The sequence below is a fragment of the Triticum aestivum genome, chromosome 6A (assembly GCF_018294505.1).
Source record: "Triticum aestivum cultivar Chinese Spring chromosome 6A, IWGSC CS RefSeq v2.1, whole genome shotgun sequence".
In the NCBI taxonomy this organism is placed as follows: Eukaryota; Viridiplantae; Streptophyta; class Magnoliopsida; order Poales; family Poaceae; genus Triticum; species Triticum aestivum.
In genome coordinates, this window is record NC_057809.1 from 241,847,677 (window position 1) to 241,919,765 (window position 72,089).

A 72,089-nucleotide genomic window follows, 5' to 3' on the forward strand; every position below is an offset into this window, starting at 1 on the left:
TCTCTAGGAACGCGTTGAAGTTGAGGACAACGTGGGCCATTTGATCTACAAGACATATTGTAAAGATTTTAGACTAAGTTCATGATAATTGAGTTCATCTAATCAAATTATTCAATGAACTCCCACTTAGATAGACATCCCTCCAGTCATCTAAGTATAACATGGTCTGAGTTAACTAGGCCGTGTCCGATCATCATGTGAGACGGACTAGTCAACATCGATGAACATCTTCATGTTGATCATATCTTCTATACGAGTCATGCTCGACCTTTCGGTCTTCTGTGTTCCGAGGCCATGTCTGTACATGCTAGGCTCGTCAAGTCAACCTAAGTGTATTGCGTGTGTAAATCTCTCGTACACCCATTGTATTCGAACGTTAGAATCTATCACACCCGATCATCACGTGGTGCTTCGAAACAACGAACCTTCGCAACGGTGCATAGTTAGGGGGAACACTTTCTTGAAATTATTATGAGGTATCATCTTATTTACTACCGTCATTCTAAGTAAACAAGATGCAAAAACATGATAAACATCACATGTAATCAAATAATAGTGACATGATATGGCCAATATCATATAGCTCCTTTGATCTCCATCTTGGGGCACCATGATCATCTTGTCACCGGCATGACACCATGATCTCCATCATCGTGTCTCCATGAAGTTGCTCGCCAACTATTACTTCTACTACTATGGCTAACACGTTTAGCAATAAAGTAAAGTAATTTACATGGCGTTTCTCAATAACACGTAGGTCATACAAAAATAAAGACAACTCCTATGGCTCCTGCCGGTTGTCATACTCATCGACATGCAAGTCGTGATTCCTATTACAAGAACATGATCAATCTCATACATAACATATATCATTCATCATTCATCACAACCTTTGGCCATATCACATCACAAAACACTTGCTGCAAAAACAAGTTAGACGTCCTCTAATTGTTGTGGCAAGTTTATTACGTGGCTGCTATAGGTTACTAGCAAGAACGTTTCTTACCTACGCCAAAACCACAACGTGAATTGCCAATTTCTATTTACCCTTCATAATGACCCTGTTCATCGAATCCGATCCGACTAAAGTGGGAGAGACAGACACCCGCCAGCCACGTTATGCAACTAGTGCATGTCAGTCGGTGGAACCGGTCTCACATAAGCGTACGTGTAAGGTTGGTCCGGGCCGCTTCATCCCACGATGCCACCGAATCAAGATAAGACTAGTAACGGCATGCAAATTGACAATATCGACGCCCACAACTACTTTGTGTTCTACTCGTGCATAGTAACTACGCATAGACCTAGCTCATGATGCCACTATTGGGGAACGTTGCAGAAAACAAAAAAATTCCTACGTTTCAGCAAGATCAATCTATGGAGTCAACTACCAACGAGAGGAGAGTGCATATACATACCCTTGTAGATCGCGAGCGGAAGCGTTCAAGAGAACAGGGATGATGGAGTCGTACTCGCCGTGATCCAAATCACCGATGACCAAGTGCCGAACGGACGGCACCTCCGCGTTCAACACACGTACGGAGAGGTGTAGCAGGGGAGAGGGAGGCCCCAAGACTTGAGGTGCGGCTGCCCTCCCTCCCCCCCTTTATATAGGCCCCCTAGGGGGGCGCCGGCCCTGGAGATCGGATCTCCCAAGGGGGCGGCGGCCAAGGGGGGTGGAGTGCCCCCCAAGGCAAGTGGAGGCTCCCCCCACCCTAGGGTTTCCAACCCTAGGCGCAGGGGGGCCCAAGGGGGGCGCACCAGCCCACTATGGGCTGGTTCTCCTCCCCACTTGAGCCCATGGGGCCATCCGGGATGGGTGGCCCCACCCGGTGGACCCCCGGGACCCATCCGGTGGTCCTGTACAATACCGGTGACCCCGAATCTTTCCCGATGGCCGAAACTACATTTCCTATATATAACTCTTCACTTCCAGACCATTCCGGAACTCCTCGTGATGTCCAGGATCTCATCCGGGACTCCGAACAACTTTCGGATTACTGCATACTGATATCTCTACAACCCTAGCGTCACCGAACCTTAAGTGTGTAGACCCTACGGGTTCGGGAGACACGTAGACATGAACGAGACGACTCTCCGGCCAATAACCAACAGCAGGATCTGGATACCCTTGTTGGCTCCCACATGCTCCTCGATGATCTCATCGGATGAACCACAATGTCGAGGACTTAATCAATCCCGTATACAATTCCCTTTGTCAATCGGTACGTTACTTGCCCGAGACTCGATCGTCGTTATCCCAATACCTCGTTCAGTCTCGTTACCGGCAAGTCACTTTACTCGTACCGTAATGCATGATCCCGTGATCAACCACTTGATCACATTGAGCTCATTAAGATGATGCATTACCGAGTGGGCCCAGAGATACCTCTCAGTCATATGGAGTGACAAATCCCAGTCTCGATTCGTGCCAACCCAACAGACACTTTCGGAGACACCTGTAATGTACCTTTATAGTCACCCAATTACGTTGTGACGTTTGGCACACCCAAGGCACTCCTACGGTATCCAGGAGTTGCACAATCTCATGGTCTAAGGAAATGATACTTGACATTCAGAAAAGTTACAGCAAACGAACTACACGATCTTTGTGCTATGCTTAGGTTTGGGTCTTGTCCATCACATCATTCTCCTAATGATGTGATCCCATTATCAATGACATCCCCATGTCCATAGCCAGGAAACCATGACAATCTATTGATCAACGAGCTAGTCAACTAGAGGCTCACTAGGGACACATTGTGGTCTATGTATTCACACATGTATTACGATTTCCGGATAATACAATTATAGCATGAATAATAGACAATTATCATGAACAAGGAAATATAATAATCATTTTATTATTGCCTCTAGGGCATATTTCCAACAGTCTCCCACTTGAACTAGAGTCAATCATCTAGTTACATTGTGATGAATCGAACACACATGGAATTCTGGTGTTGATCATGTTTTGCTCTAGGGAGAGGTTTAGTCAACGGATCTGCTACATTCAGGTCCGTATGTACTTTACAAATTTCTATGTCTCCATTATGAACACTTTCACGAATGGAGTTGAAGCGACGCTTGATATGCCTAGTCTTCCTGTGAAACCTGGGCTCCTTGGCAAGGGCAATAGCTCCAGTGTTGTCACAGAAGAGAGTCATCAGGCCCGACGCATTGGGTATGACTCCTAGGTCGGTAATGAATTCCTTCACCCAGACTGCTTCGTGTGCTGCCTCCGAGGCTGCCATGTACTCCGCTTCACATATAGATCCCGCCACAACGCTTTTCTTGCAACTGCACCAGCTTACTGCCCCACCATTCAAAATATACACGTATCTGGTTTGTGACTTACAGTCATCCAGATCTGTGTCGAAGCTAGCATCGACGTAACCCTTTACGACGAGCTCTTCGTCACCTCCATAAACGAGAAACATTTCCTTGGTCCTTTTCAGGTACTTTAGGATATTCTTGACCGCTGTCCAGTGTTCCATGCCGGGATTACTTTGGTACCTTCCTACCAAACTCACGTTAAGGTTTGCATCAGGTCTGGTACATAGCATAGCATACATGATAGACCCTATGGCCGAGGCATAGGGGATGACACTCATCTTTTCTCTATCTTCTGCCGTGGTCGGGCGTTGAGCCATGCTCAATCTCGTACCTTGCAATACAGGCAAGAACCCCTTCTTTGACTGATCCATTTTGAACTTCTTCAATATCTTGTCAAGGTACGTACTCTGTGAAAGACCAATGAGGCGTCTCGATCTATCTCTATAGATCTTGATGCCTAATATATAAGCAGCTTCTCCAAGGTCCTTCATTGAAAACCACTTGTTCAAATACGCCTTTATGCTTTCCAAGAATTCTATATCATTTCCCATCAACAGTATGTCATCCACATACAATATGAGAAATGCTACAAAGCTCCCACTCACTTTCTTGTAAATGCAGGCTTCTCCGTAAGTCTGCATAAACCCAAATGCTTTGATCATCTCATCAAAGCGAATGTTCCAACTCCGAGATGCTTGCACCAGCCCATAAATCGAGCGTTGGAGCTTGCACACCTTGTCAGCATTCTTAGGATCGACAAAACCTTCTGGCTGCATCATATATAATTCTTCCTTAAGGAAACCATTAAGGAATGTCGTTTTGACGTCCATTTGCCATATCTCATAATCATAGAATGCGGCAATTTCTAACATGATTCGGACGGACTTCAGCTTCACTACAGGTGATAAAGTCTCATCGTAGTCAACCCCTTGAACTTGTCGATAACCCTTAGCGACAAGCTGAGCTTTATAGATGGTCACATTACCATCCGCGTCTGTCTTCTTCTTAAAGATCCATTTATTTTCTATGGCTCGCCGATCATCGGGCAAGTCAGTCAAAGTCCATACTTCGTTTTCATACATGGATCCTATCTCAGATTTCATGGCTTCCAGCCATTTGTCGGAATCCGGGCCCGCCATCGCTTCTTCATAGTTCGAAGGTTCACCGTTGTCTAACAACATGATTTCCATGACAGGGTTGCCGTACCACTCTGGTGCGGAACATGTCCTTGTGGACCTACGAAGTTCAGTAGCAACTTGATTTGAAGTTTCATGATCATCATCATTAACTTCCTCTCTAGTCGGTGCAGGCACCTCAGGAAGATTTTCCTGTGTTGCGCCACTTTCTGGTTCAAGAGGTAATACTTCATCGAGTTCTACTTTCCTCCCACTTACTTCCTTCGAGAGAAACTCTTTCTCTAGAAAGGATCCATTCTTGGCAACAAAGATCTTGCCTTCGGATCTGGGGTAGAAGGTATACCCAATAGTTTCTTTAGGGTATCCTATGAAGACGCATTTTTCCGACTTGGGTTCGAGCTTTTCAGGTTGAAGTTTCTTGACATAAGCATCGCATCCCCAAACTTTTAGAAACGACAACTTTGGTTTCTTCCCAAACCATAATTCATACGGTGTTGTCTCAACGGATTTCGACGGAGCCCTATTTAAAGTGAATGCGGCAGTCTCTAAAGCATAGCCCCAAAATGATAGCGGTAAATCGGTAAGAGACATCATAGATCGCACCATATCTAATAGAGTGCGATTACGACGTTCGGACACACCATACGCTGAGGTGTTCCAGGCGGCGTTAGTTGTGAAACTATTCCACATTTTCTTAAGTGTGTGCCAAATTCGTGACTCAAGTATTCTCCCCCACGATCTGATTGCAAGAACTTGATTTTCCTGTCACGTTGATTCTCAACCTCACTCTAAAATTCCTTGAACTTTTCAAAGGTCTCAGACTTGTGTTTCATTAAGTAGACATACCCATATCTACTCAAGTCATCAGTGAGGGTGAGAACATAACGATAGCCACCGCGAGCCTCAACGCTCATTGGACCGCACACATCAGTATGTATGATTTCCAATAAGTTGGTTGCTCGCTCCATTGTTCCTGAGAATGGAGTCTTGGTCATTTTACCCATGAGGCATGGTTCGCACGTGTCAAATGATTCGTAATCAAGAGACTCTAAAAGTCCATCTGCATGGAGCTTCTTCATGCGTTTGACACCTATGTGACCAAGGCGGAAGTGCCACAAGTATGTGGGACTATCATTATCAACCTTACATCTTTTGGTATTCACACTATGAACATGTGTACCATTACGCAAGAGATTCATTAAGAATAAACCATTCACCATCGGAGTGTGACCATAAAACATATCTCTCATATAAATAGAACAACCATTATTCTCGGATTTAAATGAGTAGCCATCTCATATTAAACGAGATCCTGATACAATGTTCATGCTCAAAGCTGGCACTAAATAACAATTATTGAGGTTTAAAACTAATCCCGTAGGTAAATGTAGAGGTAGCGTGCCGACGGCGATCACATCGACCTTGGAACCATTCCCGACGCGCATCGTCACTTCGTCCTTCGCCAGTCTCCGCTTATTCCGCAGCTCCTGCTTTGAGTTACAAATGTGAGCAACCGCACCAGTATCAAATACCCAGGAGCTACTACGAGTACTGGTAAGGTACACATCAATTACATGTATATCACATATACCTTTCGTGATGTTAGCCTTCTTGTCCGCTAAGTATTTGGGGCAGTTCCCCTTCCAGTGACCACTTCCCTTGCAATAAAAGCACTCAGTCTCGTGCTTGGGTCCATTCTTTGGCTTCTTCCCGGCAGCTTGCTTACCGGGCGCGGCAACTCCCTTGCCGTCCTTCTTGAAGTTCTTCTTACCCTTGCCTTTCTTGAACTTAGCGGTTTTATTCACCATCAACACTTGATGTTCCTTTTTGATTTCTACCTCTGCTGATTTCAGCATTGAATATACCTCAGGAATGGTCTTTTCCATCCTCTACCTATTGAAGTTCATCACAAACCTCTTGTAGCTCGGTGGAAGCGACTGAAGGATTCTATCAATGACCGTGTCATCCGGGAGATTAACTCCCAGCTGAGTCAAGCGGTTATGTAACCCGGACATTGTGAGTATGTGCTCACTGACAGAACTATTTTCCTCCATTTTACAGCTGAAGAACTTGTCGGAGACTTCATATCTCTTGACCCGGGCATGACCTTTAAAAACCATTTTCCGCTCTTCGAACATCTCATATGCTCCGTGTCTCTCAAAACGCTTTTCGAGCCCTGGTTCTAAGCTGTAAAGCATGCCGCACTAAACGAGGGAGTAATCATCAGCACGCTGCTGCCAAGCGTTCATAACGTCTTGGTTCTCTGGGATGGGTGCGTCACCTAGCGGTGCTTCTAGGACATAATCTTTCTTGGTAGCTATGAGGATGATCCTCAGGTTCTGGACCCAGTCTGTATAGTTGCTGCCATCATCTTTCAGCTTGATTTTCTGTAGGAACGCTTTGAAGTTGAGGACAACGTGGGCCATTTGATCTACAAGACATATTGTAAAGATTTTAGACAAAGTTCATGATAATTGAGTTCATCTAATCAAATTATTCAATGAACTCCCACTTAGATAGACATCCCTCCAGTCATCTAAGTATAACATGGTCCGAGTTAACTAGGCCGTGTCCGATCATCACGTGAGACGGACTAGTCAACATCAATGAACATCTTCATGTTGATCGTATCTTCTATACGACTCATGCTCGACCTTTCGGTCTTCTGTGTTCCGAGGCCATTTCTGTAAATGCTAGGCTCGTCAAGTCAACCTAAGTGTATTGTGTGTGTAAATCTCTCTTACACCCGTTGTATTCGAACGTTAGAATCTATCACACCCGATCATCACGTGGTGCTTCGAAACAACGAACCTTCGCAACGGTGCACAGTTAGGGGGAACACTTTCTTGAAATTATTATGAGGGATCATCTTATTTACTACCGTCGTTCTAAGTAAACAAGATGCAAAAACATGATAAACATCACATGTAATCAAATAATAGTGACATGATATGGCCAATATCATACAGCTCCTTTGATCTCCATCTTGGGGCACCATGATCATCTTGTCACCGGCATGACACCATGATCTCCATCACCATGATCTCCATCATCGTGTCTCCATGAAGTTGCTCGCCAACTATTACTTCTACTACTATGGCTAACACGTTTAGCAATAAAGTAAAGTAATTTACATGGCGTTTCTCAATGACACGTAGGTCATACAAAAATAAAGACAACTCCGATGGCTCCTGCCGGTTGTCATACTCATCGACATGCAAGTCGTGATTCCTATTACAAGAACATGATCAATCTCATACATAACATATATCATTCATCATTCATCACAACCTTTGGCGATATCACATCACAAAACACTTGCTGCAAAAACAAGTTAGACGTCCTCTAATTGTTGTTGCAAGTTTTTTACGTGGCTGCTATAGGTTTCTAGCAAGAACGTCTTACCTACGCCAAAACCACAACGTGAATTGCCAATTTCTATTTACCCTTCATAATGACCCTGTTCATCGAATCCGATCCAACTAAAGTGGGAGAGACAGACACCCGCCAGCCACCTGATGCAAGTAGTGCATGTCAGTCGGTGGAACCGGTCTCACATAAGCGTACGTGTAAGGTTGGTCCGGGTCGCTTCATCCCACGATGCCGCCGAATCAAGATAAGACTAGTAACGGCAAGCAAATTGACAATATCGACGCCCACAACTACTTTGTGTTCTACTCGCGCATAGTAACTACGCATAGACCTAGCTCATGATGCCACTATTGGGGAACGTTGCAGAAAACAAAAAAAATTCCTACGTTTCAGCAAGATCAATCTATGGAGTCAACTAGCAACGAGAGGAGAGTGCATCTACATACCCTTGTAGATCGCGAGCGGAAGCGTTCAAGAGAACGGGGATGATGGAGTCGTACTCGCCGTGATCCAAATCACCGATGACCAAGTGCCGAACGGACGGCACCTCCGCGTTCAACACACATACGGAGCGGATGACGTCTCCTCCTTCTTGATCTAGCAAGGGGGAAGGAGAGGTTGATGAAGATCCAGCAGCACGACGTCGTGGTGGTGGATGTAGCAATGATCGCAGCAGGGCTTCGCCGAGCTTCTGCGAGAGGGAGAGGTGTAGCAGGGGAGAGGGAGGCGCCAAGACTTGAGGTGCGGCTGCCCTCCCTACCCCCCTTTATATAGGACCCCTGGGTTGGCGCCGGCCCTGGAGATGGGATCTCCCAAGGGGGCGGCGGCCAAGGGGGGTGGAGTGCCCCCCAAGGCAAGTGGAGGCGCCCCCACCCTAGGGTTTCCAACCCTAGGCGCAGGGGGGCACAAGGGGGGCGCACCAGCCCACTATGCGCTGGTTCCCCTCCTCACTTCAGCCCATGGGGCCCTCCGGGATGGGTGGCCTCACCCGGTGGACCCCCGGGACCCATCCGGTGGTCCCGGTACAACAACAGTGACCCCGAATCTTTCCCGATGGACGAAACTACACTTCCTATATATAATTCTTCACTTCCGGACCATTCCGAAACTCCTCGTGATGTCCAGGATCTCATCCGAGACTCCTAACAACTTTTGGATTACTGCATACTCATATCTCTACAACCCTAGCATCACTGAACCTTAAGTGTGTAGACCCTATGGGTTCGGGAGACACGTAGACATGACCGAGACGGCTCTCCAGCCAATAACCAACAGCGGGATATGGATACCCATGTTGGCTCCCACATGCTCCTCGATGATCTCATCGAATGAACCATGATGTCGAGGAATTAATCAATCCCGTATACAATTCCCTTTGTTAATCGGTACATTACTTGCCTGAGACTCGATCGTCGGTATCCCAATACCTCGTTCAGTCTCGTTACCGGCAAGTCACTTTACTCGTATCGTAATGCATGATCCCGTGATCAACCACTTGATCACATTGAGCTCATTATGATGATCCATTATCGAGTGGGCCCAGAGATACCTCTCCGTCATACGGAGTGACAAATCCCAGTCTCGATTCGTGCCAACCCAACAGACACTTTCGGAGACACCTGTAATGTACCTTTATAGTCACCCAGTTACGTTGTGACGTTTGGCACACCCAAGGCACTCCTACGGTATCCGGGAGTTGCACAATCTCATGGTCTAAGGAAATGATACTTGACATTCAGAAAAGCTACAGCAAACAAACTACACGATCTTTGTGCTATGCTTAGGTTTGGCTCTTCTCCATCACATCATTCTCCTAATGATGTGATCCCGTTATCAATGACATCCCCATGTCCATAGCCAGGAAACCATGACTATCTGTTGATCAACGAGCTAGTCAACTAGAGGCTCACTAGGGACACATTGTGGTCTATGTATTCACACATGTATTACGATTTCTGGATAATACAATTATAGCATGAATAATAGACAATTATCATGAACAAGGAAATATAATAATCATTTTATTATTGCCTCTAGGGCATATTTCCAATAGGACTTGCGCTCACAAGACTTCCATAATTGAGATAATATCAACAAAAGACATTGCAGACTCTTTACACGCCCCCACGGGGTACTTCTTGATTCCTCACAGGGAACAAAAAACGAGAACCTAGGAGAATCCTATCTACACACCCCCACGGTCGACGCCATCATCAACAATGGGCCGCGGGAGGCAGGCGCCAACCCCATCCAAATCAGCGATGACAGTGGCTAGACTTTGCGGCCTGGCTCAGGGCGCGGCGAGAGCTCGGGGGCACGTAGCTGTCGTCGCTCGTCATCGGAGTCTTGTAGAGATCGGGAGAACCGGTGGACTCCCAAGAGTCGCTGCTACTGGAGCAGCCACGAGCGGGGCGCGCTTCATCCTAGCGCTCCCCTCTGGGGCAGCACATGAAGCAGCGACCCTCCGTGTCGAAGACCTTGAAGAACAGCGTGGAGGCATCGTCGTACTCAAAGTGGATCGCGAGGGTGCCCTCCGGACGGCAAACCCGTGCGACCTCACCCCAGCCACTGGTCATGAAGATCTTGCCGGTGGAGACTGGTTCAACCTCTGCTCCGGTCACCGGAGCGTCGTAGTCGGCATGCTGCAGCCAAAGTTTGAGAGGCCCCCTCGGCGGCATCACGTCAGAGAAGAAGCGCGGGAAGCGGATCCAGGAGCTTGGGGGCATCGCCGTCCACAGCACAAGCTCGCGTGAGGAGTCCGCGGCATGGACTCCAGGAGCGATCACACTCGTCGCCGCAGCGCGTCGATCATGGCTGCGGTGCACGCGCCGACGCTCGTTGCTCCTTCCTCCCGATCCCCCGGCTTGAGCGTACAAGGGTAGTGGATACCCAGGAGGAGGCCACTCACACCAAGGCCGCGTCACCACCTGCATCGCCGCATCGTCGCGACAGTGGACCGACCTCTTCTTCGGCGGAAGCAGTACCGACATGTCGAGGGGAATATTTCCCTTCTCGCTAGCTAAGAAATTTCGGATCGGCGCCATTGAACTTGCTACTAGCAGTAGAGCGGGGTAAGAAGAAGCAAGTGGAATGGGAAGAAGTGGGGGAAGGGGGCTCCGCCCCTTCCTCATTTATAGCAGGAGAAGGCCAACCAGCGCCCCCACGACCACAAGTAATAATGGTTTTCCTTGCATGTCGCAGGGACTTGTTAAGTCGGGTAGTTGCCGAGGCAGCGTGGGGAAGCGGAGACGCCCACGTCCGATCAACCACCATGCATCAACCAAGGCCGCAGACTTTTGGGGCCTGCGGCGCTCCGCGCTTGACCTTTGGCTTCGCTTCGAAGCCAAGCCCGAGCGCGCCTTGGGCCCGGGGGCTACTGTCGGCGTTTTGGGAACAGGGGTCCCCAGACTTGCCTGCCTCTGGCCCACGGCGTGGCTGGGCTAGTAGGTCTGTACAGCCCATCATCATCAACGAGGTATTCAAGACCCTCACGAGGGGCCAAGCCTCGCGAGGCGGACAGTGCAAGACCTCCTCAAGAGCGGCCTCGCCAGGCAGGCTCGCGAGGGGCAGAGAGATCAAGACAATTCAAACTTCGCGAGGTCCTCGTGACGTGAGCCATGACGATCGAGACCAGGCGGGTGCCAGCGCGTGCAGTTTCCTTGTTTCCTCTTTGGTGCGAAGGGGGCAAGCGTAGGCGCGGAGTACCGAGGCATCAAGGAAAGGTTTCCATATTGGTGCAACGAGACCAAGACCAGCCGGACGGCAAGATGGAGGTCACCATGAAGCCCAAGACGACGTCACCACTAGAGCCTTTGGCAGGCGAAGACCACTTTTGTCAGGATAAGCTGTACTAGTTGTCCCCTTTCAAATTGGCCATTGTTGGCTCCCTTCTCGCTCAATATTTGGGGAGAGGACCAGGGCCTATATAAGTAGGACTAGCCACCACAGTAGGGGACGGACGAAGAGAGAGCACAAGAACACCTCAACCTCATGAGGCTATTCTTCCCCTTGTACTGTTCATCATCGGCACAAGAGGTAATCCACCACCACCAGACTGGAGTAGGGTATTACACCACAACGATGGCCCGAACCAATATAAATCTTGTGTCTTTGTCTCGTGAGTTCGTCGAGGTCGTCTGCAAGATGTTAGAGAGTTAGGGCGTGAATCGATAGGGAGAAAACCTTCACGCGTGTTCGAACCTCAAGGGTTTTGCAGGAACCCGTGATCCGACAATATCGTTTGATCCCTTCAAAGTTTCCCTATAAGAACTCGAAACCACCGTGCGCTGGCCCCACGGTGGGCGCCAACTGTCGTGGAATCGTCATGGCATATGTCCTAGCAAGAGGACTTAGTAATGGAGCCATCGCGACAGGGTTAGCATAAAGGGGTTAAACGGGACAAAGTACACAAGGAGTTATACTGGTTCAGCCCCTTGCGGTGAAGGTAAAGGCCTAATCCAGTTTGAGGTGGTATTGCTTATGTCTTGATTACCGGGGAGCGAATACGCTTGACCTAGCTTTCGATCTGTTGTCTCCTTTTCTAAACGGCCGTCGGGTCGTCCCTTTATATACTCTGGTTGACGCCCTGCGGCTTATAGAGTCCCGAGCTGGTTCATAACAACGTGTCCGGCTTGGTGACCAAATACACAAGCCTTACAACACAAGTCATACATATAGGGCGGTTTACACCTACGGGCCTTAAGCTGCCTTTAGGCCTTGGGCTCTTAGTAAGTCATCTTCATGAACCACCATCTTCGATACCTTCATGGGCTTCGTGATAATGAACCGCCATTGGTATAACCCGGCCCCTACTGGGCGGGTCATACCTAATAGTGATATCCCCAACAATACCCGTGCCTGGTCGGGTGCTAGTAATACCCATGGGTAAAAATACCCATTTTGTTCACTTTGCCCAATTCACACTTCACCCTGTACTTTTGAGCATTTTCACATATATACGCAACATTTCAACACATTTACCACAATTTAACATTTCAGCACATATATATCATGATTTATTGTGCGATGGAACAGAAAGAATGGTATTAATTTTTCGGACGCGTATAGGCAGCGCCCGGCCGCCTGGGGTGGTTTAGCGAGCGGCCGTCCATTTTAGGTAATTGCTTGTCCCTCTTCTTAATTAGAAAAACTTTGTCATCTAATCCATTTTCTTATGATGTATTAAATGCCAGCATAGTAATCTCCTCCGATGCATGTTTTTTTATCTCTTGGGCATTTAATTTGTGATTTCAAAATTTTAAAAGGCATAACCTTTAATCCACACATCATAATTATGATCCGTTTTCACTGTTGGAATCTTTGCGATGTGCTCTTAGAAAGTAGATCCCACATGGGTATGTTTCGTTGAATTTTTTTGTGCAATTTTGTTCCCATTTTGTGCAACTGACTAGCTGTCAATGTGCAACTTTTTTCATACACCGTAGACGTGCAGTTTTCCTCTATTTTACCTTCACCCCCAAACTGCCTCCTTCTAGTGAGATGTGAAACTTCGTTTGTTGTCTAGGCCATGCAGTTTTCACTAATGGCACTATCTCACACTACTCTCTAACAGTGAAATGTGCAATTTCGTCTGTTGCACCGGTGCCCTGGCCAACTACCTGGTAGTCGTCGCGTGTGTCGCCCCCACAACTGCGTTTGAGGGACCATCCTATAAGAGTGTCCCAACTCCATGGCCACACATGTGCGACTATGCACACAAGAGTGTGCAACTCCGTGCTCAGACGTGGGCACCTCCCACAACAATTCATGTGTGACTATGCAGACGAGATTGTGCAACTGTGTGGCCATGCATGTGCTACTATGCTGACGAGAGTGTGCAACTCCATGGCCGGGCATGAGCACCTCCCACAAAAACTCATGTGCGACTATGCTGACGAGATTGTGCAACTCCATGGCCATGTATGTGCAACTGTGCCGACGAGAGTGTGCAACTCCGCGGCCATGCATGAGCACCTCCCACAATAGTTAATGTGTGACTATGCGAACGAGATTGTGCAACTTTGTGTCCATACACGTGCGACTACGCCGACGAGAGTGTGCAACTCCAAGACCATCCGTGAGCACCTCCCTTGATAATTTATGTGCGACTATGCGAACGAGATTGTGCAACTCTATGGCCATGCATGTGTGACTATACTGATGAGAGTGTGCAACTCAGCGGCCAGGCATGAACACCTCTCTCAGCAATTCATGTGCGACTATCCGGACGAGATTGTGCAACTCTATGGCCATGTGCGACTATGTCGATGAGAGTGTGCAACTCCACGACCGGGCATAAGTACCTCCCACAACAAATCATGTGCGACAATGCGAACAAGATTGTGCAACTCTGTGACCATGCATATGCGACTGTGCCAATGAGAGTGTGCAACTCCGCGTCCATGCATGAGGACCTCCCACGACAATTCATGTGCGACTCTGTGTCCATGCATGTGCGACTGTGCCGACGAGAGTGTGCAACCCCACGGGCATGCGTGAGAACCTCCCACGACAATTTATTTGCGATTGTGCGCACGAGATTATGCAACTTCGTGGCCATGCATGTTCGACTATATCGACGAGAGTGTGCAACTCTACGGCTGGGCGTGAGCACACGGCAATTCATGTGTGACTATGCAGACGAGATCGTGCAACTCTGTGGCCATGCATGTGCGACTGTGCCGACAAAAGTGTGCAACTCCGTGGCCATGCGTGAGCACCTCCCACGACAATTCATGTGCGGCTATCCGGATCTCGTCCTCACACACTCGCTGCATAGTCGCACATGCATGGACACAGAGTTCTCACCTCCCATGACAATTCATGTGCGACTATGCGAATGAGATTGTGCAACTCTGTGTCCATGCGTTTGCGACTATGCGGCAAGAGAGTGCAACTCCACGGCCGGGTGTGAAAACCTCACACGATAATTCTTGTGAGACTATGCAGATCATATTGTGCAACTCTGTTGCCATGCATGTGCGACTGCGCCGACGAAAGTATGCAACTTCATGGCGGGGCGTGAGAACCTCCCACGACAATTCATATGCAAGTATGCGGACCAGATTATACAAGAACACACAAAAATAAAATGTCGAGTATAAAAAAATACATCATGGCATTGAAGAGTACTTGCAAAAATGCCTAAATCTGCATGTGCATCTAGCAAGCAACTTTCAATCAAGCATGCAACCAGCTACAGTTAATTGTGCAAAACATAATGAATTGGAAAACTATCCAAATACTGGAAGCAGCGAGACCCTAAGCACCGTGCCCACCCAATCTACCACACACATCCCTTTCTCATCTTACCCGGCCACCGGCCGAATCCACCTGTCGAGCCCATGCACCTCCAATGGTTCCGATAGAATGAACTCGGCAAAGTATTGGAACTCGGGACAAAACCAGATTCTAGTGGTATAAGAACGACTATATGTGCAACTAGAGCTAATATAGAAGCCCACAAAACAAAATGATAGTTGTATGTGTAACCTCCCAACAATCGTATCATTGAGAACAACTAGGTGTGCAACTAGAACTACTATAGATGCCAACAAAAAATGATCGCCGTGTGTGCAAATTTTCAATGATCGTATCCAACTGAGAAGGATTATGTGTGCAATTAGAACTATTATAGATGCCAACAAAAATGATCATCGTGTGTGCGATTTTCCAATGATCGTTTCCAACTGAAAACAACTATATGTGTAACTAGAACTACTATAGATGCCAACAAAAATGATCATCATGTGTGTAACTTTCCAATGATCGTGTCCAACTGAAAACAACTATTTATGCAACTAGAACTACTATAGATGCTAATTTTTTGCCATGTGTGCAATTTTTCAATGATTGTATCCAACTGAGAATAGCTATGTGCGCGACTACAACTACTACAGATGCCAACAAAAAATGTGACTAAAAAAACATGTTTGCATCAGACATATTTATTACTCATGATTGAATGATCGTGTAACATACAAGCTACAAGGATTAGCTTTTCCATCAGTCATACTAGCTAATTTTCTGAGATTGCTAAGGTAACCATTTATATCCATGTCATGTGCTTTCTCTTTCTTCAGTATTAATATGTAGGAACGCCTCTCATTTACGCACCCGAACACTGTTCAGTAGCAAAGAGCCAATTTCACATGCACGAGCCGGGGTTGCATGACTTGTTCCTCAGTTGGATCGATCACCATCAGGCGCTACTTTCATCTGATCTAGAGCCAGGACCAGTAGGGTATCGAGGACAAGGCCCGCGTCGAACCCCCGGGAACTGAATCACTCAATCACAGGAAGGCGGGAACCATATGCATGGGGCTGGAGCTGCTGCCGCCCCATCACTTCTGGTCGGCGACAGATCGATGTATCTCTTTCCCTCCCATCTTCATCTTCAGCGTCCCCTTCCCCTCCCTATAAACCCCCGATGTGATGGCCTGACGGCTGGCCAAAAACCTCACGGCCAAGGCTAGCATGCAAGAAAAGGAAAATCACGCAGGCAAGAGGGGCGCCTGGCGGACGAGGAGAACACAACGGCGCCACTGCTCAAGTTCCCAGCCGTCCTGCTCGCATGGCTCCTCTGGTCCGCCGCCTCCCCCTCGATCTCCCAGGATTAGACGCCAATGGAGGACACGCGTTTTGATGCGGAAGAGAAGCTGAGTTGGTGTGAACATTGGACACTGAGTCGATGCGATGTGTGGCGGCGGCGGATGCGAGGGGGATGGGAACAAATGGTGGAGACGCTGGAGGATAGCGACTTGTGCAGACTACGGAGGTTTATTTTTCTTTTGGACGTGAGTGGACATGTGCACTCTTGTCTCCTATCGTGCCTGCGCAATCCGACGGCTCGCGTTTGGCCGCTCCGGAACGACTAATAGTGCACGCGCACTTTCTATCTTTTAGGTAATTTTTTGGAAGTGGATACCAATAAGGATGAACTAGATGGCACTAAACAACGCCCAATTACATTCATGGATGAGTAGCCTATAATTGAACTTTTAAAGGTACAATCACCTATGTTTTTTCTTCTTCTTTCCAAATACAAGACAAACAAAGAGGGGCATAATTTTCTCTATTTTTATAGAAGATACTTTTGCAACGCCTACTTCGAAATGATCAAATAGAATATATAATAAGATCAACAAAATGAGAGACAAAATCATGAATTCACAAAACAAGATCAACGCATTTAAACAAGAACATGCAAATGGTTAAAGGGAGGGGATTTTAGGTCGATGCTAGAGATAACATTAGCCAAGGGTAAAGCGGCTAGACTTTTTTGTTTTAGTGAATGACATATTGAACACACCTATTAGAAGGAACTAGTAGACTAGTCATGCGTTGCTAGAGGCTTTTTAAAATTTGTACTGATTGCATATATAAACACAATGCATGTGAAATTTGACATGTATAGAATAAATAGACAGTAACAAATGAAAAATAGTTGAAATCCACTCCACTTGCAATAATTTTGATAAAAATGTAATTAGGCGACTTGTACTATCATATCTGATCCATAAAGTAGAAAAGTGGTACAAAAAAGCGCCACCACTATTTCTTAACAATGGCGCCATATTAGTGGCGTCGAGCTTCTATGCCAGCAAGGTTGTTTTTTGCATGCCATGATAGGCTTTTCTGCACTAGTGTTTATATAAAGAAGGAAGGGACGCCCATAAAACTAAAGCCATCTAATCTATCATTTGCTTTGCTTTCCATCTCCTCCAAAAAGCTTTAAGTTGCAGGAAACAAGCACGATCGCCACCATGAGTAAGAAGACTTCGTCCACCTATGCTCGCATCATACCCTTCCCTAAGTTGGATGATGTTGTGCCCTCAAGATGGGAAGACCTGAGGAAGCATAACATCAAGGAAGAACCTCGTGGAGAAGAAGGACATGGAGGAGAAGGTCGGGTGGTGGAGATAGGGGAGGAAGAACAAGCAAAAGAGGGAGATGATGACACTACTCCAGATAGGTACCTGTCAGGACCCCGATCCTAAGTCACACTGATCTAGCATGTAACACATCATATCACTTTGCGGCCTCACGCACGGTATCCCCGCGGGTGCCACCTTACCTGGCCCTGGACCGTTTGCACCTTTTAGCTCACGTATATGGTAGTGTCGCTAGCATCCATATGACAAAGAACCCGGGCCGACATGACTAGTCATAAACCCAAGGTCGCACTAACTTACAGGGACATGCATACATGACCCAGCAACGAACGTGTCGATCATCAACATATGAACCCAAGTCGTAGCAAGCTACAAGGACTTAAAGGAACAACGCGTGATATTTCCCGAAGGGACAGACATGGGAACGAAGAAGGACACATGCCGGCTAGCCTAAGTGTTCCGGAGCAGGAGCAAGCTACCATGGCTCAGTGGAGACACTAGGAGACATTTCCCCATAAGAGAGGCTACCAAGAATAAACAACTAGGTTGTCGGATCCCACACATAGCAAGCATTTCAAAATCATACACACAATATGCTCGATATGTGCAAATACAACATGGCATCACAACAAACTCTACGACTCAAAGTATTTATTCAGAAGGCTCCGAAGAGTCATACAAATAAGAATTACAATCATGGGTCACATGACCCAACATGCAGAGAATACAAGCAATGAAAGCATAAACATGTCTGGGTACAGACATCTGAAGATGAAGAAGGCTTTAGAGCCTAACTATCTAAAAGACCCTCCCAAGGGTACAAGATCGTAGTTGAGGTAACAAGCTAAACATCGAAGTCCATGCGGAACTACTAGTGAGACTGAAGTCACTCTACAAAAACATAAATTAAGCAAACATGAGTACAAATGTACCCAGCAAGACTTACATCAGAACTATCTACATATGCATCAGTATCAACAAAAGGGTGGTGGAGTTTAACTGCAGCAAGCCAACTTTGACTCAGTGGCTATCCTGAACGACGACTGTTGGTAACTCTTTTGAGGTGGCGCACACGAGTCCACATATTCACCATATCAATACACCGCTATGGATATGCTCTCGTCTCCCTATGAGAAGGCCATCCATAGCACTCACGCTTATCTTGCGCATTTTAGAGTATCCACTTTCACTTGTATATGAATTGTATAAGCAACCCAGTAGTCCTTTAATGCGGACGCAGCTATTCGAATAGATCATGTTAACCATGCAGGGGTGTAATTCTTCACACATGCTCTCGCCGCTTATCGCCATGTACACGTCATGTATCTCGGCAACCTTCAAGCGGAAGCCTAGCGAGGGTGTCGGCCATGACCTGACTAACCACACAAGACTCTAGTCCAGGTTTATCACCTATTCGGGTTCCATCCGCAAGGGAGTCTTGCCGAGGTTTCCATCACAGCCCCAAACAATGTGAGCAGGGTTCCCAAGCCCACCATCCGGGTGCCACTTGGTACACCGTGCCACTGCACCTAGTCTGTCCCAAGCCCACCTGTAACGGGTGCCACTTGATAACTACTAGCACTACCTACAAACACAGAAACTAGTTGCAACTCCTAGACAGAGATTGAGGTGGTTAATAAGTCGAGACGAGCACTTAAGCATTCCAATGCATGGTAGTAACTGTCTTGGATCACATACACAGAACTCGGTTCCTGAGGACGGTTCAATGAGACAACCCACCATGTACTCCTACATGGCCTCTCACCGCTACCTTTACCAAATCATGTTCACACACTTAGCTCTCAACAGCAGGACATGTTCACCACATTCCAATTCATCCCAGATGAATCAGACCTGACACAACTCTAAGCAATAGCAGGCATGACAAAGAAGCATGAATGAGTAGGCACATCATGGCTCCAACAACTCCTACTCATGCTAGTGGGTTTCAACTATTTACTGTGGCAAAGACAGGTCATGCAGAGGAAAGGGGTTCAACTACCGCAGCATGTAACAGTTGAATCGCTATTGTCCTAATGCAGTAAAAGAGAGCAAGGGCAAGAGAGTGTGATTGTATTGAAATGAACAAGGGGGGTTTGCTTGCCTGGCACTTCTGAAGATAGTAATAGCTCTTCATTGATGACATCGAGCTCATCGTCGGAACAACGTCTACTGAGGGGGAACAAACACTGGCAACAGAGAATGAACACAATCAATGCAATGCAACAATATGATGCATGATCATGACATGGCAATATGTTGTGATTTGAGTTAATGCTACTAGCAATGATTTAAATGAAGTTGGTTTGAACCGGTGGTTCAAATTCAAACTCCACATAAGACATTTAAACTGCCATAAGTTCAAATTGTCATAAACAGTGGCTGTAAGTTGTTAAAACATGCATGAAAATACCATAAACAGATTCTTTGGATTTTCCTGATAATTTTTCATATACAAATTATTTCATTCTGATCTACGAATGATTTTCTATGATTTTTAGAAGTTTAGGGCATTTCATGAAATTCATAAATCATTTTCTAAGTTATTTTAATTCCAGAAACATTTACTGCATCAGCATTAGGTCAACATGACATGAGCAAGTCAACTCGGTCAAATGGGCCAAACCTGACCAGTGGGGCCCACTGGTCAGTGACCTAGTGTCATTGGTGTCACGGACAGGTGGGTCTAGCCAATGACTATGTCAGCATAGTCAACTCTGACATGTGGGTCCCTCTGGGCTATAGCTAATCTAAGCACAAATGAAGCTAAGGTTAATTAGGGCGTGGGGCCCATGTGTCAGTGGGCTAGGTGGTTAGTTAGTGGGGTGATTAGCCCCTAATCGTGGTTGTCACCGGCGGCTAATTGCCAGCGAGCACACAGACGCGGCGGAGTCGCCCTTTTGGCCAACTCCAGCGATGGATGGATGCGTGGCTGGGCTCTACGGGAAGCTGACATCACAACGCATCCGACGGTGGTCTCAGGGAGTCTTGAGGTGGACGGTAGCGATGATGGTGACATCAGCAGCAGCAGTCGGAGCTCGAGCAGTTGTGGGGTTGGTGTTGTGGCATGCAAACGGCCAATCCACATCGCGTGCGTTGCTCTACAGCGTGCGGTGAACACATCAGACACACGCCTGGGACCAAAAGGTCACCGGAGCCACGCCGACGTTGAGCTCAGGCGGCGGCGCATTTCGGTCTCCAATGAATAGATGGCTACGATAAGCAATCGAGGTGGAGGAGGGAGGGGTTTGGTCCGTGAGCTCACATCGAGTCCAGCGTGCGCGAGGGAGAGGTCGGGGGACGCCCTGTAGCTCCTGAATCAACGGCGAGGATCCATGGTGGCCGGCGATGGGAACGGCGATGCTGGCGATGTTGTGGCGCGTCCATCATTCCATGGCTCGATGGAGAGGACGAGGAAGATGCGGTGGTGCTTCTGGACCCACTGGCAGTACGAGGGGTGGCTAGTGGCCGCGAGAACATCAAGCGGCGCCGATGAGCTCTGCCCGGGTTCCTCTGTTCTTGCGAGACAGAGATGAGGAGGAGGGAATGAGGCCAGGGGTGTCGGGGGGGAGTGTGTGGCGTCGCCTAGGCGCATCAGGGATGAAGCAGGCAGGGAGGAGGTGGCTCACACGTGGCGACCACGCGCCCTCCTGCCCACTGGCAGGAGGTGGGAGACGACTGGCACCTCGGCTGGGCTGGGCCGCACAGTGATGGACTGAACTCTCTAGTGGGCTGCATAGGTGAGGCCAGGTAAGTTTGCTCTCCTTTTTATTATTTTCTATTTTCTATTCTGGTTTAAAATAATACTAAACCATTTCATAAAATCCTGGAAATAATTATGGGTGCTTTCTGAATTATTCCAGTGACCCTTAACAATTTCCAACATTTTTGGAGCATCTAAAATATATATATAGGAATTAAATAGCTCCAATTCAAATATGTTTGAATTAATTCAAGGTCCAAATATGTCCTGAAAAAATGTGAACCATTTTTGGTAGATGCTTCCACCTTGATCCAGAAATGGTGAACATTTTTAAAGAGCATTTTGAAATCATTGAAAAATATTTTACTTGAACCTATTTGAATTCCTTTTGATGCTAGGGTTTGAACATCCCCATTTCAAAATTTCATGAAAGTTAAACATGATTCAAGCAAGATGCAAACACTAGGCAGTACCAGAAGCTAGGGATGTGACAGTACCCTCCTAATCCCAATCAATTCAAAGTCCGCGGACCTATTTTATTGTTTCCTCTAGGCCCCCCTCAATCTGAGTGGGGAAAGGAGCCACCAACTCCAGAGGATATGAAGGAAAAGATTCGAGAGTTGGAGAAAGTTTCCAAGCCTTGTGTTAATGTGATCACAGATGGGATACATTCTTGCTCATTGATGAGCAAGTATTTGGAAGCAAGAGTAGATGGTCTTCTCCATAATATTGGGCTTATGATTGATAATCTTAACAACAACACTTCACAACTTGAGTTTTTAACCCAGGTTGTAGACGATCAGCAAGCCATGATCGAGGAACTAAAGAACAAGCTTCGGAGCATCTGTGTTGCCTTCCAGGGACTCCAGGAGTGAGCATGGAACACTTAGTGTCTGGATCTCGCCGGCTTGATTATAAGCTTGGGGAGATTCATGTGCACTTTGTATCTTTACCCTTTCTGACTTTACCTTTCCGTGAGGATTAGAGAATAAGCTTTATTTTCGTTAAGGTTAAACTATCAATTTTTCCTCTTGAATAAGGGACGACCCCTTCCAATGAGTTTTAGGGATATCTTGATGTATGATATGATTGCTTTTTTTGAAGAACATGCTTGATGGTTGTTGTGACCTTAATAAGTAGTGCATATTTACTTACCTGATGATTATAAGTCCCCCACATCATAGTTATGTAAATTTTGGAAGGGATAAAACACAAATATATATGCTAGCTCATTGAAAGGTTCAACTTACTTAAGGGCAAGCAGATAAATTAATCCTATGCTAAAAATAACTCAGGAAATGAAGTCTCTCTGAGAAATAAGGCCGACTTGCACTTAAAGTTTTTCTTGAGCCTTCGTATGATTTCAATGAGGAGGGATTGAAACCTTTAAAAAAAACTTTCTATGAGAAAAATAAAGGAAAGAGAAAATAGCTTGCCCGGTTGACACAACAATGAACTAGGATATGATGTTGTTACTTGTCCTCGGTAAAATTAAATAACAAGACATGGATGCCTACATGATCATCACCAGAGTAAATATGGGCTACTGTTTGCACAACAAACATCCTTCTTGGGAATAATTGACTCATACCTTTTGATATATGTATCTTATAAACACAAGGGTGACCTTGTTTTTACATGTCACGGTACTTGCTTAGGGACAAGAAAGACTTAAACTTGGAGGAGTTAATGAGTCCAATTTACGTGATGTTTTTCCTACTTAATTATTTTGTGCCTACAAGGTGGGCTTTGTGGAATTTTATCGCGTTCATGCACTTCTTTTTGTTGATAATCCTTCAGGTTATGTCTTTTGGAGCAATATTCATTTAATGGAGAAAACTCTCAAAAATTACAGTGGAATCACGTATTAAAGGTGATAAAGACTTTCCATAAAAAGAAGCAAGAAGGACAAGGAAACAGCCGCCGTCGCACTTCTGGAGTGAACGACGGTGTTCCATGCGACCGTACACACTCACATGAGTGATCGTTTGGCGCGCCGCCACCTCCAAGAGATCAGCTATTTTCACCCTGTCGAAATGGATCATGAAGGGGATGAAAAAAAACTGTATAAACTCATCCAAAAGGTAGAACCCTAGCCTCCGGAGCCTATCTGCGGGAGGATCGACCAGGAGAAGAAGGAGATTCCTCTCACCGCGCGAGGGACGTCATCATCAGGGACGGATTCAAGGGGGGATGAGGGGGGCGAGACCCCCCTAACAATCACGTCGCTTCGTTAATAGCAATCAGTTTTTCGTTGTTTTTCCTGCTACCCAACTGTTCAACGCTTCCTTTGCCCCCCTGATCGCTGTGTCTTTTGTAAAGCCTCGAGATCTCAGCCCACCTGCAGTACAATTTCCTAGCAACCCAAAAGTCCAAAAGAACAAAGTATCAGGCAGCCCATCATAGGTTACAAAGGGGCCTATTAGCAGGGTAGTTGGACACAGCCACGCGCCCATCCACACATCGTGCTATCGCTTTGATTCCCAGTCGCCTGCTGGGATTGAGATTCACATCTGCCGCCTGCCACTGCCTGCTATCACCTATGCGATCTCTACACAATTCCATCGCATAGCCATCAAGAGAAGCGGAGAAGGGACGGCCGCGGGCGAGTGCTGATCCGCAGGCTATTTGCCGGTAGCGGGTAGGCCGACCGCGAGGATGAGCCGCAATAAAATTGAGAAAAAGGTACTTTATTTCGATTGCTAGTTTGAGGCCTTAATGAGATTAATTAGTCCGCTTTTTAGAACCATATAAACGTATAGTTGGAGAAACTACAAACATTGGGAAGGAACTAGCGGCAAAGGTTAGCTTGAAGAAATAATTGAGATCTTCGAAACTGATGCTCGTAAACCTGACTTCAAATTAATACATATGTAATTTTATTTTTTATCTTAGAACAACAGTGATATATTTTACCCCGCAAAAAATATACTATTTAGACCTTGTGATATCTACTACTATATGTGTTAATGTACAATTTTATCATTTTGATCCTTCTAGTTCGTGCCCCCTATCACTATTTTCTAGCTCCGTCCCTGGTCATCATCATCAACATCTACATCATCACCACCTTCATCATCATCATCATCACCCACATCCTTATCTTCTGCAACATCAAGAACCCTAGTGGATGCTTCACCCATGCATTCCATTATCATCACCATGATGACTGTTGTTCTTATGTGTGAGTAGATCCCTAGTTCTCAGGGATATGGATGAACATTGGTATGTGTAGGATCTGAAATGTTTATTATGGATATGAGACCTCTATTGAATGCTTAGTTTAATAACTTCATGAATGTTGTGAAGGGGCCCCACTCAGCATTTGTGCCTTTATTGGCCATGAAGTATATCACTATATTTGCATAGGTTTAGGATGTGGAGGTAATTCGAGGTGATAGTAAAAGCCTACTCCTCCTAACCTTTAGAAGTGACCGGGGATTACGGAGAACCCTCGGTGAGGTCGCGTCCATGGCGAAACCCTTAATTATCATGAGTTGTAACCCTTAGGAGGGAGACAATGATGGTGGCATGTGTGGCTCAAAGTCTACCACTAGTAGAACATGTTTAGTAGTCAGCCCCGCCCAACATAATCATCAACATTGGCTCAAGTATCCGCTCCATTCTATGATTATGCATAGTAGTACTAGAAACATACTAATGGGGATTCCAGACTCCGTGAGAACACCTTTTTAATTTTGTTATTTCACTGTTATTTACCATCCTCATCTTTAATTTACTTTTATGTTATATAGTTACATGTCACCATTTTGCTCAATCCTTATTTAAATCCGCCCTCACTCTGCTTCAAGTGTACAATTATCCACAGTCACAAAGTTACATAATTCTCTACAAAGGGCAAAATCCTGATTCCTTATCTCCCTGTGGGACTGATACGCTTACTTCTAAAAGACTACAACTAAATCATGTGCACTTGCAGGCTATCAGTCGTCTGTTGGTGCAGCTCCTTCGCAGCTGTATTAGCGCCGGATGTCCGGCCACTATAGCTTTAGCAGCTCCATCTTCTTGTTCCTTCTTCCGTCTCCGCTTGCAAGCTTCCCTCATGGATGGTGTAGTCGTACACTTGTGCATGCACTCCTCCTCGTCATCCATGCACGAAGCTCAGAAAATACCTATGCATGCACACAGGAGAAGTGTCAAGTAGTATACCATCCTCGAACGGGTCATGGGAGCATGTGTAAAGGAGATGATTCACCTTTATGTATGTGAAGTGGATGCCGCACATGTCACTTTCTAAGAAGACTCTTGTTATGGTGTTGTTTGTAGGATGCTTCACATCAGGTGCACTGCCTGACCTCTAAATGTGAAAGACCATATAAATAATTACATGCCGATGGATAATAGTGTCGAACGAATACACTACCATTGCATCTTCGTTGTGGGTGCCAAATGCTAGGGAAATGTTATAGTTGTTCTATGGTCTTTCTTCAGCTCTATGGGTTGAAACCATATGGATGTAAAATTGTCAATTGGAAGGAAATGATTCATGGAGGGTGTATTAAGGAGATGTCAATGGAAAGGAGAGCTGGCTAAATGGGTCGGCTCGGGTTGGCCCTTGCTAATCATGCTTGACACGACACGGCCTGCTATGGCATGTTTAATAGTCGGGCCGTGTCGGGCCAGCCCACGTGCGTTGCTCCTCAGCCCACGCGTGACTTGGTTATTAAATGGATCGGCCCATGGCACATTTAGCATGCTGGGTTACATGTTTTCAGCCTATTGGGTTGCAATTTAGGTCATATATATATATATATATATATATATATTTCTGAAATAGTAGTAATAAACGGGTTGTGCCATCCTGCATGCCCAGGCACGACCCTAGGCGTCCCACGTGCCGGGCACGACTCGTTTAGCTTGTGTCGTGCCTGGCCTATGGTGGGTTGTGCTGGTGTGCTCGTGGGCCGGCCTGATTGGCTTGGCCCATTTGGCCAGCTATAATGGAAAGAAAACAGTGGACGAAGATTGTGTTTGGATATGTCAACAAAAAGGAAGGAACAAAGTGTGTAGTGGTCACCAAAGATAAAGTGAAACCAGTCCCATGTCACAGAATAGGATGAACATTCGCTTGATGCATTCAGATACTTATTTGTACCATGCAAAAACAAATGAGCTAGAATAGTGTTATCACGTGCACAATCATCACAAGGGAGGTGGAGGTTAAAACTGATCCCACAAAGTTATATTTTGACCTTATTTATTGTTTCTTAATATAATTTGTATCCTGAAGCATTTTTTAGGGGGTTTTATCTAAACATGGCAATGGTACCCGCAACTCGTTAAATCGACGAGTAAAAACGTTATTAGGGTAAGGGAAAAATAAATACGCATGGATTTATAAAATGGGAAAATTCTATACCCATCGAGTAAGCTGGGTGTGGGTACAAGAAGGCAATACCCATACCTACGTACCCGCATACCCATTTAAACTTATAAGGCTGCTAGCCAACTTGACTCCATGGATCTCCCCCAATTGGGGCTTCATTGGCCATCTGATATGCCCTGTAATTCAGCTGCATCGTTGGATCTTCACTTACAGTTAAATCATTTATCACATCCTAGTCATTTTACTGCCCAATGACGAGTGGGCTCATCTCAAACTTGCATTGGCTGGGTCAACAGCGGGTCGTCTTCGGCCAGGTGAACCTTTCCTCATGCGTCGTGCATCACGTGTGCTATGGGCGAGGAGCCCATTGGACACGACTGCACCAACCCTAGCTCCCGATCCACAACCACCCGCTCCTCCCTCCTCCCCCTCTCACAGTCGTTGTACCCATTCCTCCCTTCCGCCCCGCTCCTCCTTCTTGGATCCCCACCACGACGCCGACCTGCAAGCGAAGGGCAACAATGGCGGTGCTCAATTTTATATGTAGGAGAGAGAGAAGATGAGAGGGGTAGAGAGAAAGAGGAAGAGGAGGGAAGGCACGACGTCGAATGGGAGAGAGTAGGGGAGGGCCAAAAGGCCAGCTATGTGGGGTTGAGCAGCAAGGCTGGAGACCCAGGCGGTAGACGGCTCACGGGGTGGAGGAGAGGCCAGCAATAGCGAAGGAGCAACATTGTCATGGATCTGTAGGTAAGGTGAGGTCCTGATGGCTGAAGATGGTGCACACTGGAGGAGCTCGGATGATGTTAAGGTGAGCTTTCCTCAATCCTTCTCCCCCTTCACGCCTCTTACAAAATTTTCTTGTTTCAGATCATATGAAGGTGAGTATAGTCTTGGGAGAAATTACATCTACTATTTCCTTCCTTCTTTCTTTACTTTTTCCCTTTCCTACAAGAAGATATTAAGTCATGTAATATCTTGAAAGAAGAGAAAATCTGCAGTTTATTCATGTGAAAATTTAGGGTGGATTTCTGTTTTCAGAAATGAGGCAACCTTACATGTTGATAGTAAGTTGACTACCAGTGTTTCCTAGGATGATAACCCCCAGTCCTCTCTCTCTCTCTCTCTCTTGATATATCCATATATCACAGGGGAATGATAGTTAATTTTAATAGGGATTAGTTGTTCATCACAATTTTTCTAGCTTCTTTTGTTCTCCAAATGATATAGAAGGCAGTCAAGTTCCATACTCTATTTTTTGTGATTTTTGTAGGACCTATTATGATGCATATTTTGAAGGAGTGCATCTATTTGTTTTGAGCTGGAAATTGATTTCTATTTTGTTTATGCATTCCATTTTTGTGTTCGACTTTGCCTACCGCTCATCCTTGATATGGTCGTCCATCTTGGCTGCTCTTCCCTTCTTATCCTCTCCAACTCATGTAAAATGGGCCATTCTTTTATTTGTCTATGGAATGACCCTTCTTTTACCTGTATGTGCTCTGTTAGATAGCATGCCGGTGCTCTAACCACTTCATCTCCATTTATTTAGCAGGTTATATGATCTCTTGTGTTGTTGCATCTCTGTTCTCCTCCTCAATGTTTACTTTCATTCTATCTAGCTAAAATGCATATTCCCGTCATTTTACGTGTTGCCATGGTCCTTAAATGGGAATTACTCCATACTTTTGGAATTAACTGACGCAAATGGTCATCTCAGCTAACTCAAAATTGAGTACCTCCCCTCGTTAATTAATTCCGAGTGGAGGGAGTATGTTTTTCTATAGTTAAAGTGCTTGTGTGTTGGTCTGATGTATATAAGTGAAAGGGAACAAAAAAATTAAGGGAGGGAGCTTCTTGCTATAATCATTTTTCCTTTTGTTTCTATTTGATAATTACTCCCTACCCTGATGCTTGAGTGTTATCTCCCCTGTTTTATTCTTTTGGTGCTACTTGGGCATTTTAAGGCATGTTTTTATTTGCTTTGAAAATAAAAAAGAGTTAGTTAGTCTTAGATTTGAAAGTTATACATGGAGCTATGAGTCAGTATACGGGTTTGGCAGATCGTATTGACATATTCACATGTTCTTTCGAAATAAAAAGAAATAGTTAGTTTGAATGTCAGACAAAAATCAAATAGGGGAAGTGATCTATTAGTTTAGATTCTAATTGTTATTTGGTGTTGAGATTCATATGGTTGAGACATAATTTTAACTCGGTGCCTTCGCATGTAATCTATTGTCTCTCTGACATGTGTTTTGCTATAGGATTATGTCTCAACCATTTGTATTTACATTACTACTGTAAGCTTCTAAAATGTTAATTATGTTAGGACAATTCCTCTTTAGCTTTAACTATGATATTCCTAAATGCGCAAGAAAACACCACTAGGAATACGACTGCAAAAATAAATCAGGACATGCGAGCAATTCTCACTTTAAATATTGTAATCATAAATAACGGGAGCTAAACTATTATGTTTAGAATTGGTACTAGAAAAGATAATATAAGCTGCACATTCTAAAAGTATATTGGACTTTTTCCCTTGGGAAATCAGTCTTCTAACCAGTACTTTGTAAATGACATTCTAACTTGTTGGTTCAGTTTAAGATGTAGGCAGAGGCTTGCGGTAGGAGGAAAATCGTTGCGATTTGAAAATCATAACGTTTATTGTGAGTACGACCGGGACTGCACTTTTCTGAAAATATGTTACGCTCCTGCTCTATGGTGATTAAGCTATTGTGGTTTTGCTTCGTAAATAAAGGACATGCTAAAATGTTGGTTGTTATTTCAGTGGTGGCGATCAATAATAAAAAGAGGTTGGTTGGTTAGGTCATGGGTACATCAAGGAAAGGGCTAGCAAGAAAATCTGCGAATAAGTAGCTGACTGGTTTAAGTTTAATTCCTCTGTATATGACATCGGTTTAGTTTCTGCAAACACTTTGTTATGAATCTCTCATATGAATGGTTTGTTGCATCCATGAACCTATTTAAGATGCTTCCCAAGTACCCACTGTCAGTGTCAAAACTGGCGGATCTCGGGTAGGGGGTCCCGAACTGTGTGTCTAAGGCAGATGGTAACAGGAGGCAGGGGACACGATGTTTTACCCAGGTTCGGGCCCTCTTGATGGAGGTAAAACCCTACGTCCTACTTGATTTATTCTTGATGATATGAGTATTACAAGAGTTGATCTACCACGAGATCGGAGAGGCTAAACCCTAAAAGCTAGCCTATGGTATGATTGTATGTTGTCCTACGGACCAAAACCCTCCGGTTTATATAGACACCGGAGAGGGTTAGGGTTACATAAGGTCGGTTACAAAGGAGGAGATATCCATATCCGTACTGCCTAGCTTGCCTTCCATGCCAAGTAGAGTCCCATCCGGACACGAGACGAAGTCTTCAATCTTGTAACTTCATAGTCCAACAGTCCGGCCAAAGGATATAGTCCTGCTGTCCGGAGACCCCCTAATCCAGGACTCCCTCAGTAGCCCCTGAACCAGGCTTCAATGATGATGAGTCCGGCGCACAGTATTGTCTTCGGCATTGCAAGGCGGGTTCCTCCTCCGAATACACCCCGGAAGAATTTGAATACAAGGATAGTGTCTAACCCTGCAAAATAAGTTCCACATACCACCGTAGAGAGAATAATATTTCCGCAAACCTAATCTTCTGACACGTTTTGGCAACATGATGTTATGTCATGGCCTGGTGATTATTCGAACCGTTTCCTTCAACTAAATCCGCACATAACGCGAGGCAGTTTCCTGACACGTCTTGTCAAAGCAGGGATCGTGTCCCCCTTATTACGGGATTCTCATCAATACGGGCGTGGGTAACCCAACCACGCCATCAATTACGGTGCTTGGAGGATAAGCGAGTTTTACCAGGCTAGTGGGGACGCATAGTTTCGTCCGCCCATATAAAGGGACAAGGATTCACCTTTTCATCCACGCCTTCTTCCTCCTTTGCTCATCCATTTTCGCACACTCGAGCTCCAGCGCCCAAGTCCGCATTTCCCACCTCAACCTTCTCCAACCATGTCTGGAGCGGGAGGCAGGTGGATGGTTGTAACACCCCGGATGTAATTTACCTTATATGTATCCCAACTCTTGCCGTTTCCGGCGCTAAGTTATTTTATTTCCACGGGATCGGGTTTTTGTCTCCGGGTGTTGTTGCCTTTGTCATGCATCTCATATCATGTCATCATGTGCATTGCATTTGCACACGGGTTCGTCTCATGCATCCGAGCATTTTCCCCGTTGTCCGTTTTGCATTCCGGCGCTCCTATCTCCTCTGGTGGTCCTTTCTACCTCTTTTCATGTGTGGGGGTTAAACATTTCCGGATTGCACCGAGACTTCTCATGCGGCCGTGTTTACTACCGGTAGACCACCTGTCAAGTTTCGTGTCATTTGGACTTCGTTTGATACTCCAACGGTTAACCGAGGGACCGAGAAGGCCTCGTGTGTGTTGCAGCCCAACACCCTTCCAATTTGGCCCAAAAACCCACCTAAGATCTCTCCATCATCTCGGTCGTTCGATCACGATCACGTGGCCGAAAACCACACCTCATTTGGACTATCCTAGCTCCTCCTATGTCTATATAAACGCATCCCCCCAAAAATCACGGGTCTCCTCTCCCCCGTAACCCTAAATTACCCTCGCGCCGTGCCGGACGTGTCCGAAGCCGGCCGGACGAACCGTGCTGCCACCCCGCGCCAGTAGGAGGGCGCCATGTGGCGCGCTACTGCCCGCCGCCGCGCCAGCCCGCTCGGCCCGCACCGGTCCCTCTCCACCGCGCGCCCGGGCCGCCGCCTCCTCTCACCCTGCGCCGCCTGGGGAGCCCGAGCCGCCGTCGTACTTCGACGCCGGCCGCCGCAGCGCCCTCGCCGGCCGTAGCTAAGCTCTGCCCCGGCGAGCTCCCTGCCGTGCTGCTTCCACCCGACGCCGCCGCAGGTCACTACCTCGTCGCCCCCTCGTTGTCCGCGCCAAGTCCGGCTACCCAGCGACCTCGCGTTTCCCTCTCCGGCGAGGTCCGCGACTTCTCCGGCGGAAGCCCCGGCGAACCTCGGCATCCGTGCCTCGCCCGATCTACAGTAAACCCTAGGGTTGACCTCGTTTTTGTCCCAGTTTTGCATATTTTTTTGCATACTTCATCATGCCGTAACTCCGCATCCTTAACTCCGTTTTGGGCATGTAGCATATAAAAATGTTCGTCTTAGAGACTACATCATTTCTTCTCATTGCATCATTTTAATTTGAGCTCATCTTGATCCCCGAAATGCTATTGGAAGAGAGCTATTTGAGATAATTGTCAGATCTGCTTCATCAAATAGCTATTTGTCATTTTTGCCATGATTAATGTGTGCATGATATGCTCCTGAGTTCTACATGAGTTTTGTTATATGCCATGCCATCTTTACAGAGGTGCTTACCATGTATTTTTGTGATGTGTGTGGTGACTAGCACAAGCTTGCAAAGTAGTGCATTCGTTAATGCTGATTTCAGGGACTTAGAATTTCACTAAGTCCTTGTCCTGATTTTTGTCAATATGCCATATGTTCATGTCGTTTCCTAGTGACTCGTTCCCCTTTTGAGGATGATCAGTAAGGATGATTTATTAATGTTGTGGTTCTATATCCATACATGTCTTTGTTTGCAATTGTGGAGCACCCTATCTTGAGTCAATCGAGATCTACTTTTGCTATTTCATGAATCCTGGCAGATTGTTGACTCGTTAGCGATTTTGCCGAGGATGTTGCTAGTGATCCGTGCATGCTATGTTGTTGCTCTTGCCATGTCTAGTTTCTATGTTATGTATTCTTGATGGGTGTATGCTTAGTTTGTCATGCCTTGCTCTGTAGTGAGTGCATCGATCTCGTAAACATGCCTACTCGCTAACTGTTTTGCATGCTCCAGTTTTTCACTAAGTCTGTAATCTGTTTATGTTTTTGCCATGTTCACATGCTTGCAATTGTATTTTCTGATCCCTTTTGGCCCAAGGTCACTAAGGGACTTTTGTTAAGTGCTTTGAGTAGCTTCATGTCATGCCTTGCTTTGCCATGTTAAGTTCCTGTAGCATATAGTTTTCATGTTAAGTGTACTACCTGATGTTAAATTCCAGACTTGTTTTAATTTCAGTAAGTCTGAAACCTGTTTATCATTTGCACTTTTGCCATGCTTGTTTGAACCTGTTAATGGAAGAATTGGCCATAGCTCAGTGTTCATATTTTGTTAAGCTTCATAAATGGATCCCTGCCATGTATTTTGTTGTCTTGTTTGAGTGTTGTAGCATGTTTATCTTGATGCATTTAGATGGCTACTTGCTGTTCATCGCAGACCGGTGCCATATTTGTTTTGCTTGCCATTTCCAAACCGTGCATCCAATTCCGGTGATCTTTATATCAATTTCAACCGAAATCACCTCACCTTTCCAGTGACAGTCTTGGATTTCCAAGTTGAGGCCAGGTTCTATAATTCCTTGTCAAATCTTGCATATGCATCACATATCGCATCCAACATAGCATACCATGTTCGCATCATGTTGTTTGAGCTTTGCACGTGGTTGATTGTGTTCCTTTTGCTTGTTTGTCTTGTTTGGGTAGAGCCGGGAGACGAGTTCGCTAACGAGGAGCCCGTTGAGTGTGCTTACGAGGATCAAGTCAACTCTGACAACTTTGCAGGCAAGATGGTCATACCCTCGAAATCACTTCTATCTTTGCTTGCTAGATGCTCGCTCTTTTTCTATGCCTATGCTTCGATGCCTACCACTTGCTTATCATGCCTCCAAAAATTGCCATGTCAAACCTCTAACCCACCATGTCCTAGCAAACCATTGATTGGCTATGTTACCGCTTTGCTCAGCCCCTCTTATAGCGTTGCTAGTTGCAGGTGAAGAGTGGAGATCGTTCCTTGTTGGAACATTGTTTCTTGTTGGGATATCACTATATTATCTTGTTATCTTAATGCACCTATATACTTGGTAAAGGGTGGAAGGCTCGGCCTTTTGCCTAGTGTTTTGTTCCACTCTTGCCGCCCTAGTTTCCATCATATCGGTGTTATGTTCCCGGATTTTGCGTTCCTTACGCGGTTGGGTGATAATGGGAGCCCCTTGACAGTTCGCCTTGAATAAAAATACTCCAGCAATGTCCAACCTTGGTTTTACCATTTGCCACCTAGCCTCTTTTCCCCTTGGGTTTCCGGAGCCCGAGGGTCATCTTTATTTAAACCCACCGGGCCAGTGCTCCTCTGAGTGTTGGTCCAAATAGAGCCACTTGCAGCGCCACCTCGGGGAAACTTGAGGGTTGGTTTTAGTTGTACGTAGTGTTCATCTGAGTGTGCCCTGAGAACGAGATATGTGCAGCTCCTATCGGGATTTGTCGGCACATTCGGGCGGTGTTGCTAGATTTGTTTTACCATTGTCGAAGTTGTCTTGTAGAACCTGGATGCCGAGTCTGATCGGAAAGTCTCGAGAAAAGGTATATCCTTCGTTGACCGTGAGAGCTTGTGATGGGCTAAGTTGGGACTCCCCTGCAGGGATTTGAACTTTCGAATGTCCAGTTGTAGATAACATGAACTTTAACTTAATTAAAACGAATCAACTGCGTGTGTAACCGTGATGGTCTCTTCTCGGCGAGGTCCGGGAAGTGAACACGGTGTTGGAGTAATGTTTGCCGTAGGTTGCTATAGGATCACTTCTTGATCATAGTTCTTCGTTCGTGCTTTGCCTTCTCTTCTCGCTCTCTTTTGCGAACAGGTTAGCTACCATATATGCTAGTTGCTTGCTGCAGCTCCACATATTACCTTGCCTTACCTATAAGCTTAAATAGTCTTGATCGCGAGGGTGCGAGATTGCTGAGTCCCCGTGACTCATAGATTACTTCCAAACCAGATGCAGGGACCGATGATTCCGTTCCAGATGATGCGCTTGAGCTCAAGTGGGAGTTAAACGAAGACTCAAGCCGTTACTATGTGTCTTTCCCTGATGATCAGTAGTGCCGCCCAGTTGGGGCGATCGGGACCGTGTCGCATGTTGGGGTTAATCTTTTATTTTGGTACCATAGTCAGACCATGAGTGTATTGGATGATTGTAATGTTATTCATGTATTTGTGTGACGTGGCGAGTGTAAGCCAACTATGTAACTTTTCCCCTATTATCTATTTACATGGCTTGTTGTGAAGATTACCTTACTTGTGACATTGCTTTCAATGCGGTTATGCCTCTAAGTCGTGCTTCGACACGTAGGAGATATAGCCGCATCGAGGGCATTACAATGGTCTCCTCTGTCACGGAGGGACACATCAAGAAGTTGAGGAGAGCCGGATACCTGCCCGACAACATCGCGCACCGGCTCCCAGATGAGGGGCAACTCATCCCCACCCCCAGCCCCACGAGAGGGTAGTGTTCCTTACCCATTTCCTCCCCGGACTGGGATTCCCTCTCCACCCATTTTTCCGGGGGCTCATGTTCTACTACGGCCTGGATTTCCATGATCTGGCCCCGAACTTCATCCTGAACATCTCGGCGTTTATCGTCGTGTGCGAGGCTTTCCTCTGCATCAAGCCCCACTTCGGCTTATGGCTGAAGACCTTCAATGTCAAGCCGAAGGTAGTGAGCGGCCGCCAGGCGGGGTGCGGAGGCGCCATGGTGGGCAAGATGCCCAACGTCACATGGCTCGAGGGCTCCTTTGTGGAGACCATAAAGGGGTGGCAATCGGGGTGGTTCTACATCACCGAGCCACGTGACCCTGCATGGGCAGCGGCCCCCGAGTTCCGATCTTGCATCCCCATGCGGCTCACCTCATGGCAAGAGAAAGGCATGTCCTAGGGTAGTTCGGGAGAGCTGACCGGACTCCAAACATGTATCCAAAACATGGTGAGCAAGAAGCTCAAACTCGTCAACGTAGTCCAGGTCATGCTCATCCGCCGGATCCTCCCGTATCAACAACGGGCTTTAATCTTGTGGGAATTTGACCCGGCCCAGCACAAAACTCTGAACAGGCTCTTCGACACAACACACGAGGATGCCTGGAAGGTGCTATTCAAGGGCGCCGAGGTTCCCCTCCCACTACCGAGGATCGCGGATTCTGCGTGAAGTGCCAAGCCAGCGGGGTAAGATGTTTTACCTCTTATAGGATACTTGTTTTTCATAGTTTGACTCTATGCGGGATCTAAGCTCTTGTACCTTTGACAGGACTGGCAGGAGAGGCCGGACAGATCGACTGTTCGGCTCCTTTGCCCGAAGGCCCATCAGATGCTCTCTTGATGGAGATGCTGACTCCGGCTCCTTACAAGGTGCCAGAGAAGACCAAGAAGGCCAAGGGAACCCGAAGGAGTTCCCGACGCTAGGTGATATCGGACTCATCGTCCGAGGACTCCTCGGTGCACTCCTCCCACGAAGACGATGAGGAAGATGAAGACGCTCCCCTACCAGTCGGGGGAGACAAGAAAAGGAAGGCCGCCCCAACTGGGGGCGAAGGGTCCAAGAAGGGAAGGACTCTCCTTCCGGATAGTTCCACCACCGCCGCCGAAGGCGAAGACGAGTGGCTGCCCAGGGCCAAGCCCCTGGCAAAGTCGTAAGTATTCGGATACCAGAGTAACTCATAGCATTCCTTTGTCGCACTGCTTCTCCTAATGCCAAATCGAGATTATGCAGACCGTCCCGAGCCTGTATCGATGTATCCTCGTCGGACGGCTCCCTGGACTCGTCGGATATGGATAGCGATCCACTTCCGACCGCCACCTCCCCTTTCCCTATGGACAACACCGAGGTGTTGTCTCAAGCGGCATCGGGTCGAGGGGAGACAGTCCCGGAGGCACCTCAAGGCGACCTTCCGGACTCCGGGAGCAGAGGGAACAAGGCCCCCGAGGGCTACGAGTTCGGCCCTCAGCCAAACACCGCGCCGGAACCTCCAGTGGTTCCGGACTTGAGCAGGCGACCTCCTTCCAAGAGGGGCAGGACGCCTGTTCTAGTGTCCTCTGTCCATCCAGAGGTAACGGACAATCTGCTGGGAGCGCTTCGCAGCGCTTCCATCGACAAGGAGCACCGCACTATTATGAGTGCGGTGGTCCAGAAGGTTCAGTCCGCCAAGAGCGGACTGACTGAAGCCTGTGCCAGCCTTCTAACAGGCTTTGAGGTAAGTTTTCGAAATATGGGGAAAATATTACCGCATAGACAGTAGCCCCTAATGCTCTGTTTGGTGTTCATAAAGAAAAGCTGAACAGAGGATCAAACAATATCGCAGGAGTCTAATATAAGTATGTCTATATGCATATGCAGGCTTCGCTGCTGGCCTCTGCCGCACTAACTGCGGAGGTCGCCGCACTAAAGCAGGACCTTATAGGGTCCAAGGAAGAGCTCGACCTTGCCAAGAGGCGGCTCGAGGAGAACAAAGGTAAGTAGTACCTAGTCTATGGATATGTATAAAAAATGTGATTGCAAAATGACAGGATCATCGTAAATTTGCCAGGGGCCACGACCGAGGTGGCAACCCTGAAGCAAGCACTATCCGAGGCCGAAAACAAAGCGTCCAAGGAGCACACCGAGTGGAAAAGGCATGAGGCATGGGTGGGCGAGGTGCAGCAAGAGCTCCAAGCTCTCATGTCGAAGCATGAGGCGTTGGAGCGTGACTCGAAGATGCGAGAGTCCGAGCTTGCCGCGGCCCTCGAAAGCGCGAAAAATGCCATGGCTGAAGCCCAAAAAGCCCTCCAGGAGATTGAGGCGATGAAGAAAATAGCGGCAGGTAAGGCATTCTATATGCAAAGCAAGCATGTGAAAGTAAATTACCCGTTACTTACCCGAATCCAGAGCTCTCCAGGAGCATTCGCAGATTTGCCCCGCAGCGTGTCGGATGCTGCACAGTTTTACCAGGCCGAGGAGGGAAGCTCAACGAAGAAGCTGTTCTGGTCTCAGTATACTGGGACCGAACACCTGATGCCTCTGAGCGACCAGCTGAAGCAACTGGTCGAGCTGCACAAGGCGGCCAAACAGGCCATGAAGGGCTTTATAGTCCGGCTGTGGCCTGGCGACGCCCTTCCGAACAGCTACTTCGGCTTGGTGAGGTGGCTTGTGGATGTCTGCCCACGGCTGGAAGTCGTCAAGCGGTCCGTCTGCATCGAAGGTGCACGCCGGGCTTTCGCCCGTGTGAGGTGCAATGGGCCAAGCTAGATGCCATGAAGCTGATCAAGGAAGGGAGGCCGGAGGGCAAGGAGCATCGCCACCCCAAGATGTACTATGAGGGTGTCCTGAAGGGTGCTCATCTTGTAGCGGGCGAGTGTATGAAAGATATTATATTCAAGTAAACTTGCTCGTGTAATCCTGTAGTTATGAAAACTTGTTCGCATGCGCTATGCAACGCTTGTTTGGATTTAAAATATTACCTTCTGTTCGGCTGTTTATCAAATCTGAGAGATGGCTAGTCGTCGGCTTCTGCCCCCATGCCACGAGTGCTGGGGTGTTCGGGATAAACCTGAGCACTCTTGTTCCCATTTTTGGGTCCTTCGAGGGAGGTGCTCGGCACAACGAACAAGGCAATCAGACTAATAATGCTTTATCACTCTCACTTAGCCATATAATTCTATAATTTTAAATTTCGGTGAAGCCCCTAGTATTCAGAAGGCCGAATCTGGGGCGCGATACACGCCTTAAGTCGGACAGGGCCGACTCCTCGCTCTAAGCGGCATAAGTCTTTAAGGACTCGAAAACCTCTCGAACAGCGACCAGTCTCTCGCCTTATCATGACAGTCGGTTTTAGCTTTCTCTACTGAGGTGCTTAGCCCAGCAGAACCGGGGCACAATCGCAGTAGTTCTCCCAGTGCTACCTTAGCCGATATAACGGAACGTAAGGTACCAAAACATGGGACCCGGGCAAACCCAACTATTGACCAAAGACATGATTCGGAGCTGATGCATATAATGCTATAAGTTCAGGGTGCCGCACTTGTGAAAGTGTTCGGACTTCTCACACCATATTGTGGGGTACTTAAGCCCCTAGTGTATTGGCCGTACCATAGTGTACGGGTGCTGGATGTCATGAATGAACATATATATAAAAAAGAAGAATGCAATAAAAGCCTTAATGCGATGCATTACTTAAAAAACATGCGTTAGAGCAGAATGATACAGGTAGTGCGATAAGCAAAAAGTAGGACTATGTCCCCTCCAAGGGCAAGCTGAGGAATAATATTAAAGCAAGTATTTCACTCGTTATCGTAATCCACCTCGGAGTTTCGTGGTTTGATGTAGCTTTCTGCCTCCTTGGATGCTGCATCATGTGTTCGGGAATCACGCTGCCGGACAGGGTTTCCAGAGATTGAAGTCGTGAAAGAAAAAAACAACAAAGCGGGAAGCCCCTAGTGTGGTTTAAGCCGCGACTTGGGGCGTGCCACCGTCGTGCCCCCCTTCCCGCCTGTGCCCATGGTATTTTTAATGCGTAATTATGTGCGTGTGGCACAGATTTCACTGTTTGGCTGGGACCGGGGTGGGGGCCGCATTACTATGCAAGCTCGGAACGTGTCAGGCGGTCCTGTTGCTGATTACTCCGGGCGCGCTTGAAGGTGTCCGGGTCCTTAAACTCCGAACTAGTGGATTGCCTTAAGAGGCTACTTTGCGCTTCCGCCGCGAGGGCCGCAGTGTGCTCCTCTGTTTGGAGAGAGCGCTCGGTGTTTGCATTAACTGTAATGACCCCCCGAGGTCCTGGCATCTTGAGCTTGAGGTATGCATAATGCGGTACCGCATTGAATCTCGCAAATGCGGTTCGCCCGAGCAGTGCATGATAACCACTACGGAACGGGACTATATCGAAGATTAATTCTTCGCTTCGAAAGTTATCCGGGGATCCGAAGACCACTTCCAGTGTAACTGAGCTTGTGCAATGGGCCTCTACACCTGGTATGACGCCTTTAAAGGTCATTTTTGAGGGTTTGATCCTTGAGGGGTCTATACCCATTTTGTGCACCGTGTCCTGATAAAGCAGGTTCAGGCTGCTGCCGCCATCCATAAGGACTTGAGTGAGGTGAAATCCGTCAATGATTTGGTCTAGGACCAGTGCGGCAAATCCGCCATGACGGATACTAGTGGGGTGGTCCCTGCGATCGAAGGTGATCGGACAGGAGGACCATGGGTTGAACTTTGGGGCGACTGGCTCCAACGCATATACGTTCCTGAGCGCACGCTTCCGCTCCCTCTTGGGGATGTGGGTTGCGTATATCATGTTCACCGTCCGCACTTGTGGGGGGGAACCTCTTCTGTCCTCCGGTATTCGGCTGCCGAGGCTCCTCCTCGTCATTGCTATGTGGCCCCTTATCTTTGTTTTCAGCAATTAACTTGCCGGCCTGCTTGAACACCCAACAATCCCTGTTGGTATGGTTGGATGGCTTGTCGGGGGTGCCGTGTATTTGACACGAGCAATCAAGTATACGGTCCAAACTGGACGGGCCCGGAGTGCTTCTTTTGAATGGCTTTTTCGGCTGACCGGGTTTAGAGCCTTTGAATCCGGCATTGACGGTCGTATCCTCGGTATTGGCGCTGTTAATGCGGCGCTTATATTTGTTGCAACGTGACCTGCTACTGCCGTCCTTGGTATCTGAAGTACTATGGTTCTTTGATATGTTACTACTACGAGCCAGCCAACTGTCTTCTCCCGCACAAAAGCGTGTCATGTGTGTCGTGAGGGCTGCCGTAGATTTCGGCTTTTCCTGACCAAGGTGCTGGGCTAGCCACTCGTCGCGGATGTTGTGCTTGAAAGCTGCTAGAGCCTCTGCATCCAGACAGTCGACGATTTTATTTCTCTTTTTTAGGAACCGTGTCCAGAATTACCTGGCCGATTCCTCCGGCTGCTGAATTATGTGGCTCAAGTCATCAGCGTCTGGTGGTCGCACATAAGTGCCCTTAAAGTTGTCGAGGAATGCGGCTTCCAGATCTTCCCAATAGCCAATGGACTCTGCTGGCAAGCTATTGAGCCAATGCCGAGCTGGTCATTTGAGTTTGAGTGGGAGGTATTTGATTGCGTGTAGGTCATCACCACGGGCCATGTGGATGTGCAGGAGGAAATCCTTGATCCATACCGCAGGATCTGTCGTGCCGTCGTATGATTCTATGTTTACGGGTTTGAAACCCTCTGGGATTTTATGATCCATTACTTCATATGTGAAGCATAAGGGGTGTGCGGCACCTCTGTACTGGGCTATATCGCGATGCAGCTCCAATGAGTCTTGCCCGCTGTGTTCGGCCCGGCCAGATTTACTTTTACTGTATCCGGCGTGACGTTTATCGTCTCGCATAGTGGCGCGCCCTCGTGATTCGTAGATCGATCTTGCATGTTTTGCTTTGTTCTCCAATACGTCTTGTAGGTCTGGCATATTTCCCCATGCCTTTTTATTTGAATGGCGTCAGGGTGCAGGCTGAGCTTTTGGCTGGAATGCCTCTCTATGGAGGCCACGAGGTGACCGATCAGCCGCATCATACGCTTCTTCCTCCAGTCGGGGTAGCAACCTGCATTTTGGGTAAGTCTTGGAGGGGCGTTCGAGTTTATATTCCTCAGCCGCCAGGACTTCAGTCCATCTGTCAGCTAGCAGATCTTGATCAGCTTAAAGCAGCTGCTGCTTCTTCTTAAGGCTATTTGTTGTGGCTATAAGCCAGCGCTTGAAGCGCTCTTGTTCGACGGGATCCTCTGGCTCGACGAATTCGTCATCATCGAGGCTTGCCTCGTCTTCGGAGGGGGGCATGTGATTATCATCCTCCGCCTCTCCATTTTGCCGCTCTCTCTGGAGGGCTAGCCTCTCCACCCTCCTGTCCTAGATTGTGCTGGAGGGGATTGTTGCCATCTTCGGCACTATCCGGAGTGTTATTATCTCCTGTGCCGGTATCACCACTTTTGCTTTGGTGGGACTTAGAGCAGCGCCGCTGACGTCGGCGCTTGGGTTGCTTCTTGGAGGTGTCATCCTCCGCTGTCTCGTGGCCATTGCCTTCTTTGGGTGTGTCCACCATGTATATATCGTATGATGAGGTGGCTGTCCAGTGCCCTGTGGGCAGTGGTTCCTCTTCGTCTCCCGCATCGTCGTCCATACCGTTGATGTCTTCGGAGTCGAAGTCGAGCATGTCGGTTAAGTCGTCGACAGTGGCTACTAAGTGGGTGGTGGGTGGGCAGCAAATTTCTTCGTCATCCGTATCCCAATCCTGCCGGACATAGTTCGGCCAGGATCCTCCTGACAAGGAGAAAGACCTTAGTGAATTCAGTATGTCGCCGAAGGGTGAGTGCTAAAAGATATCCGCGCCAGTGAACTCCATGATCGGCGCCCAATAGGATTTGATTGGCAGGGGCGCGGATGGTTCAGAGTTCGGAGGTGAGTCCAGCAATGTGGAGTCACGGGCCTTGCGAAGGATAAGGTTTGTGTTCGGCTTGATCGCCGTTGAGGCGGCAGCCTCCGCGGCGGGGTCTAGCCACCCGCCCTTAGTCGGGTAGTTGGCTCCGAATTAAAGGCTGAAGCAGATGTGGGTGCGGCCTCCAGGGCACTGTTCGGCAGCAGAGCTAAATCATGCCCCTTGTGACAGTGCACGCACTCGGCAGGGGCTCGACTCCGTCGAAGATCAAGTCTCCGCGGATATCGGCCGTGTAGTTTAAGCTTCCAAACCTGACCTGATGGCTAGGGGCGTAGCATTCAATCTGCTCCAGATGGCCAAGCGAATTGGCCCGTTGTGCAAAGCCACCAAATACAAAAATCTGTCCGGCGAGAAAAGTCTCACCCCAGACTGCATCGCTAACGATGATCGTAGGAGCCATCAAGCCTGATGATGACGACACAGAGGAACTCTCAATGAAAGCACCAATGTCGGTGTCAAAACCGGCGGATCTCGGGTAGGGGGTCCTGAACTGTGCGTCTAAGGCGGATGGTAACAGGAGGCAGGGGACACGATGTTTTACCCAGGTTCGGGCTCCCTTGATGGAGGTAAAACCCTACGTCATGCTTGATTTATTCTTGATGATATGAGTATTACAAGAGTTGATCTACCACGAGATCAGAGAGGCTAAACCCTAAAAGCTAGCCTATGGTGTGATTGTATGTTGTCCTACTGTAACGCCCTCGATGCGGCTATATCTCCCACGTGTGGAAGCATGACTTAGAGGCATAACCACATTGAAAGCAATGTCGCAAGTGAGGTAATCTTCACACAACCCATGTAATACATAAGGGAAACGATGCATAGTTGGATTACAATCGCCACTTCACAAAATTACATGAATAAAACATTACAACATCCAAATACAGTCAAGGTCCGACTACGGAACCAAAATAAAAGAAGAACCCCAAGTGCGACACGGTCCCCGATCGACCCCAACTGGGCTCGACTACTGATCAACTAGAACGAAACAACACAAAGGACAAGATCTTCATCGAGCTCCTCCTGAGCTTGGTTGCGTCATCTGCATGGACTCATCGGCACCTGCAAGCTGGTTTTGGAAGTATCTGTGAGTCACGGGGACTCAGCAATCTCGCACCCTCGCGATCAAGACTATTTAAGCTTATGGGTAAGGTAAAAGGTATGAGGTGGAGCTGCAGCAAGCGACTAGCATATATGGTGGCTAACATACGCAAATGAGAGCGAGAAGAGCAGGCAAAGCACGTTCGAACAACTATGATCAAGAAGTGATCCTGGAACAACCTACGTCAAGCATAACTCCAACAACCGTGTTCACTTCCCGGACTCCGCCGGAAAGAGACCATCACGGTTACACACGCGGTTGATGCATTTTAATTAAGGTCAACTTCAGGTTTTCTACAACCGGACATTAACAAATTCCCATCTGCCCATAACCGCGGGCACGGCTTTCAAAAATTCAAATCCCTGGAGGGGTGTCCCAACTTAGCCCATGACAAGCTCTCACGGTCAACGAAGGAATACACCTCCTCCCGAGACATTCCGATTAGACTCGGTATCCCGGTTCTTCAAGACATCCTCGACAATGGTAAAACAAATCCAGCAAAGCCGCCCGATGCACCGACATCCTGATGGGAGCTGCACATATCTCGTTCTCAGGGCAACACCGGATAGGTCAAGCTACGAGTAAAACCAGCCCTCAAGTTTCCCCGAGGTGGCCCCGCAGGCTGCCCATTTCGGACCAACACTTAGACAAGCACTGGCCCGGGGGGGTTAAAATAAAGATGACCCTCGGGATGCGCGACTCCCAAGGGAAAAAGGCTAGGTGGCGAATGGTAAAACCAAGATTGGGCCTTGCTGGAGGAGTTTTATTCAAAGCGAACTGTCAAGGGGTTCCCATTATAACCCAACCGCGTAAGGAACGCAAAATCCGGGAACATAACACCGATATGACGGAAACTAGGGCGGCAAGAGTGGAACAAAACACTAGGCATAAGGCCGAGCCTTCCACCCTTTACCAAGTATATAGATACATTAATTAAATAAGATATAGTGTGATATCCCAACAAGTAAACATGTTCCAACAAGGAACAACATCTCCATGTTCCAACAAGGAACAAACTTCGATCTTCACCTGCAACTAACAACGCTATAAGAGGGGCTGAGCAAAGCGGTAACATAGCCAAACAACGGTTTGCTAGGACAAGGTGGGTTAGAGGCTTGGTTCAACAATATGGGAGGCATGAAAAGCAAGTGGTAGGTATCGCAGCATAGGCATAGCAAAAGAGCGAGCAACTAAGCAAGCAAAGATAGAAGTGATTTCGAGGGTATGATCATCTTGCCTGAAATCCCGCAAAGAAGAAGAACGAGTCCATGAAGAAGACAAACGGACGTAGACGAACGGGTCCTCACAAACGCGACGTTACCGGAACCAACCCGAAGAAGCAAACACCGGAAAGAAGCACACAACATAGTAAACAACCAACACATGAACATGGTATGATATGCGGGATGCGGTATGCGATGCATATGCATGATTGGACAAGGAATGCATGAACCTGGCCTCAACTTGGAAAACCAAGTGTGCCACTGGAAAGATGAGATGAAATCGCTTGAAAACGATATAAAGAACGCCGGAATCGGAGCTACGGTTTGGAAATGGCAAGCAATGCAAATGTGACCACGGTCTGCGATTTACAGCAAGTAGCCATCTAAATGCAACAAGATGAACATGCTACAACACCCAAACATGGCATCAAAATACATGGCAGGGATCCATTCATGATGCTTAACAAAAGTCTAGCACTGAGCTACGGCCAATTCATCCATTAACAGGTTCAAACAAGCATGGCAAAAATGCATTTGGTAAACAGATTTCAGACTTAGTGAAATTAACACAAGCCTGGAATTTCAGATCAGATAGTACTCTTCGGAGCATGAAAACTATAAGCTACAGGACCTGAACATGGCAAAGTAAAGCATGGCATGGAGCTACTCAAAGAGCTTAACAAAAGTCCCTTAGTGACCTTGAGCCAAAAGGGATCAGAAAATACATTTGCAAGCATGTGAACATGGCAAAAACATAATCAGTTTTCAGACTTAGTGAAAACTGGAGCATGCTGAAACAGATATCAAGTAGGCATGTTTACGAGCTCGATGCACTCACTACAGAGCAAGTCATGGCAAACTAAGCATACACTCATCAAGAATACACAAAATACAAGCTAGACATGGCAAGAACAATAGCATAGCATGCACGGATCAACTACAACATCCACGGCAAAATCGCTAACAAGTAGACAATCTGCCCAGATTCACGAAGTAGCAAAAGTAGAGCTCGATTGACTCAAGCTAGGGTGCTCCATAATTGCAAACAAAGACATGGATGGATAGAGCACTAAAAGATTAACAAAACATCCTTACTGATCATCCTCAAAAGAGGCACGGATCACTAGGAAACAACATGAGCATATGACCATATGAGATAAACAGCTCAACGACTTAGTGGAAATGCTAAGTCCCTGAAATCAGCATTACCAAGTGCCTCACTTTGCAAGCTTGTGCTAGTCACCACACACATCACAAAAATACATGGGTTGCACCTCTGGATAGATGGCAAAACCCTTAACAAAACACATGTAGAGCTCATGGGCATATCATGCATACAATAATCATGGCAAAAATGACAAATATCTAAATGGAGCAACAGATCTGACAATTATCTCAAGTAGCACTCTTATAACAGCATTTCGGGCATCAAGATGAACTCAAATGAAAATGATGCAGTGAGATGGAATGATGTACTCTCTGTGACAAACATTTTGATATGCTATATGCTCAAATCGGAGTTACGGAAGATGAGTTATGGCATGATGAACAAGAGCATCTGAATCAGGAAATTTAGGACTTAGTGGAAATATCACCTCTAGATCTAGATCTAGGGTTCCGAGGTCAACGACGATGCCGGTGGCCTCTCCCGCGATGGGGCGGCGGGACGGCGCCGAAGGATGGCCGAGGCGCTTGGGGACGGCCGGATCTGGTCCGGCCCGACCGGATCCGCGGCAAGGGCAGCGGTGGCGCGCGCTCCGTCGAGGCGCGCGGGGCGAGGTGGCGCGGGGTGGTCCGGCGACCGAGGCGGCGGGGCAGGACGCCGGCGAGCATGGCGGCGGCGGCGAGGCATACATCGGCGAGCAGCAGCGTCGGGCGCGGCCCGGCGATGAGGTCCAGCGCGGCCTGGGCGCGCAAGAGCGGCGGCGGGCGCCTCCGGGCCCGGGCGGGCCTGACTCGGGCCCCACTGGCCGCGGCGGAGGAGAGAGAGGCGCGGGCGAGGTGGTGGCGTCCAATTGGGTGAGGGCAGTGGTGGCGGTGACGTGGCGGCACCCCATTGGTCGGAATGAGGTGGCCGGGCGGGGTGGACATGTCCGGCCGCCGGGTGGACATGTCCGGCGGCGCAAGGAGGATGAAGGTTAGGGTTTGTACCGCGAATATTTCGGAGGGGATCACATATTTATAGGTAGAGGGAGCTAGGAGAGTCCAAATGAGGTGTTGTTTTCGGCCACGTGATCGTGATCGAATGACCGAGATGATGGAGAAGGTTTATGTGGGATTGGGGCCACTTTGGAGTGGTGTTGGGCTGCAACACACACGAGGCCTTTTCGGTCCCTCGGTTAACCGTTGGAGTATCAAACGAAGTCCAAATGGTACAAAACTTGACAGGCGGTCTACCTGTAGTAAACCAAGGCCGCATGGCAAGTCTCGGTCCAATCCGGAAATGTTTAATCCCCACACATGAGAAGAAGGTAGAAATGACCACTGGAGGAGAACGGAGCGCCGGATTGCAAAACGGACAACGGGGAAAATGCTCTGATGCATGAGACGAACATGTATTCAAATGAAATGCACATGATGACATGATATGCAATGCATGACACGCAAGCAATGACAAGGCAACAACAGCGAATAATTGGATGACACCTGGCACATCGGTCACGGGGCGTTACAACACTCCACCACTACGAGAGGATCTCGTCCCGAGATCTAGAATGGCACCGGAGGGACAACGGAAGAGAAAAAGAAGAGGTAAAACTAAGTTGCTTCTTTGACAAACGAATGAAACCAAAGAACCTTGAGAGGTTGAACAAATTGAAAGAAAGAATACAACAAAGATGAACGAGGTTGAAAACACTCCGTTAGAAAAGAGGAACGAGGAAGAACAACTTCGGGCAGCACTCCGATTAAAAGAAAGGAATTGAATAAGAACTTGATAAGGTGATAGAACTTGAAAAGAGGGCACGACACTCCGGTTAAATGGATAATCATGAAAAGAACCTGACCTTTGACGAATGGGATGATGGGTTGAGAAGAGCAACATCACCAAGCTTCCGGAACGAAAGAAATAGAAGATAGATAATTGAAATAGGAGAATGGAGAAGAAAATGCCAACATCTACCACAAAAGAGCTTGAAAAGGCATCTTTAGGATAAGGGTCGAGCGGAGTTGTTGGAAAACCAACAATGAAAGGAAAAGCTTGATATGGACTTATAGAAGACATCTCAAAATTATGAGGTGACAACTCGCCACTAACGGGAACAAGATTGGATAAGAACAAAGAGAGGAGAAACTATTTCACCGGGAGGATAAAGAAAAACTTGGGTCCTATATAAGCACCATAATTAGCAACAATCCTTAGGGAAGGCTTTAGGTGAAAAATAACCCAAGATACCTCCGATGAAGAGGTTGATGGATTTAAAATATCTCATTCTTAACAACATTTGAATCATGAAACCAAAACTCAAATTATCAAGAATGACATAACACCACCTCGAATGATACGGTTGAAAGAATTGCACTTTAAAATGCAAGATAAAGAATACTTGAGCTCCTTTGAAAAGAATCTCAATGAACACTTGAAGAAGGAATTATTTCCTTGATGAACCATCATGTAGCACCTTGATGAAGTACTCCGGTAAACAAAAGGATAACGAAAAGAAAGAGAAGTTGGAAACACAATGTGAAACCTTGTAATGATTTATATGGATCTCCGTGATAATTAGAGCTTGGAACTCTGGGAAAGAAAGATGAGCACTTGAAACCAAGAATATGTATGATGAACCACTCCGGAATAAGGAATTAATCACTTGGATGAACAAGAATAAGAATTATGTTATGCTTGTCCTTCACCAATTAAATTGATGATAAACAATGGATTTGGCATACTACTTATACTCGTAGAAAGGATTAAGATAGATATAGCACAAACTTAATGGACCACCGGTAGGATTGAAACAAGGAATGAATTGATATGATGAAGAAGGAAGAGAACACTTGAGCAACCACCGTAAGAATTGAAAAGAATGATGAGAAGATAAAGAAACACCGGGTAAGAATTAGCAAATGAATGAAGAAGCTCGAGAGAATTTAGATACAAGAGAACAAAGAGATCACGAGCTGATTGAAGATCACTAGAACGAAGGACCGGTAAGATTGGAGAATGATAACTGACAGCTGAGAATGAATAAATCTGAATTGATGGACTCCGGATAGCAAACTGAGAAGACTCTTGAATTACTCCGGATAGGTGAAAAGAATTCTCACGATCAAAACAATTACGAGAGGATGGCAACAAGCTAGAATCACGAATCTTGAAGAGAACGGATAAGATATGGAGGCAAAATCTTCTTCGGTCTTCAAATGATGAGGAAGACGACGAGAAACACCACCGTGAATTGTTGAGAAACTCCGGAATAAAGAAGAATAGGCAAGTTGAACCAATGATGAAAAGAATTTGACAGATCTTGGAGAAAACATTTGACTGATGAAAACTTCATTCTTACGTCAAACTTCGAAATGGATTTGAGAATAACTCCGGTAGAAATTAGAAGAGTCAGGTAAGATCCTGGGAAGAGACCTGTGGGTTAGGGCCCACTCAAAAGAAAACACCGTTGAAATGATTAGAAGGAGAGATTGCACTGGTTGATTTAAATAGCTTGAATGAGATAAACATCCTCAAAATAGGATTAACGGATCTTGAATGACAAGACGATCCTTCTGAGATATCTTGAGCACTCCGGAACAAATGAATAGCGAGAAATGAATGGTTATGAGGTGCACCGGCACGAGAAAAGCATTTGAAATACAGAAAAGAATATGATCGACACCGAAAGCTTGAATTGGATCCACCGGAAAAGGAAAGAATGGAGAATGATGAACTAGAAACTTCGTTAGTATCTTCATGAGAATCACCGGATAAGAACATGAAGGGAGAAGAATGGAGAGACTTCCATAATAAAATGGATATTTGATAAAGAAATCCGAGACCTCGAAGAAAAAGGGTGGGTGGGTGGGAAAACAAAGGCAACTTGGGATGGAAGAAAACGACACCGTTGAGAAAGCTGAGATTGGATCTTGCGGATGTTGAAATGTTCGGATCCACTAGAAGAGAAGCACACCGGTTGAAAAGAATTGACATGACAAACTTGATGATCGAGAAGGACTAGTATTCACATAGGAATATGAGAACACCATTTGGGGAAGGTATGGAATCAACACTTGACATTGAAGCAACTCGAATACCACAACTCAAAACAAAAACAAAGGGTTGGCTTGCAGAATAAGCCAGAACAAACATATGATAGAGATTTCGTCCGAAGTTTTCGTGGTGGGGCCTACACGGGCTCGATCGTACAGCACCATCATGTACAAGGCAGTGCACATGACATACGAAGCGTCCCCGAGTCGGCATAGCCAAGGACTCTTTAAGACACAACGAGACCACTGTAAAACCGACCGTGAATAGGCGGACCACTAGACGTTCGAACCCCAATTTCAAATCATACATCTGTCGGAAAGATATCCTAAGATCTACTTGAATTCCCACTTATAAACTCCCAAAATTTTCCGGTTATGCATAATATCTCACCCAAACTAGCAAATCCTACATCCAGCTGTATCCATCCTTCAACACATAACCAAGAAACCTTCGGAAATCATCTACCTCAACCTTCGAAAAACATCCGTTATACGAGTTATGGCGATACTCCCGAACTCCCGCCCCAGTACTGGGTGGCGTCGAGGTTATCTCACCAACGAACTGCATAAAAGAGATTTTCGATGTCGGCGTACTAAACTCAGGTATTCCAGAACTGCAACGATAAAATTATGACGACAACACCTCAGAGCTCAACTCCCCGGGACACTTCCACAAAACCCCTGACAGGAGGCACCAAGACAATGTTCTCGTCACAAAACCATCGGAACGATTCCAAGATACCCGCGTGATCCTAAAAAATTTAGTGAAATTTGAGAAGAGAAGAGTCAAAACTCTACGTCAGGATGCCTTACCAGAGCGATGAGGAGACTGGGAAGTAAAAAGAATTCCTAAACTCTCCGATATATAATTCCTAAATGACTCAAAACATTTTTCTAGACTCAACTCGTCCGCTAATTCGATCAAGCAGTGGGGCTCCTAAGGTCGGGGAAGGCTCTGATACCAACTTGTAACGCCCTCGATGCGGCTATATCTCCCACGTGTCGAAGCACGACTTAGAGGCATAACCGCATTGAAAGCAATGTCGCAAGTGAGGTAATCTTCACACAACCCATGTAATACATAAGGGAAACGATACATAGTTGGCTTACAATCGCCACTTCACACAATTACATGAATAAAACATTACAACATCCAAATACAGTCAAGGTCCGACTACGGAACCAAAATAAAAGAAGAACCCCAAGTGCGACACGGTCCCCGATCGACCCCAACTGGGCTCCACTACTGATCAACTAGAACGAAACAACACAAAGGACAAGATCTTCATCGAGCTCCTCCTGAGCTTGGTTGCGTCATCTGCATGGACTCATCGGCACCTGCAAGCTGGTTTTGGAAGTATCTGTGAGTCACGGGGACTCAGCAATCTCGCACCCTCGCGATCAAGACTATTTAAGCTTATGGGTAAGGTAAAAGGTATGAGGTGGAGCTGCAGCAAGCGACTAGCATATATGGTGGCTAACATACGCAAATGAGAGCGAGAAGAGAAGGCAAAGCACGTTCGAACAACTATGATCAAGAAGTGATCCTGGAACAACCTACGTCAAGCATAACTCCAACAACCGTGTTCACTTCCCGGACTCCGCCGGAAAGAGACCATCACGGTTACACACGCGGTTGATGCATTTTAATTAAGGTCAACTTCAGGTTTTCTACAACCGGACATTAACAAATTCCCATCTGCCCATAACCGCGGGCACGGCTTTCGAAAATTCAAATCCCTGCAGGGGTGTCCCAACTTAGCCCATGACAAGCTCTCACGGTCAACGAAGGAATAGACCTCCTCCCGAGACATTCCGATCAGACTCGGTATCCCGGTTCTTCAAGACATCCTCGACAATGGTAAAACAAATCCAGCAAAGCCGCCCGATGCGCCGACATCCTGATGGGAGCTGCACATATCTCGTTCTCAGGGCAACACCGGATAGGTCAAGCTACGAGTAAAACCAGCCCTCAAGTTTCCCCGAGGTGGCCCCGCAGGCTGCCCATTTCGGACCAACACTTAGACAAGCACTGGCCCGGGGGGGTTAAAATAAAGATGACCCTCAGGATGCGCGACTCCCAAGGGAAAAAGGCTAGGTGGCGAATGGTAAAACCAAGATTGGGCCTTGCTGGAGGAGTTTTATTCAAAGCGAACTGTCAAGGGGTTCCCATTATAACCCAACCGCGTAAGGAACGCAAAATCCGGGAACATAACACCGATATGACGGAAACTAGGGCGGCAAGAGTGGAACAAAACACCAGGCATAAGGTCGAGCCTTCCACCCTTTACCAAGTATATAGATACATTAATTAAAGAATATATAGTGTGATATCCCAACAAGTAAACATGTTCCAACAAGGAACAACATCTCCATGTTCCAACAAGGAACAAACTTCGATCTTCACCTGCAACTAACAACGCTATAAGAGGGGCTGAGCAAAGCGGTAACATAGCCAAACAACGGTTTGCTAGGACAAGGTGGGTTAGAGGCTTGGTTCAACAATATGGGAGGCATGAAAAGCAAGTCGTAGGTATCGCATCATAGGCATATCAAAAGAGCGAGCAACTAAGCACGCTAAGATAGAAGTGACTTCGAGGGTATGATCATCTTGCCTGAAATCCCGCAAAGAAGAAGAACGAGTCCATGAAGAAGACAAACGGACGTAGACGAACGGGTCCTCACAAACGCGACGTTACCGGAACCAACCCGAAGAAGCAAACACCGGAAAGAAGCACACAACATAGTAAACAACCAACACATGAACATGGTATGATATGCGGGATGCGGTATGCGATGCATATGCATGATTGGACAAGGAATGCATGAACCTGGCCTCAACTTGGAAAACCAAGTGTGCCACTGGAAAGATGAGATGAAATCGCTTGAAAATGATATAAAGAACGCCGGAATCGGAGCTACGGTTTGGAAATGGCAAGCAATGCAAATGTGACCACGGTCTGCGATTTACAGCAAGTAGCCATCTAAATGCAACAAGATGAACATGCTACAGCACCCAAACATGGCATAAAAATACATGGCAGGGATCCATTCATGATGCTTAACAAAATTCTAGCACTGAGCAACGGCCAATTCATCCATTAACAGGTTCAAACAAGCATGGCAAAAATGCATTTGGTAAACAGATTTCAGACTTAGTGAAATTAACACAAGCCTGGAATTTCAGATCAGATAGTACTTTTCGGAGCATGAAAACTATAAGCTACAGGACCTGAACATGGAAAAGTAAAGCATGGCATGGAGCTACTCAAAGAGCTTAACAAAAGTCCCTTAGTGACCTTGAGCCAAAAGGGATCAGAAAATACATTTGCAAGCATGTGAACATGGCAAAAACATAATCAGTTTTCAGACTTAGTGAAAACTGGAGCATGCTGAAACAGATATCAAGTAGGCATGTTTACGAGCTCGATGCACTCACTACAGAGCAAGTCATGGCAAACTAAGCATACACTCATCAAGAATACACAAAATACAAGCTAGACATGGCAAGAACAATAGCATAGCATGCACGGATCAACTACAACATCCATGGCAAAATCGCTGACAAGTAGACAATCTGCCCAGATTCACGAAGTAGCAAAAGTAGAGCTCGATTGACTCATGCTAGGCTGCTCCATAATTGCAAACAAAGACATAGATGGATAGAGCACTAAAATATTAACAAAACATCCTTAATGATCATCCTCAAAAGAGGCACGGATCACTAGGAAATAACATGAACATATGACCATATGAGATAAACAGCTCAACGACTTAGTGGAAATGCTAAGTCCCTGAAATCAGCATTACCAAGTGCCTCACTTTGCAAGCTTGTGCTAGTCACCACACACATCACAAAAATACATGGGTTGCACCTCTGGATAGATGGAAAAACCCTTAACAAAACACATGTAGAGCTCATGGGCATATCATGCATACAGTAATCATGGCAAAAATGACGAATATCTAAATGGAGCAACAGATCTGACAATTATCTCAAGTAGCACTCTTCTAACAGCATTTCGGGCATCAAGATGAACTCAAATGAAAATGATGCAATGAGATGAAATGTTGTACTCTTTGAGACGAACATTTTGATATGCTATATGCTCAAATCGGAGTTATGGATGATGAGTTATGGCATGATGAACAAGAGCATCTGAATCAGGAAATTTGAGACTTAGTGGAAATATCACCTCCAGATCTAGATCTAGGGTTCCGAGGTCAACGACGATGCCGGTGGCCTCTCCGGCGATGGGGCGGCGGTACGGCGCCGGAGGATGGCCGGGGCGCTCGGGAACAGCCGGATCCGGTCCGGCCCGACCGGATCCGCAGCAAGGGCGGCTGTGGCACGTGCTCCGGCGAGGCACGCGGGGTGAGGTGGTGCGGGGTGGTCCGGCGACCGAGGCGGCGGGGCAGGACGCCGGCGAGCATGGCGGCGGCGGCGAGGCATACAACGGCGAGCAGCGGCGTCGGGCGCGGCCCGATGATGAGGTCCGGCGCGGCCTGGGCGCGCAAGAGCGGCGGTGGGTGCCTCTGGGCCCGGGCGGGCCTGACTCGGGCCCCACGGGCCGCGGCGGAGGAGAGAGAGGTGCGGGCAAGGTGGCGGCGTCCGATTGGGTGAGGACTAAGGTTAGGGTTTGTACCACGAATATTTCGGAGGGGATCACATATTTATAGGTAGAGGGAGCTGGGAGAGTACAAATGAGGTGCGGTTTTTGGCCACGCGATCGTGATCGAACGACCGAGATGATGGAGGAGGTTTAGGTGGATTTTGGTCCACTTTGGAGGGGTGTTGGGCTGCAACACACACGAGGCCTTTTCGGTCCCTCGGTTAACCATTGGAGTATCAAACGAAGTCCAAATGATACGAAACTTGACAAGCGGTCTACCGGTAGTAAACCAAGGCCGCATGGCAAGTCTCGGTCCAATCCGGAAATGTTTAATCCCCACACACGAGAAGAAGGTAGAAATGACCACCGGAGGAGAACGGAGCGCCGGATTGCAAAACGGACAACGGGGAAAATGCTCGGATGCATGAGACGAACACGTATGCAAATGAAATGCACATGATGACATGATATGCAATGCATGACACACAAGCAATGACAAGGCAACAACAGCAAATAACTGGACGACACCTGGCACATCGGTCACGGGGCGTTACACCTACAGACCAAAACCCTCCAGTTTATATAGACACCGGAGAGGGTTAGGATTACACAAGGTCGGTTACAAAGGAGGAGATATCCATATCCGTACTGCCTAGCTTGCCTTCCACGCCAAGTAGAGTCCCATTCGGACACGAGACGAAGTCTTCAATCTTGTAACTTCATAGTCCAACAGTCCGGCCAAAGGATATAGTCCGGCTGTCCGGAGACCCCCTAATCCAGGACTCCCTCATCCACCTTAGGACAAGGCAGCTAAGAGATCTTTTGAAGAGGGCCCAGGCTGAGAGTGAGGGGAAAACCGTTCATGCCAAGAAGCCAATTGTTGTGAAATACGATCTTAACCATGCCACTTAACTCATCAAGCAGGTACTGATATGAGTTATCACTTTGTTTGACCTAATCAATCCTTATTCATGGCATCTTTTTATGGCTACAATAATCATTCTTGTGATTAATCCTTGTGTTTTCGGCTCTAGAGCAAGGCTCGGCTGGTCGTCATCACTCATGATGTTGACCCAATTGAGCTGGTTGTGTGGCTCCTAACCCTATGTAGGAAGTTGGAGGTCCCATACTACATTGTTAAGGGAAAATCATGACTTGTATCGGTATATTTCCACCTGTTCTACCCTTCTGGATTTTTTTACCATAACTAGGAGCAAATGCTCACTTTGGCTTACCCTCTTTTGATCATTCAAAACAACACCACCTCTATTCTCCGCCTTACCACTGTGAAGAACAAGGACAAGCTTGAGTTCAACAAGATCTTGGAGGCTATCAAGGATGTTTCTCATATAACCCTTGCTATCATTGATATGCACTCCACTTTGTTGTTACCCTTCTAGCATCTCCAATGTCTGCTATTTTGCAAGCTAAGTTTAATGAAATGTTCGACGAGGTCACAAAGAGGGGAGGTGGTGTCATGGGCTCCAAGTCTGCATGCGAAGACCAAGTCAAGGGAAAGGCTCATCACTAGGGAGGCTGTGCAGAGGATGAACTAGGCCTAGCCTTATATGTCACATCATATATACAATTTAGTTACCCTTTTGTGTGTCTTGATTTATATAGGAACTCGAACCTTTAGCGGCACTGTGGAATCGTATTGTGGTATTCTGATTCACTGTTCTATTCGCTAGACTTACGCAAAGATCAGATGAGGTTGGGTACGATTGTGTGTATGGAAAATTTGATGCCTAGGATACGTTCTCATGATGCTAGGTTTTGCATGTTACATGACCCTTGTTTTTATAAATCTACTACATAAAGTATCTAGAGATTCATTTCCTTACATTTCAGTGCCTACTTTTGATCATAGGAAAATAAAAATGATAGAAGGTACTGCCTCCTTCCCATAATGCAAGCTATTGTCATGCAAGGTTGTATTGTATGTGTGATGGAAATATGCCCTAGACGCAATAATAAATTGGTTATTATCATATTTCCCTATTCATGATAATCGTTTATTATCCATGCTAGAATTGTATTGATCGGAAACTCAGATACATGTGTGGATACGTAGACAACAACGTGTCCCTAGTGAGCCTCAACTCGACTAGCTCGTTCATCAAAGATGGCTATGGTTTCCTAGCCATAGACATGAGTTGTCATTTGATAACGGGATCACATCATTAGAAGAATGATGTGATGGACAAGACCCAAACTATAAATGTAGCATATGATCCTATCAAGTTTATTACTATCATTTTCTGCATGTCAAGTATATGTTCCTATGACCATGAGATCATGCAACTCATTGACACCGGAGGAGTACCTTGTGTGTACCAAACATTGCAATGTAACTATTGTGTATAAAGGTGCTCTACAGGTATCTCCAAGGGTGTCTATTGAGTTGGCATGGATCAAAACTGGGATTTGCCACTCCGTATGATGGAGAGGTATCTCAGGGCCCACTTGGTAATACAACATCATAGTAAGCTTGCAAGCAATGTGACTAATGGGTTAGCCACGGGATCTTGTATTCGGAACGAGTAAAGAGACTCGTCGGTAACAAGATTAAACTAGGTATGGAGATACCAACGATCGAATCTCGGGCAAGTAACATACCGATAGACAAAGGGAACTTCATACGGGATCAGCTGAATCCTTGACATCAAGGTTTGACCGTTCAGATCTTTGTAGAATATGTGGGAACCAATATGGGCATCTAGGTCCCGGTATTGGTTATTGACCGTAGAGGTGTCTCAGTCATGTCTGCATAGTTCTCGAACCCGCGGAGTCTACACACTTAACGTTTGGTGACGATATAAGTATAGCTGAGTCATTATGATGGTTACCGAAGGTTGTTCGGAGTCCTGGATGAGATCCTAGACGTGACGAGGAACTCCGGAATGGTCCGGAGGTGAAGATCGATATATTGGACGAAGGGTATTGGAGTCCGGAATTGTTATGGGGGTACCGGGTGATGACCAGCGTCACCGAAAGGGGTTTCAGGGGGCCCCAACAAGTGTTGGGGGGGCATGGGCCAAGGGGAGGGGGCAAACCAGCCCACTAAGGGTCTGAGCGCCCCTCTCACCCCATCTCACATAACCAAGAGGTTGGGGGCGCCCTCCTAGGGCTTCCCACCTCCCGGCTTGGGGGGCAAGTCACCCTAGGGGAGATCCCATCTGCCCTGGCCACCGCCCCCTAGGGGAAACCCTAGGGGTGCCACCCCCTCCTCCTTTCCCCTATATATAGAGAGGTAGAGAGAGGTCAGCCGCACCATTGAGTACCCATCTATGCCATGGCGCCGCCCTCCCTCTCCCTCGTAGCCATCTACTTCTCCACAGTGTGCTTAGCGAAGTTGTGCCAAGATTTCTCCGCCACCACCGCCACCATGCCGTCGTGCTGCTGGAGGACTCAAACTACTACTTCACCATCGCTCGTTGGATCAAGGAGGTGAAGGTGTCATCAAGCCGTACGTGTGTTGAACATGGAGGTGTCGTCCGTTCGACACTTGGACTGGGAGTTTGCGAGACGGATCATGATTGGATCGCCAAGATGTTCGACTACATTAACCGCGTTTCTTAATGCTTCCGCTTAGCGATCTACAAGGGTATGCAGATGCATTCTCTCCTCTCGTATATGGTAATCTCCTAGATTGATCTTGGTGAGCGTAGGGAATTTTTTGTTTCAGATGCAACATTCCCCAACAGTGGCATCAGGGCTAGGTCTATGCGTAGATGACATCACGAGTAGAACACAAAGGAGTTTGTGGGCGTTGATATTTTGATTGCTTCCTTCCTTGGTCTTTTCTTGATTCAGTGGTATTGTGGGATGAAGCGGCCCAGACGAACCTTACATGTCCACGTACATGAGACCGGTTCCATCGATTGACATGTGACTTTGTTGCATAAAGATGGTTGGCGGGTGTCTGTATCTCCCACCTTAGTTGAATCGGATTCGACAAAGGCGGTCCTTGTAGAAGGTTAAATAGCAACTTGCATATCACCATTGTGGCTTTGCTAGGTAAGAACCGCTCTTGCTAGATACACATAGCAGCCACGTAAAACATGTAACAACAAATTAGAGGATGTCTAACTTGTTTTTGCAGGGTATGTTGTGATATGATATGGCCGAAGACATGATGAGATATATTTGATGTATGAGATGATCATGTTTTGTAATAGTTTATCACGACTTCCATGTTGAGGAATACGGCAACTGGCAGGAGCCATAGGGCTGTCTTTAATTATTGTATGACCTGTGTGTCAATCATTAAGTGCTATGTAATGCTTTACTTTATCGCTAAGCTGTAGCAATAGCAGTAGAAGAATGGTTGGTGTGACAACCCCGAAGGCGACACAATGATGGAGATCATCCCGGTTGTCGCGGGATTTCCGCGGCCACCTATGGGACCTGGTGGCCCCTTGTTGGTTCGGCATGGGGACGACACATTGCACAAAGAGCAGACCGGCGTACGACAGCGCGTCGGGGAGCACACAAGCGATTTACCCAGGTTCGGGCCGCCGTGAGGCATAAGACCCTACTCCTGCTTTAGTGGATTGATGGGAGGAATGAATGTGGTGGTGCGTAGTACACTTGCCCGGCAAGGTCTTCCTGCGGCGTCTACATGTATGTGGTGGCTTGGGGTTATCAACTTTCCAACCTTCTAACCCCTCCTATGAGTGCCATGGGCCTCCTTTTATATATTAAGGGGTCACCACTGTCGGTGTTCTGGGAATGGGGGTCCCCAGACTTGCCTGCCTCGGCCTGCAGCTTGGCTCGAGTAGAGGCCCAGTGCGGCCCAGCTTCATCAGCTCAAGCTCAAGACCCTTGCAAGGGGCCAAGCCTTGTGGGGTGGACGACAGGATGCTTCCTCAGGAGCAGCCTCATCAGGTAGGCTCGCGAGGAGGCGGAGAGATCAAGGCAGTGGTGCCTCGCGAGGAGCCCGTGACGCAGGCCATGATGATCGAGATTAGGCGGGCGCCAGGCGGGCGCGGGCCTGTGTAGTTTCCTTGTTTCCCCTTCGGTGCAAAGGGAGCAAGCACAAGCCAAGGCATCGGGCAAAGGTTACCATTCCGGTACAACAAGACCAAGACCAGCAGAGCGGCAGGACAGAGGTCACCGTGGAGCCCAAGACGGCGTCATCACCGGTGCTTTTGGCAGCCGAAGACCACCTTTGGTCAGGATAACTTGTACTAGATGTTCCCCTTCAAAATGGCCAATTGTTGGTGCCCTTCCCGCTCATTTTTCGGGAAGAGGACCAGGGCCTCTATAAATAGGACTAGCCCCCGAAAGAAGAAAAGGGGGGAATAAGAAGAGAGAGGTCCAGGGAGAAAGAAAGAGAGAAGTGAAAGAAAGAGAGAAAGGTCCGGACCAAGTAGAACACACTGAACCAGCTCAAGAACACCTCTCGCGAGGCCGTTCTTCCCCTGTATTGTTCATCATCAGCCCTTGAGGCAATCCACTACACCACACACTAGAGTAGGGTATTACACCACATCGGTAGCCCGAACCAGTATAAACCTCGTGTCCCTTGTGTGTTCTTCTTTCTAGCCTAGATTTCTTGCGAGCCATAGAAGCACGAGTCGGTAGGGGAAAGTTCTCCGTGCGCATCCCAGAGTTCGAACCTTAAGGGTTTGCCGAAACCCGAAATCCAACATTTGGCGCGCCAGGTAGGGGTGCGCCGGAATCCTTCTTCCTCCGCGTCGTGTTCCGTTGCCTCGCCGTTCAGACGTCGAGCGACCCGGCTGCCAACGCCAACCACTGGGCGGTGTGGCCTGCCCATGCCGTGTTACCGGCTCAGGGCGACCTCAACCTTGCGCCTTAGGCAGCCTGCGCTCCGCAGGGCGCTGTGGGGCATGGGCGACGAGGCCAGAAGCCGCCTGCCCTCACACCACGGCAGGTGCGGGCCGCAGCAAGGGCCTCAAACCATGCCGCGGCCACAGCGCCGCACACCCGACGGGTACAGGCGAACTGCAGGGCCGCACTCACGGTGGCCCGAGAGCTGCTACGGTGCCGGCTGCTGGAGGGCAGCCACGACGTGTTGTTGGAGCGAGTAGCCGAGCCCCTGGACACCGCCGCCTTAGGAGCACCTCCCTTCTACGTCCAGCTGCCGCCCCAGGTCCACGGCGGGTCGTATGGCGGCATTATACATGCCCACGCAACTTCAAGCGGACTCCAGGGCCTGTTCAGCGCCAATGCCTCCGTCGGCACCTGGCGGCAAGTCACGCCGGCCCCACCTCCGGCCAGCGAAGGGGTGCACGTCGTGGCCTCCAGCTTCGGCGGACCGCCGATCCATCATCCCCAGGACGATGCTCCAAGCCGGACTGCATGGCATGCAGGGCGCTACGGCGAGGCCCACGAGGCGGCGGACCCAGAAGCTTATGTGCCCCGCATGGTGGATCAGGGGTGTGCGCTGGAAGAATATCATGGCTCATTGCTCGGGCCAGGCTGGGGCGAGGAGGCGCCAGAAGCTGAGCTCCTTCAGGAATCCCAAGAGAGCCTCGACAACCGCACCGGCTTCAGCAACTATCGAGTACCACTCATTCCTCAGGAGCAAGCTTATGCTAACCATGGGTCACAGGAGATACAGGTCGCCGCAGCAGATGGCTGCCCCAATGTTGCAGCCTCCTATCCCTCAGGAGGAGGGCACAGGGGGCTGCAGGAGAGGGGCCAAGATCCGGGTTCGCCCCCGCGGCGGTCGGAGCAAGGCGCTCTCAGGAGGTAGGCCCTCTATCGGGGAGGTGCCCCAGGGCTGCCCCCGGCAGAGGACCCGTGGTCGTCGGGGGTGTTGGGTAACGTAGCAATAATTCAAAATTTTCCTACGTGTCACCAAGATCAATCTATGGAGTCATCTAGCAACGAGGGAGGAGTGGATCTAAATACCCTTGTATATCGCGCGCGGAAGCGTTCAAGAGAACGGGGTTGATGGAGTCGTACTCGTCGTGATCCAAATCACCGATGATCCTAGCGCCGAACGGACGGCACCTCTGTGTTCAACACACGTACGGAGCAGCGACGTCTCCTCCTTCTTGATCCAGCAAGGGGGGAGGAGAGGTTGATGGAGATCCAGCAGCACGACGGCATGGTGGAAGTAGCGGGATTCCAACAGGGCTTCGCCAAGCGCTGTGGGAGGAGGGAGATGTGTCATGGGAGGGAGAGGGAGGCGCCAGGGCTTAGGTATGGTTTCCCTCCTTTTCCCCACTATATATAGGGCCAAGGGAGAGGGGGGAGGCGCAGCCCTTACCCCTTCCTCCAAGGAAGGGTGCGGCCAAGGGGGGAGGAGTCCATCCTCCCCAAGGCACCTCGGAGGTGCCTTCCCCCTTTAGGACTCTCCCCTTTTTTCTCTTCTCTTGGCGCATGGGCCTCTTGGTGCTGGTGCCCTTGGCCCATGTAGGCCAAGGCGCACCCCCTACAGCCCATGTGGCCCCCCGGGGCAGGTGGCCCCACCCGGTGGACCCCCGGGACCCTTCCGGTGGTCCCGGTACAATACCGGTGATCCCGAAACTTGTCCCGATGGCCGAAATAACACTTCCTATATATAATTCTTTACCTCCGGACCATTCCGGAACTCCTCATGACGTACGGGATCTCATCCGGGACTCCGAATAACTTTCGGGTTACCGCATACTAATATCTCTATAACCCTAGCGTCACCGAACCTTAAGTGTGTAGACCCTACGAGTTCGGGAGACATGCAGACATGACCGAGATGACTCTCCGGTCAATAACCAACAGCGGGATCTGGATACCCATATTGGCTCCCACATGTTCCATGATGATCTCATCGGATGAACCACGATGTCAAGGACTTAATCAATCCCGTATGCAATTCCCTTTGTCTAGCGGTATTGTACTTGCCCGAGATTCGATCGTCGGTATCCCTATACCTTGTTCAATCTCGTTACCGGCAAGTCTCTTTACTTGTTCCGTAACACATCATCCCGTGATCAACTCCTTGATCACATTGTGCACATTATGATGATGTCCTACCGAGTGGGCCCAGAGATACCTCTCCGCTTACACGGAGTGACAAATCCCAGTCTCGATTCGTGCCAACCCAACAGACACTTTCGGAGATACCTGTAGTGCACCTTTATAGTCACCCAGTTACGTTGTGACGTTTGGTACACCCAAAGCACTCCTACGGTATCCGGGAGTTGCACAATCTCATGGTCTAAGGAAATGATACTTGACATTAGAAAAGCTTTAGCATACGAACTACACGATCTTGTGCTAGGCTTAGGATTGGGTCTTGTCCATCACATCATTCTCCTAATGATGTGATCCCGTTATCAACGACATCCAATGTCCATGGTCAGGAAACCGTAACCATCTATTGATCAACGAGCTAGTCAACTAGAGGCTTACTAGGGACATGGTGTTGTCTATGTATCCACACATGTATCTGAGTTTCCTATCAATACAATTATAGCATGGATAATAAACGATCATCATGAACAAGGAAATATAATAATAACTAATTTATTATTGCCTCTAGGGCATATTTCCAACAGTCTCCCACTTGCACTAGAGTCAATAATCTAGTTCACATCGCCATGTGATTAACACTCACAGGTCACATCGCCATGTGACCAACATCCAAAGAGTTTACTAGAGTCAATAATCTAGTTCACATCACTATGTGATTAACACTCAATGAGTTCTGGGTTTGATCATGTTGCTTGTGAGAGAGGTTTTAGTCAACGGGTCTGAACCTTTCAGATCCGTGTGTGCTTTACAAATCTCTATGTCATCTCCTAGATGCAGCTACCACGCTCTATTTGGAGCTATTCCAAATAACTGTTCTACTATACGAATCCAGTTTACTACTCAGAATAATCTGGATTAGTGTCAAAGTTCGCATCGGCGTAACCCTTTACGACGAACTCTTTTACCACCTCCATAATCGAGAAAATTCCTTAGTCCACTAGTTACTAAGGATAACTTTGACCGCTGTCCTGTGATCCATTCTTGGATCACTCTTGTACCCCTTGACTGACTCATGGCAAGGCACACTTCAGGTGCGGTACACAACATAGCATACTGTAGAGCCTACGTCTTAAGCATAGGGGACGACCTTCGTCCTTTCTCTCTATTCTGCCGTGGTCGAGCTTTAAGTCTTAACTTCATACCTTACAACTCAGGCAAGAACTCCTTCTTTGACTGATCCATCTTGAACACCTTCAAGATCATGTCAAGGTATGTGCTCATTTGAAAGTACCATTAAGCGTTTTGATCTATCCTTATAGATCTTGATGCTCAATGCTCAAGTAGCTTAATCCAGGCTTTCCATTGAAAACACTTTCCAAATAACCCTATATGCTTTCCAGAAATTCTACGTCATTTCTGATCGACAATATGCAACAACATATACTCATCAGAAATTCTATAGTGCTCCCACTCACTTCTTTGGAAATACAAGTTTCTCATAAACTTTGTATACACCAAAATCTTTGATCATCTCATCAAAGCATACATTCCAACTCCGAGATGCCTACTCCAGTCCTTAGAAGGATTGCTGGAGCTTTGCATACTTATTAGCATCTTTCAGGATTGACAAAACCTTCCGGTTGTATCACATACAACCTTTCCTCAAGAAAATCGTCGAGGAAACAATGTTTTGACATCCTATCTGCAAGATTTCATAAATAATGCAGTAATCGCTAATATAATTCCAACAGACTCTTAGCATCGCTACGAGTGAGAAAGTCTCATCGTAGTCAACTCCTTGAACTTGTCGGAAAACATCTTAACGACAAGTCGAGCTTTCTTAATGGTGATACTTACCATCATTGTCCGTCTTCCTTTTAAAATCCATCTGTACTCAACAGCCTTACGACCATCGAGCTGTTCTGCCAAAGTCTACACTTTGTTTTCATACATGGATCCTCTCTCGGATTTTATGGCCTTGAGCCATTTATCGAATCCGGGCCCACCATCGCTTCTCCATAGCTCGTAGGTTCATTGTTGTCTAGCAACATGACTTCCAAGACAGGATTACGTACCACTCTGAAGTAGCACGCATCCTTGTCATCCCACGAGGTTTGGTAGTGACTTGATCTGAAGTTTCATGATCACTATCATAAGCTTCCACTTCAATTGGTGTAGGTGCCACAGGAACAACTTCCTGTGCCCTGCCACACACTAGTTGAAGAGACGGTTAAATAACCTCATCAAGTCTCCACCATCCTCCCACTCAATTCTTTCGAGAGAAACTTTTCCTCGAGAAAGGACCCGATTCTAGAAACAATCCTTTATTGCTTTCGAATCTAAGACAGGAGGTATACCCAACTGTTTTGGGTGTCCTATGAAGATGCATTTATCCGCTTTGGGTTCGAGCTTATCAGCCTGAAACTTTTTCACATAAGCATCGCAGCCCCAAACTTTTAAGAAATGACAGCTTAGGTTTCTCTAAACCATAGTTCATACGGTGTCATCTCATCGGAATTACGTGGTGCCCTATTTAAAGTGAATGTGGTTGTCTCTAATGCCTAACCCATAAACTATCGTGGTAATTCGATAAGAGACATCATGGTATGCATCATATCCAATAGGGTGCAGTTATGATGTTCGGACACACCATCACACTATGGTGTTCCAGGCTGTATTAGTTGTGAAACAATTTCCACAATGTCTTAATTCTGTGCCAAACTCGTAATTCAGATATTCATCTCTATGATCATATCATAGATATTTTATCCTCTTGTCACGACGATCTTTCAACTTCACCCTGAAATTACTTGAACCTTTCAATAATTCAGACTCGTGATTCATCAAGTAAATATACTCAACATCTACTCAAATCATCTGTGAAGTAAGAACATAACGATATCCACTACATGCCTCAGCACTCATTGGACTGCACACATCAAAAATGTATTACTTCCAACAAGTTGCTTTCTAGTTCCATTTTACTGAAACCGAGGCTTTCAGTCATCTTGCCCATGTGGTATGATTTGCATGTCTCAAGTGATTCAAAATCAAGTGAGTTCAAACGGTCCATTTGCATGGAGTTTCTTCATGCATATACACCAATAGACATGGTTCGCATGTCTCAAACTTTTCAAAAACGAGTGAGCCCAAAGATCCATCAACATGGAGCTTCTTCATGCGTTTTATACCGATATGACTTACGTGGCAGTGCCACAAGTAGGTGGTACTATCATTGCTATCTTTTGGCATGAACATGTGTATCACTATGATCGAGATTCAATAAACCATTCATTTTAGGTGTAAGACCATTGAAGGTATTATTCAAATAAACAGAGTAACCATTATTCTCCTTAAATGAATAACCGTATTGCGATAGACATAATCCAATCATGTCTATGCTCAACGCAAACACCAATCTCGATGGTAGAGGGAGCGTGCGATGCTTGATCATATCAACATTGGAAACACTTCCAACACATATCGTCAGCTCACCTTTAGCTAGTCTCCGTTTATTCCGTAGCTTTTATTTCGAGTTACTAACACTTAGCAACCGAACCGGTATCTAATACCCTGGTGCTACTAGGAGTACTAGTAAAGTACACATTAACACAATGTATATCCAATATACTTCTATCGACCTTGCCAGCCTTCTCATCTACCAAGTATCTAGGGTAATTCTGCTCCAGTGGCTGTTCCCCTTATTACAGAAGCACTTAGTCTCGGGTTTGGGTTCAACCTTGGGTTTCTTCACTAGAGCAGCAGCTGAATTGCCGTTTCATGAAGTATCCCTTGTTCCCTTGCCCTTCTTGAAACTAGTGGTTTCACCAACCATCAACAATTGATGCTCCTTCTTGATTTCTACTTTCGCGGTGTCAAACATCGCGAATATCTCAAGGATCATCATATATGTCCCTGATATATTATAGTTCATCACGAAGCTCTAGCAGCTTGGTGGTAATGACTTCGGAGAAACATCACTATCTCATCTGGAAGATCAACTCCCACTCGATTCAAATGATTGTTGTACTCAGACAATCTGAGCACAAGCTCAACAATTGAGCTTTTCTCCCTTAGTTTGCAGGCTAAGAAAATCGTCGGAGGTCTTATACCTCTTGACGTGGGCACGAGCCTGAAATCCCAATTTCAGCCCTCGAAACATCTCATATGTTTCGCGACGTTTCAAAACGTCTTCGGTGCCTCAATTCTAAACCGTTTAACTGAACTATCACGTAGTTATCAAAACGTGTATGTCAGATGTTCGCAACATCCACAGACAACGTTCGAGGTTCAGCACACTGAGCGGTGCATTAAGGACATAAGCCTTCTATGAAGCAATGAGGACAATCCTCAGTTTACGGACCTAGTCCGCATAATTGCTACTATCAACTTTCAACTAAATTTTCTCTAGGAACATAATTAAACAGTAGAACTGAAGCGCGAGCTACGACATAATTTGCAAAATCCTTTTGACTATGTTCAGGATAATTAAGTTCATCTTATGAACTCCCACTCAGATAGACATCCCTCTAGTCATCTAAGTGATTACATGATCCGAGTCAACTAGGCCGTGTCCGATCATCATGTGAGACGGACTAGTCATCATCGGTGAACATCTTCAGGTTGATCGTATCTACCATACGACTCATGCTCGACCTTTCGGTCTTCTGTGTTCCGAGGCCATGTCTATGCACATGCTAGGCTCGTCAAGTTAACCCTAAGTGTTTTGCATCTGTAAAACTGTCTTACACCCGTTGTATGTGAACGTAAGGATCTATCACACCCGATCGTCACGTGGTGCTTCGAAACGACGAACTTTAGCAACGGTGCACAGTTAGGGGAGAACACTTCTTGAAATTTTAGTGAGGGATCATCTTATTTACTATCGTCGTTCTAAGCAAATAAGATGTATAAACATGATAAACATCATATGCAATCAAATAATAGTGACATGATATGGCCAATATCATATAGCTCCTTTGATCTCCATCTTGGGGCTCCATGATCATCTTGTCACCGGTATGACACCATGATCTCCATCATCGTGTCTTCTTGAAGTTGTCTCGTCATCGACATGCAAGTCGTGATTCCCTTGACAAGAACATGATCAATCTCATACATCACATATATCATTCATCACATCCTTTTGGCCATATCACATCACATAGCATACCCTGCAAAAACAAGTTAGACGTCCTCTAATTGTTGTTTGCATGTTTTACGTGGCTGCTATGGGTTTCTAGCAAGAACGTTTCTTACCTACGCAAAGACCACAATGTGATATGCCAATTGCTATTTACCCTTCATAAGGACCCTTTTCATCGAATCCGATCCGACTAAAGTGGGAGAGACAGACACCCGCCAGCCACCTTATGCAACTAGTGCATATTTGTCGGTGGAACCGGTCTCACGTAAGAGTACGTGTAAGGTTGGTCCGGGCCGCTTCATCCCACGATGCCGCCGAATCAAGATAAGACTAGTAATGGCAAGCATATTGAACAAAATCAACGCCCACAACTACTTTGTGTTCTACTCGTGCATAGTAACTACGCATAGACCTAGCTCATGATGCCACTGTTGGGTAACGTAGCAATAATTCAAAATTTTCCTACGTGTCACCAAGATCAATCTATGGAGTCATCTAGCAACGAGGGAGGAGTGGATCTACATACCCTTGTAGGTCGCGCGCGGAAGCGTTCAAGAGAACGGGGTTGATGGAGTCGTACTCGTCGTGATCCAAATCACCGATGATCCTAGCGCCGAACGGACGGCACCTCCGCGTTCAACACACGTACGGAGCAGCAACGTCTCCTCCTTCTTGATCCAGCAAGGGGGGAGGAGAGGTTGATGGAGATTCAGCAGCACGACGGCATGGTGGAAGTAGCGGGATTCCAACAGGGCTTCGCCAAGCGCTGTGGGAGGAGGGAGATGTGTCATGGGAGGGAGAGGGAGGCGCCAGGGCTTAGGTATGGTTTCCCTCCTTTTCCCCACTATATATAGGGCCAAGGGAGAGGGGGAGGCGCAGCCCTTGCCCCTTCCTCCAAGGAAGGGTGCGGCCAAGGGGGGAGGAGTCCATCCTCCCCAAGGCACCTCGGAGGTGCCTTCCGCCTTTAGGACTCTCCCCTTTTTTTCTCTTCTCTTGGCGCATGGGCCTCTTGGGGCTGGTGCCCTTGGCCCATGTAGGCCAAGGCGCACCCCCTACAGCCCATGTGGCCCCCCGGGGCAGGTGGCCCCACCCGGTGGACCCCCGGGACCCTTCCGGTGGTCCCGGTACAATACCGGTGACCCCGAAACTTGTCCCGATGGCCGAAATAGCACTTCCTATATATAATTCTTTACCTCCGGACCATTCCGGAACTCCTCGTGACGTCCGGGATCTCATCTGGGACTCCGAACAACTTTCGGGTTACCGCATACTAATATCTCTATAACCCTAGCGTCACCGAACCTTAAGTGTGTAGACCCTACGGGTTCGGGAGACATGCAGACATGACCGAGATGACTCTCCGGTCAATAACCAACAGCGGGATCTGGATACCCATGTTGGCTCCCACATGCTCCACGATGATCTCATCGGATGAACCACGATGTCAAGGACTTAATCAATCTCGTATACAATTCCCTTTGTCTAGCGGTATTGTACTTGCCCGAGATTCGATCGTCGGTATCCCGATACCTTGTTCAATCTCGTTATCGGCAAGTCTCTTTACTCGTTCCGTAACACATCATCCCGTGATCAACTCCTTGATCACATTGTGCACATTATGATGATGTCCTACCGAGTGGGCCCAGAGATACCTCTCCGCTTACACGGAGTGACAAATCCCAGTCTCGATTCGTGCCAACCCAACAGACACTTTCGGAGATACCTGTAGTGCACCTTTATAGTCACCCAGTTACGTTGTGACGTTTGGTACACCCAAAGCACTCCTACGGTATCCGGGAGTTGCACAATCTCATGGTCTAATGAAATGATACTTGACATTAGAAAAGCTTTAGCATACGAACTACATGATCTTTGTGCTAGGCTTAGGATTGGGTCTTGTCCATCACATCATTCTCCTAATGATGTGATCCTGTTATCAATGACATCCAATGTCCATGGTTAGGAAACCATAACCATCTATTGATCAACGAGCTAGTCAACTAGAGGCTTACTAGGGACATGGTGTTGTCTATGTATCCACACATGTATCTGAGTTTCCTATCAATACAATTATAGCGTGGATAATAAACGATCATCATGAACAAGGAAATATAATAATAACTAATTTATTATTGCCTCTAGTGCATATTTCCAACAGTCTCCCACTTGCACTAGAGTCAATAATCTAGTTCACATCGCCATGTGATTAACACTCACAGGTCACATCGCCATGTGACCAACATCCAAAGAGTTTACTAGAGTCAATAATCTAGTTCACATCACTATGTGATTACCACTCAATGAGTTCTGGGTTTGATCATGTTGCTTGTGAGAGAGGTTTTAGTCAACGGGTCTGAACCTTTCAGATCCGTGTGTGCTTTACAAATCTCTATGTCATCTCCTAGATGAAGCTACCACGCTCTATTTGGAGCTATTCCAAATAACTGTTCTACTATACGAATCCAGTTTACTACTCAGAAAAATCTGGATTAGTGTCAAAGTTCGCATCGGCGTAACCCTTTACGACGAACTCTTTTACCACCTCCATAATCGAGAAAATTCCTTAGTCCACTAGTTACTAAGGATAACTTTGACCACTGCCCTGTGATCCATTCTTGGATCACTCTTGTACCCCTTGACTGACTCATGGCAAGGCACACTTCAGGTGCGGTACACAACATAGCATACTGTAGAGCCTACGTCTTAAGCATAGGGGATGACCTTCGTCCTTTCTCTCTATTCTGCCATGGTCGAGCTTTAAGTCTTAACTTCATACCTTACAACTCAGGCAAGAACTCCTTCTTTGACTGATCCATCTTGAACACCTTCAAGATCATGTCAAGGTATGTGCTCATTTGAAAGTACCATTAAGCGTTTTGATCTATCCTTATAGATCTTGATGCTCAATGCTCAAGTAGCTTAATCCAGGCTTTCCATTGAAAACACTTTCAAATAACCCTATATGCTTTCCAGAAATTCTACGTCATTTCTGATCAACAATATGTCAACAACATATACTCATCAGAAATTCTATAGTGCTCCCACTCACTTCTTTGGAAATACAAGTTTCTCATAAACTTTGTATACACCCAAAATCTTTGATCATCTCATCAAAGCATACATTCCAACTCCGAGATGCCTACTCTAGTCCTTAGAAGGATTGCTGGAGCTTTGCATACTTATTAGCATCTTTCAGGATTGACAAAACCTTCCGGTTGTATCACATACAACCTTTCCTCAAGAAAATCGTCGAGGAAACAATGTTTTGACATCCTATCTGCAAGATTTCATAAATAATGCAGTAATCGCTAATATAATTCCAACAGACTCTTAGCATCGCTACGAGTGAGAAAGTCTCATCGTAGTCAACTCCTTGAACTTGTCGGAAAACATCTTAACGACAAGTCGAGCTTTCTTAATGGTGATACTTACCATCATTGTCTGTCTTCCTTTTAAAATCCATCTGTACTGAACAGCCTTACGACCATCGAGCTGTTCTGCCAAAGTCTACACTTTGTTTTCATACATGGATCCTCTCTCGGATTTTATGGCCTCGAGCCATTTATCGGAATCCGGGCCCACCATCGCTTCTCCATGGCTCGTAGGTTCATTGTTGTCTAGCAACATGACTTCCAAGACAGGATTACGTACCACTCTGAAGTAGTACGCATCCTTGTCATCCCACGAGGTTTGGTAGTGACTTGATCTGAAGTTTCATGATCACTATCATAAGCTTCCACTTCAATTGGTGTAGGTGCCACAGGAACAACTTCATGTGCCCTGCCACACACTAGTTGAAGAGACGGTTCAATAACCTCATCAAGTCTCCACCATCCTCCCACTCAATTCTTTCGAAAGAAACTTTTCCTCGAGAAAGGACCCGATTCTAGAAACAATCCTTTATTTCTTTTGAATCTGAGACAGGAGGTATACCCAACTGTTTTGGGTGTCCTATGAAGATGCATTTATCCGCTTTGGGTTCGAGCTTATCAGCCTGAAACTTTTTCACATAAGCGTCGCAGCCCCAAACTTTTAAGAAATGACAGCTTAGGTTTCTCTAAACCATAGTTCATACGGTGTCATCTCATCGGAATTACGTGGTGCCCTATTTAAAGTGAATGTGGTTGTCTCTAATGCCTAACCCATAAACTATCGTGGTAATTCGATAAGAGACATCATGGTATGCATCATATCCAATAGGGTGCAGTTATGATGTTCGGACACACCATCACACTATGGTGTTCCAGGCTGTATTAGTTGTGAAACAATTTCCACAATGTCTTAATTCTGTGCCAAACTCGTAATTCAGATATTCATCTCTATGATCATATCATAGATATTTTATCCTCTTGTCACGACGATCTTTCAACTTCACCCTGAAATTACTTGAACCTTTCAATAATTCAGACTCGTGATTCATCAAGTAAATATACTCAACATCTACTCAAATCATCTGTGAAGTAAGAACATAACGATATCCACTACATGCCTCAGCACTCATTGGACTGCACACATCAAAATGTATTACTTCCAACAAGTTGCTTTCTAGTTCCATTTTACTGAAACGAGGCTTTCAGTCATCTTGCCCATGTGGTATGATTTGCATGTCTCAAGTGATTCAAAATCAAGTGAGTCAAACGGTCCATTTGCATGGAGTTTCTTCATGCATATACACCAATAGACATGGTTCGCATGTCTCAAACTTTCAAAAA